The 71,552-nt window shown below is 41.6% G+C and overlaps 2 protein-coding genes across 10 annotated transcripts; both read right to left on the minus strand.

Moving 5' to 3' along the window:
* Positions 1-6,635: 6,635 nt before the first annotated feature.
* Positions 6,636-20,507, minus strand: IL10RB (interleukin 10 receptor subunit beta). Of its 4 annotated transcripts, none has more exons than XM_075033801.1 (7): positions 19,233-19,413; positions 17,006-17,129; positions 15,522-15,691; positions 13,148-13,314; positions 11,327-11,477; positions 9,645-9,802; positions 6,636-7,394 (listed from the first exon to the last, which is right to left on the minus strand). In XM_075033801.1, exons 1-7 carry the CDS (start codon positions 19,279-19,281, stop codon positions 7,182-7,184), a joined length of 1,032 nt encoding a protein of 343 aa, XP_074889902.1. In that variant the 5' UTR covers positions 19,282-19,413; the 3' UTR covers positions 6,636-7,181. The 4 variants fall into 4 exon arrangements, 3 of the variants coding, with proteins under 3 accessions (XP_074889902.1, XP_074889903.1, XP_074889904.1); XM_075033803.1 differs by having other exon boundaries at positions 7,251-7,394; positions 9,757-9,802; positions 19,233-19,418; XM_075033802.1 differs by lacking the exons at positions 9,645-9,802; positions 11,327-11,477 and having other exon boundaries at positions 19,233-19,415.
* Positions 20,508-20,600: 93 nt separating this feature from the next.
* On the minus strand, positions 20,601-39,599 carry IFNAR2 (interferon alpha and beta receptor subunit 2). 6 transcript variants are annotated; one of them, XM_075033805.1, is made up of 10 exons: positions 39,441-39,599; positions 37,795-38,126; positions 36,143-36,239; positions 32,692-32,733; positions 32,247-32,376; positions 31,892-32,055; positions 28,888-29,060; positions 27,224-27,386; positions 26,659-26,777; positions 20,601-22,005 (listed from the first exon to the last, which is right to left on the minus strand). In XM_075033805.1, the coding sequence occupies exons 3-10, from the start codon at positions 36,183-36,185 to the stop codon at positions 21,322-21,324; spliced, it is 1,518 nt and encodes a 505-aa protein (XP_074889906.1). In that variant the 5' UTR covers positions 36,186-36,239; positions 37,795-38,126; positions 39,441-39,599; the 3' UTR covers positions 20,601-21,321. The 6 variants fall into 6 exon arrangements, with proteins under 6 accessions (XP_074889906.1, XP_074889910.1, XP_074889908.1 ...); XM_075033809.1 differs by lacking the exons at positions 31,892-32,055; positions 32,247-32,376; XM_075033807.1 differs by lacking the exons at positions 31,892-32,055; positions 37,795-38,126; positions 39,441-39,599 and adding an exon at positions 35,364-35,451 and having other exon boundaries at positions 32,247-32,320; positions 36,143-36,227.
* Positions 39,600-71,552: the final 31,953 nt, after the last annotated feature.

Here is a 71,552-nt window from a genome sequence, read left to right on the forward strand (position 1 = left end):
GCTTCCAGAAGAGGCTTCCAGTGTTGTGAGAGTGGCTCTTGCTGCATGAGTTTCGGAAGGCCCCAGTCTCCCCTTCTGGAGAGATTCCAGTGCAAAGACAAGAGCTAAAGTTCTCTGTTTCTCACAGCTCTTCCCACACTGGTGCTGAGATGACATACCCTTTGCCTGCTCTGTGCACCCTTCTGGTCTCACCTTTCCTGTACTCTTGATGAACTGCACTGCAGGCATAATTATTTTTCAGAAAGGAGCAGAATACAATGAGCAAGGTCAGGCTCAGAGCTGGAGCGATAAAGGTGGTAGTGCTACACCACAGGACTTTATTATTAAGTGTATTTCGAAGGATATTTCCTGCATTATTGTTTTATTCTCACACTCATGAAGTTCTAGAAAGACTCTTAGGTTCAGTTCTTGCCCTTTTCTTTTGACCCTCCACCCTGAAATATACAAGGACAAAGTTGGTTTGGGGACAGGTATAATTCTGTGTATCAGAAATGTTTTTAGCCATGAGACAGCTGAGTATTTTCAGCCCATGAGAAAACTCAGGTAAATAAAACACAGGTGTCTGGTCAGAACAGTGCATTAGGTTTTGAAGGACAGAGGGGTCATAATTTGCATCAACCAGGCTGGAAGGATGTGGAAAGGCTGCTGTCAATCTGTCCTTTTACAGCCTGTGAAGACCTATCTCATATCTTCAAAATGCCTAACTATAATACACCTATAACTTTCATCTTCATAGGTAATATTTCATAATGATCAGCAAGCTGTGCTTGGCTAGGGTGAGTTTCAGAGCCTCGTTGTACCATTACGTCACTATGTCTGAAAATCTAACCCATGTGCAAAGCTCCAGTTTACATCATCTTTATGTTACTCACATAGATTGGAAAAGAAAGTCCCTTCTCTGAGGACCTTGCAATCTCCTTTTAAAAAGTTTAATGTAAACAACAGGAGCTGAGAGAAGGGAATAGAAATGAGAGAAAATACTTGAGTGACATGATGTCAGAGTCGATGGGAAAATGGAAGAGCTGCAAGTTACTAAACTTTCTTTGGTCTGGTGCTTTCTCCAGGGTCAAATCCTAGTGATAGTGAATTCACATCAGTGCTGCTGGAGCCAGGATTTCCTCTGTAATATTTCTGCAGTGGTTTCTCATTTGTCATTTTGATATCATTATCCTTCTATGCCTTCAGTCTTTTACAGTAATTGCTGAAAGCATGCAAAATTAACTTAAGAAAATCCAGTTTGTAAGGAAGAAATAAGCAAGCACTCTGTATTAGGAAGTGCAAATGAGCAATTTCCAGTATATTGCATGCAGATGGTCAGCTAAGCCTGTTGATTATTCACAGTACTTTCTGTAACAGCTATTTTCACCTTTCTTTTTCATGACAGTGCAACATCAAGGGAAGGAGCCTTGATTTGCACAGACACTCCATACCACTTATTTAATAACCGATGATTACTAGAAAATTACATTTTGCCAAGTAATAATGGTTATTTCCCAACCTGCCTCAGAAAAAAATGGGTAACTTAATATCACAAATTCTTATGCTGTATTTCTGGTTAAGAATCTATTTAAAAGCTTTTTCTATAGCTTGTCATGGATGTAGAGTTAAAGTTTTTGAAAGCCTTCCTAGCTATGCTGCTCAGTGGGACTTTTTCTGGCCAGCCAGCAGATGCATATTTGTGCTCTGCAGCCAGCCAGCCTTTCCTGATGCCTCCAGGAGGAGCTAGGGAGGGAAGACACCAAAGCTACCAATATGGAGAGATGAAAGAAAAATGTGGAGCTGGTGGGTGATCACATCCCTAGTCCCTTGATTGGCCATGAGCTCCAGTGTTCCTTTCTCCCTGAAATGTTCACTCCACTCTCTCGACTGGAACCTGCTAAACTCCTGTTCCTTCTCTTACTGTCTTACCTTATTGCCCTCTTCTGTAATCTGTTTTGTTTACCACAAGCCTAGACTGCTCTCCCTCAGTTGTCCCCACTTCTCCGTTCCTTAATCATCCTCCTCTGTTTTGCATTTCACGTCAAAAATATTTTTCCAACAACCCCCAGGTCTTCAAAGTTGTCTGTTTTACTCATCACTTGGCCAAAACCCCTGGCACGCTGTGCCAGAGGTAGCAGCATACTTCCATACTTTGCAGTTTAAATCACAACACAGTTAGAAGTTCACCTATTTTATTGATTTATTTTCATTGTATTCTCCACAAGCCCCACTCTGGAAGATCAACTCTTCTTTGAAGAGGCACTAGGTGCCCTGTACTGCCTGGGCTACCTGTGGGGCCATGCGGCCCATTTGGGTACAGGCTGCACCTTGTCCCCAGACCTGTTGACTCATTTTATACATTCCAGTGAAGCTGTGGCTTTTGTGGCTGAAGAAGAGGGTTCTCACCTACAAACAGTTTCCTGTGAGGACTCAGTTTGGAACAGGAAGACTTCTGAAGCAAACCAAACTGCAGGTTTGTCTGAAGAAAAAAATCTGGACTGCTTTTAGGAGCTCTTAGGAAAGGTTGACCTTTAAAAATAAAAGTCAGCTTTAATTCCTCTCAAGTGGCACTGCAATAGCTGACCTTAGCCATGCCCAGCCTCAGTGCCAGTCACAACTAGATTCCTGACTTCTCTGCAGAGCAGAAAGAAGGAATACAAGATGTCCAAGAGGTATTTGTATGAACTAACCCTGCCTAAGAGGAAAAAGTAGCCTAGGTTTTCTCTGTAGTCGTTGTAAGAGTCGGTCAAAAAATCAGCATTGTCTCAACATTGTCATCAGGAACATGAACAGTACGCTACCTGACAACGGCCTGTTTGGAGCGCAGCGGCCAGTCCCAACGATGGAATGTGCGGTACAAGGTTCCTGGAAGGTACCTGACTGGAACCGTTAGAGATAACGGCATAGCTGCTGTCAAAAAGGATGGATTGCAACTGTTGCCATAACATTGATGAAGAAATCATGAACTTTGGACGAACTTTGCTTCATTATAATACCAAAACACACCTCCTGGTCGAAGGCTACCCGCCTCTGAGACTTACCACGCCTCGGACACTGACCCCGCGCCTGCATGATAGCCTCGCTCGAGAAGGGCGGAGATATGATAATTGTATTCTGAGAAGGGCGGAGACTGCTGAGGCAGAGGTGGAGCAAGGTGTGTTACTAAGCATAAAAGATGACTTCTGAACAACAGAAGTTTGAAGCTTCCCCACCAAGGACCACGACGATCGAAGACGCAGCACCAGCTGGACCCGGGACCGTTAGGACGTCGTGAGATCAGCGGTGGTAGCTATAACCTCTCTTTCTCCTCTCTCTAAACTTTACTTTACTTTTCTCCTTTCTTTCACCCATCTCTAACTGTCGCGTGCCTCCTCACAGGCAATACAATAAAGTTTTACTGTGTGATTACTGCTATCCCCTTTGATGTTGGTCACCTTAATTTTGCACTTTCGAGATCGTAGCAAACGAACCATCATGAGTCCACTGAGTGGACCGTGACAGTCGTCAAGGAAAGAGATGCTCTTCCAGAGAAGAATCCCAGGCAGTTGCCTTCTGAAGGAGCTACTGTCTTGGGAGAGCCCAGGGAATTGGCCTTATGGGGCTAGAATTTGAGTTTCTGAATACCTCATCACCCCTTGTCACTTAATCCTTTTATCTAACTGTAACTGATTTACTGGGTCTTAGCCCATTAAATAACAAAATGCTGGAAAAACCCCAAATCCCCAGGAACAGTTGTGTAGCGACATGTGAGTAAAAGCTGTAGACATTAATGGCTTAGCTGAGTTTTAGTCAGTTTAATATGAAATGAGGTGAAAAAAACATGTCAGATTTGAGAAGTCAGAAGCGAAAAATGAGCTGGGCTTTTCCTTTTCATAGCGCTGTGGATTCTTCCTATCCCTGTTGCACTTCATGAAATTTGACCTAAAGTTCCTTCTATGTGTGGAGGAAGAACCTTGTTTGTCTGTGACAGGTTCCTTCAACTGATGTGGATCATGCCTGGAGGTGAACATGCTCCACGTTTACTGCAAGTCAGATCTCAATGAGCACCACATCTAGGAGCTCTGAAGTACAGCTTATCACCATCTTTTTAGTCATAAACCCTCTTCTGAGGTCAGAAGAGTGAAATTTAGCAAAGAAAATAGGAGTCATCCAAGAAATGCCTTGCCTGGTGCATCAAGCTAAATCTGTCTTCTAACAGTCACTGAACGTACAGCTTCCCCATCCTCCTCAGTGCGTTGAACAGCCTCGCTGAGGTTTCTCAGGTGCTGTGCACGTGAGCTACAGGCCTTACCCCTCCCCTGCTTGCTCTGTCATTACACGTGATGTCCGGCTGCTTACTGAGGGGACTTCTGTCTCTCCCATCACTGTGGTGGTGTCCGCATACCATAATCCTAATTTAAGAGCTGAGGGAAATATAAGGACAATGCAGCTAAGCGATTTAACCTGAGATGAGAAGTCAGCAATGAAGCATTAATCACAGTCCTCCACAAGGTCAAATCATTATTTAACATTACTTTTGAATTCCTTTATAAACAGGAATACAAATGACGCTTTGCTACACTGCGCAAATGCACACGCTGGATGCTTGCATGACTGAAGGGAGAGCAGACAAGCAAGCAGACATCAGTGTTAGAGGATGCCCTGGCTACAAGGTTAGCTCTACATGAAATAAGACTTCTGGCACCAGATAATCAAATCAGGATTTCACAGAATGTCTTTCTGCCCTTTCAGGATGATCTTTATTAAATATATTCTGCATTGGAGACTTCATTTCTGTTCTGTGCGGCATACAATCTCCTAACTTTGTTTACCAAGTTATCTGCATTAGAGTAACGCTAGCAATGGAGTAGTCTAATAGCTCTGCCAGCTTGATGTCCTCAGAAAACTGGAGCACTGTATGATTGAGGGTTGAACCTTTGCTAGGATTGTACAGGTCTCTGGACTTTCTGGAAACTTTGGCAACCTGTTGAGATGCAGAGTTGGGGAAAATTCATTCCTATTTCATGCTAGTTGCGGTGCAGCTGGAATCTTAATAAATTTTTCATTTTGGAATTCACTATATAAAGGCTTTTTGACGATAGAGACAGTAGGTTAAAGATGGGCTCACATGAACTTAAAACAGCTGTTTCTTTAAAGACACCACGTTCCATATCATAGAAAAGTTAAACAAACAAAGCGGTCAGGACAAATCCTTCCTTTCCCCACGTGTTTGGATGTGTTGAAAGAGGAAGCAGTATTCTGAGAACAGTCTTTCCCTCTCCTCCCATGTGGTAATACAATTGGTTTTGGCAAAGACAGGAGGGGAAACGCTTCCTCTTTTTAAAAGGGGGAACTCAACCTCTCAAAATTTCAGAGACCATGTTCTTGCACACATTCTTCCTGCTTTAATCTAAAAAGACTATCTCTGCATAGCCAAGATTATTTTTTTCTCTCTCCCCCAATCTGGCTTACCAATGAACCTGTAATGAAGTGGCACAGCACATGGGGACTGCCTTATCTGTGCCCTCATCATAACCTTTGAACCAGCTGACTGATTTCAGCCACATTTGATGGACAGTAACTTCCCGCTCTTCTGTGAAAATCAGCCAGTGGATAGATGAAAGCAGCTCTACTAAAAGAGTGAGGAAAAGGCAGGGAAATCTCAACCCTCTTCTATTCTGACAGCAGCTGGCCAGCCAACTAGCACATGCATTGATCATCTGAGCTATGCTATGTGTTTTATGCCTTCCTGAAAGCCAAAAAATGAAGCTGCTACTGTGGAAGAAGAGATAGGGAACACACAGGGAACTGAATTTTTACAGTGAGGAGGTGTACCAGACACAGGACATTGGCCTTCATTAGGATCAGCACTCACAGTGTAGCTTTGGTGAAAGGTGAAGAAAAGCACCAGTGAAACAAAATGCCTTAAAAAAAACCAAAGTGAAAATGCTTCCCCATTTTTTCCATATCCCACATTAAACCAGAATATAATGAAAATTTAAAAGTGCAGAAGAAACATGTGCAGATTACATATAGCTGGGTGGTACAAAGAATCAATGTCTGCTCTCCTTATATTTTCTGCCTGCAGCAATTCCCAAGAAGTGAATATTTACAAATTAAGTAACAAACCTCAAAACCATAGCCAAAAAATTTGCAATTCCCACATCAAGTTATGATTTACACACAACTTCATTCATGGCAAGTTACTTTTGCTGACAGAATTTAATTTTTCACTCTCATTTTCATGTAATAATACATACAAAAAAATTTGCGTCACTCTCAAAATTAGTGCACAGTGCAAAGGTCACACTCTATGCCCCAATGTTGGTGTGGACATAACCTTCATATGCATGAACATGGCTATGCAGGTGAGATTGTATTATGTAGCATGGGAGCCACATCAACCTGGATTTACATTTTTTGAATTAAGAATTTGTATCAGTAGATAAATAAAATGAACCTACTTTTCAACTCCCACTTTAGCTGCAAAGTTTTCCACAGACTTCAGTGGTCTCTGGACCAGGTAGGCAAAATTTAATTAGCCATAGAAAATGCAGGGCAGAAGCTCAGGGGATTAAGCAATATCTGAACATACAGGGCTATCTGGCAGTGCACTGGTATGTTCCCATTATTCTTAGCGATGAAGTATGAGTAACACCTTGCAATGCAAAACACACTGAATATTTGTGTTTGGTTTATTCATACCAAGTTCATATCATTATGATAACTTTACAGTTTGCACCAGGTAAAAAAATATTCAATAGAAAGATTACGCCACGAGGGACATCCTTAAGAAATACACACAATTTCTGATTACAAAAAATAAGTCAGATCAGGTATTTCTTTACAAAATGTGATTTTCTTTTACAAACCTTATACAATATATCATTTTGATTAGCTTTTGCAATAAATAGTTCATCAAAGTTAAATTAACTAGTATTATATATATAATTGCTTTTTAAATTAATGTTGTAATACAGTCCAAGGTATTGCTACAACTTAACAGTGAGCCACTACAACCAGTGGCAAAAATTACGTATCATGTAATTCCTCATTTATAGTCAAGTTTCTTGTACTTTAAAAAAATAATATGATTCCCTGAAAAGTCTGTGTATACATCTTCGCTTATGAATTTTTACTGTCTTAAGAATGCAGCAATAAGAAGATAAACCTGACAGCCCATTTGTTTTTCTTTTGGTCCGAGTGAAGTACGAGGAGTGCATTTAGGCCTTTTCTGAAGCTGGTACTATTCTTGAATCAGAATCTTCTTGTTCAGAGTCCTGAAGGTGCTCTGTTGTCTTGCTGGCCTCATCCCCAGTCTCATCACTGTTATTTTTGGATTCTTCCGAAATGACAGTTAGCTTGTCATAAAAAAGATGCTCTTCTTGTGGGAGAGGAGAAAAAAACTGCGCACCACTGGGAGGCTTACTCAAAAACTGTGAAGGAAAGAGGAAATGAGAATTAGGCTGCACCAGTCATACTATCCTGTTTGCTTAGAAATACGTTTTATATTGTTTTCCACACATCAATTGGTTTTCTCAATCCTTAGAAGTCCCAGAATAGTGACAATGTAATAACCTCTCTGCTCACTTTAACATCCTGTGCAAGGTTTAGAAGCAAGTCGGAAGTGCCTTTATTTGCAGGAAGATACCCCTGGGGTTAGTGACTTCTCTGGAATATAAACTTTCTTAAAAAAATAAAATACATAGGTTTTGTTTGGAAACAAAAACTAAGAATGGTGACTTGACTGTAGGTGAAGGAGTTCACAGAGATATTTGTCAAATAGCTCCAAGAGATGTGAATTGTTCCTGCCATCTCAGAGAGCTGTCTGCTCAGGCATCAAATAGTGATGCTTTAAATGTCAACATAAACCATAACCATTTAGTCAAGTAAAGGAGAGCAAAGGGGATTTGCGGGGCTACGCAGTTCAGTGAGAAAGATGACTTAATTTTAGTACCGAAATATCACAACTTCCTCCCACTCCCTGTTCTATTGGTAGGATGGAACCAGCCTCAAGAATCAACATGGACTTCGCACGATGTCATGACTGTATTTTGAATGTCAACATAAGAACAGCACACCTACTCAACACAGTAATAACATGTCAACCACTCATTTTGGCAGCTGAAGTGGCAGTTCATTTTATTAGTAGGGGCTGGAGAAGTACAACTGCCTTTTCTTCCTGTGACCTGACCCCTGTCTATTACTTTAGTGCATTTTATGTAAGAAACAAGCTGCTCTATCAGGAGTCCTGTTCACTGTAATTACAAAAATAAATACTAATATTATTACTATTAGACCTTTTTCTAGCAAACTGTGATTTGAAATGTTCTATCAGTAACCTGTAATCTCAAATGTTCATGTAGTGAAATCAATGCCTTTGATAAGTGGCATTTTACGTAAGCATGACTGACCTTTGATTACTGTGATTAACCACTATAACCTACAAGCACGAAATGAAAATTCTCCCTTATGAGAAACCTGTAAGAAAAATGAAATTTGACCACATCCTGTACTGATCAGAGCAATGCTACCTTACCAACAGCTGAGCTCCAGGTTCAGCAAACTACTGTGTGCTGAGCATGCGCTCAACTTAAAGCACAAGACAATTGCTAAGTCAGCTGCAAAGCCTTAGTCTGCTAAACTTTAAATGAGTCAAAATGAAAGACCCAGAGAAACCAGGAAACTCAGAAGAGTATAGGTTGCTAACTTTGGCATATGTAACACTCTGTATAACCTTGTTTCTTGGAGGAGATTCTGATACAGCCTTTTTATGCTGCTATATGGGTAACAAGGTCAGTGACATTCCCCTACAGTAATGGCTAACATTGCTCTCATTTTATCTTGAATTTTCAGACTTCACTACATACTTTACTTAAGTTAAAACTCATTATTATATTTGTGAAAGAGCTTTGTTTCAGGAGAACAAATGTGCAATTTTAAGTCTAAAATGAGATAGGGGAGACAGATACCTCAGTTTGCTATTTAAAAAGAGGAACTGAAGGTTAACACCTGTTATTCTCTCACTTTAAAATGAAAGAAAACATCCTGTTTCTAAGCCATATAAAGCTTCCTATTACAAATTATGCAGTTGCTTTAGGAATAAAAGTCTATGCCAAGTTTTTAAACTGTTCAGTTTTAAATATTTTCGACCATTCTGTGCAGAACAGTTCAAAATGACAGTATTTTAGAATTTATTATACATCTGTATACTTCAAAAGGAAGTCTAATTTCACTGCTTCTTACTTATGTCTGTGCAGCGCCACAGAACTTGGTGAAAAAACCTGAGGTAACATTCATGCAGAATTTATGACCTTATAATGCCAGAAATTAAATATTAAATGAACTAACTTCCACTACCTTTCTCATGCTGAAAAGTACCTTCCTTTGTCAGCTTTTTCCAAAGTTCATGACTTCTTCCTTTACACTTATTTGAATGGATTTTTATGTTTGGCAGAAGAGCGAATTTTACCATACATAACAACTATATAACAACAAGTAACCAGCATTGCTCCTTACAGTCTAAAATGCCCTCAGAATAGTCCACACTTTACAGATGGCTAACCATCAGGTCCAAATGAAAGAAGGCAAAATAAAAGAAGCTCTAAAGGTTTTGGCACAGAGAGCCTTCAAAAAGCATGTGGTTCTGCTGAAAAAGCTGATTTTGTGTTAGGTAGAAAACAAACCTCTTTCAAGTGTTGGGGGAAAATATATGAAGGGCAGAAAACATGTTTGGTGAGTCGATAGAGATACAAAAAGGAAAAGAAACAAACAGGAACAGATATTACAACGACCAACATTGATCCTATAAGAACGGTCACAATTATCCACACAGGAGTTACACCTGCAAGAGACAAGAAAAAAAAAATAATTAAAACCGTGACTATTAATTTCTGAATATATTCTTTTCAAATTATGACTTTCTCTACGGAATTAAAAAAACCAACCAAATTATTATAAAATTGTAACTGCAAACATAAGTCTTTGTTTCCAGATGCAAAAGACCTCTTAGCCCTTAAATTTTTAGTCTGAATAGGCTGAGGAAGTTGTCAAGAAAGTAAGCTTACAAGCCATTATATTTAGACGTTTACAATTACACATACTGGTGACCCTACATGCAATACTAGCCAAATGATTAAAGGAAAAAAGACCAACAGAACCATCCACAAGGCAATACCAAAGCTACTGTACACTCTTTGGTGTTTCACGAGTGTAGGAATTGACACATAACACTACCAGAGTATAGGCTTCCACTTTTCTCTTAAAGAAATCTGTAAAAATGGCAGCAAAGTAAAGACTGCAGGGCACAAAAGTCTGTAAAATTCTAAACTACTGAGCCTTTAAAAAAATTTTGTCATGCACGGGGATTTTGTAACAGGCAATGGGAATGAAGATATATCCATACATCACTGTATAAATGTTTTAAACCAACCTATGCTTGCTAGGCACTGTTCTAGCCACGAGCTAACAAGCAACACCACCACCAAAACCCACCTGCAATTCAACTGCAGCGCATGCAGATAATATACATGTGGGAAAAATAAATGAGGAAACATTTTATGAGGAAAAACATAGGAGAAACAGGTTAGCTCAGTAGCTTCCCCAGGCTTCTGCCAGATAGCTTCCTCATTAACTTGTGTCTGTGCCTCTGATTTTTCACTTGTTATCTGAGGGTGTAAGTTAGCTGGAATACACATTATGCATGTGAAAAAGACAGTATCTAGGACCCCATCCTTTCTCTTAATTAGGGACGTGAAGCTCCCTGCTAAGACAACAGGGTCATGGTGGTTATTGCTGGTCTCCACAGACAGAAGTTAAGGTGTCATGGCTGGAAAGGAAAGCGCTTTTGGTACTTAAATGCCTTCAAAATGAGAAGGAAAGTATTTAAACAAAATCTTTGTTTATATTGTTGATTAATAACTGCTGTGTTTCACAGAGAAAGAGGATCATGGCCTAGCCTCGTGACAGACACTGGCGATATCACCACAGATGAAGCAGTTACAAATGTATGGAACAAAGGCTTTCATAGAATAATGAATACAGGTGATGGTAGAAGAAATTCACACAGTGTGATCAGTGAAGAGCCTATGCTCCATTTAACTCTGATTTGCAGAGTACGAGGAACGCAGAGGCCTCTACAGCAAAGTAAAGCATCATGCCATTGGTGCTATATTGCTTGTAGTTTTCACTTCGTTTCCAACTCCTCTGCTCCAAAAGCAGACAGGTATTAACCACCAAACAATGCTGAAGTAACAAACACATCAATTTTTGGAAGGTTTACACGTTACATCGACTTTCATTTTGAATGGCTTTGCGTATTTCCCAGTTCCCGACAGCGCGTGTCCCACCGTGATGCACCAGGTATTACCGTTGTGGGTTGTCTGCTCACAAAGCTCTCTGCTCAGTTCCCCTGTTTTGTTCCACTCAGGGATAACTGCTTGCACTTGAATACAATATATTGTCCACGGCTCCAACTGAGATAATATTTCAGAGTTATGTTTAGTATCTATGTGAGTTACCTAATAACAGAGAAGAATACAGAAAAAAAGCACAAGTCCAGTGAATGGACCAGCTAAGTAATTCAAATTCCATTTAGTAGGATAAATCCTAGCAGTTACAGCCGCAATGTGAAAAAGGCTTTTAAAGGCAGAATGAAATGCCCTGCCTGCATCACATAACTGATAACTCTACATTGATTTCAGCTATGGTTAGAGTGTGAGACCATTCACACCACTGACTTTCTGGCTGCTTCTAGCAACATTAATGAACTTTTAGGCTAAAGAGGCTTACAGAGATGTGATAAATGAGATCTGCTTGCAGAGAGAAACAATTGCTTAACCACATGAGATCAACTAAGAGTGCTGTCACAGGCAAACATAATTCAATTTGAGACAGAGCAAGTAGGATGGATGATCTAGACAAAACCAAACTAAAACAAAACAAAAAAGACAAAGAAAAAGGCTTGTGGAAGCTATTAGATGACTGACAGCAGATGCAACTTGCTGTTTAGAGGCATGATTGGTTATGTCCCTGTAACTATACGGTCCCTGCAGAACATAGGAATCCCTACAACATGCCCCATTACGTAGTAACAGACTCTTTCTTGGGGGTGAGAAGACTCTATAGCTAGGTGTCAACATTTTGAGCAAGCGTCTACTTCAAAAAACAACCTATGAAGTTACATAGCCTATGTCTTTTGCTTCTTTGATCCCTACGAAATTTCCCAGACTTCTGCTCTGAGGTGTGCTTTTAACACTTGTACCTGAAGTTCCTGCTTTCTCTGGTAATCTGTCTAAGTTTGCATCCCATATGCATAAACACCTTCATTTCTTGTAGTTTGGGAATTGAAAACCAGTCTGGTTTTGGGGAAATGATGATCCCTCATTTTCTGGAATTGAATGCCAAAGAATTTTGCGGTGTAACAAATACAAATCAGAATTATGTAATGGAGTCCTATTATATGAAAACTGTACTATGTACAAAGCACTAATTATACTGTGGCTGGTATCTTCCAGTAAAGGGCTTCCTTTTTGCCTGTAATAGAACTCATGACCCTATAATTAATATATTATTTATGATCTTTATCCATGCATTTTTTATTGAGAAGTCTTTTCAGCCAAGTAACACATCTGTCTGTGGAAGAGGCTGTCCATGAAAGGAAGAAAGCGAATTACAGCTGATACAAATTGAAGAAGTGAAGGTGACCACAGTTAATATAAGGCCTCATCCATGGTGATAGTCAAAGCCCAAAGTCCCACGAAGAGCACAAGTATTTTAATGACCTAAGATTTGAAACTAAGTCAGCTTATCACCATGATGACAGATACTGCTGATGTTACAGCTTCGAAGTTTACTCTTGCTTGTCTGTGTGAAATACAGAGATTTGGCGGGGAAGACTGCGTCGCAAATAAACACATCACTAAACTGAGGGAATAAACTCTCATAATGTAGCAGTTATTTCTAATTATGGAAAGAGCAAATTATATCCATGCTACTGTTTAACTACACAGCTATCTGCCATTTGCTCTGAGTAGTAGTTTTAGTGACCAGACTTTATTACACTGTAATTAGTAGAGATACATTTTTACTTCAGTACCATTAGCTTTCAGAACTTCGTCAGTACGGTATTCTACCAAGAAACGCATATATCAAAGTCATGGAGTCCCAATACCCAGGAAGCAGAAGTTACCTCTGTATTGCTGCCTTTCTTCCAGTACAGTATTCTGTAATTCCATGAGCCGTAGTATTGCTTTAGAGGCCACCTGTCATGTTCATGTTCAGCAAAAGGGCCAGGGAAATCCACATGCAGGGACCCAGACTCTGACTTCACTTTTACATCAGGTGGCCCAATGACTGCTGCATATTAGAATGGTGGAAGAGAAGAAAGAACGGAATTCAGTTTCACATTGTTTTCAATTTGGTATTTTTATACAACCCGTAACAATTCACACTTCAAATAATTTTATCTATTAGAAGAAAGCAATTTCCTTTCATGGGTCAGGCATAAATAAATCCTTTCCTTGTAGAACTGGTCTTGAAAGGGGTTTATTTTTGCAGTTACATAATAGACACTACTGCACACTACATTTTCCACACAGTAAATTAACTCAGTTCTCTTTTACCAGCTGCGGTGACTCCTGAGAGAGGAAGGACTATTTCTGTAGGTTATTCCTCACTTCTCCTTCTGGGCCAAGCTGTCACAACATCTGTCTTTTCTGAGTAGGCCCTCTAGTGAAGTGTTCTAATGTTTCTTTCATTGTGATAATTTTGAAAAACTGAAGCATCTGAATTATTTCTGCATGTCTTACCAATTGCTCTCCTTAGACTGAATATTACGTTCTCGCATTTTGTAAATGGCTTGTCCTTATTACATTTTTGTGCCACTATGTAAACTATTTCATGAGTAGCTTAGTTATCAACTGTGTTGTGCCAGCAATGAGCTCTCCATTAAAGTCTCCTACAATTACAGCAAATAACTCTGCCTTGGCTGCCTGTACTAAAGTTCTGCCTGGCTACAGTTACGCTATAAAGTGTCTAAGAAAGGAAGAGCTCAATATACAGACAATTTTGCATTCCTCTAGAAATATACACTTCTATAACTAAAACAACCCTGCTTGCTGAATCTTACATTCATGTAATGCTTATGAATATGTTGTTGAACTTATGAAAAATAACGTGAGGATGGTCTTGGTTACTCTGGTTTTCTTAGGCTATTCCTACAATACAGTGTGGAATTTATTAAAAAAGCACTAGCAGAAATAATAACACAGAAAGGAATATCGAATATTTTTATCACGATGCCTTGCTCAGATCAGCTATGACAACATTAAAAATCCTCATGTCCTCCTCAGAGATTTGGCCAGTTGGCCAGTACTCCCAGGTCTCTCTTTACTGGCAGTTTTATACCCAGAATTTCCCATTCAGGAATAAGTTGCCTTTCCAAAGCCAAGCCTGCTCTGAAGGCCACATGCTCTTTCAAATATATGTCGAACTACAACTCTGTTAATGATTTACAAGTTTGCTCTCTACTCTGAAAATCCAGCCATACTTTTTGTATTACATTTTCTTTTGGCAAGTAATTTATACCTGCAACATTGTAATTTTTTTTTCCATGCCATGTTTCAGTGATTCTGTTCTAGGCAAATTAAATTATATCAACATTATGCTTTTGGAGAGATAACTAATAAAAGCATTTTGAAAAACAAGGCTGTAAACTGTAAAATCACACTCTAAAATTTAATGCACAGAATGATGAAATTCAAGCAAATGGAGGCAGAACAAGGAAAAAAAAATTACTTTCAAAAGTTTTTCTCAAAGATGAGGTGTAACAGATGCTTCCTGCATGGTCTTGTATTAACAGCTGTGAGGAGAAGAAAAGCCTTGGGTAACATTAACTACATAATTTAAAATAATTTGAATTTGCTTATGAGTGGAATAAGAATGTACAAAACAAGGGACGCTCATGGGTAAAAACACCCTCTCATTCCCAAGCTCAGGTGACAGCAACATGATTAACATCTCTGTTGTGCACTCTAATGCAAGGCAGTGTCTAAATCATCTCTCACAAAAGACTGTAAAGCTTCACTAAGAGAATGGCAATATTGTGCAATGAAGATTTCTTGACTAAAAATTAATCTTTCTCTGTGAAAATGTTTTTTTGTTTGTTTGGGTTTTAATTAAAAAAATAAAAAGAAAGCTTTTTGCCTGACATAGCAATGAAGAAGACGGTAGTTTAACTTATTTAGATATACAGGAAGTCTGATTCCTTGAAGAAAAGCTCCCCTGATCTTTATTTTAAGAGAAAAATGTACATTTTTTTAAAACTGCCAACAAAAGAGGTTTCAAGTACCAATACTAACATCTAGCTATAATAGTGAACCTGCTATGCTTTCTGACAGCAACTTCTGCCTTCAAAAAATGAACGTGTTACAACTAAGATTTTATAGTTCAATGTAATGAAATTTAAAAATTATCTGCATGCTATGGCGTTTCTTATGGAGCCAAATTGTAAAGGTGCATTAATAGCAGACAATATTTTTTGTGGAAGATTAGAAAAGGCTTACTGTCATCCATTGGCTTAAATCTGACGGTTGCCCAGTCTGAATGGTTATTTTCTGACTCTGCTCTGACCTGTAAAACGTAGTCTCCATATGCAGACAGGGAAGAGACATCGCACTCTGTGAGTCTCAAGTTTGTGCTCACATTTTCATATGTGTCTCCAGGGAAATTGACGCTGTATGGAAGAGAAACAAAATGTATATGATATAGGAATTATAACTGACTAAATGTCTGTCCTCTCAATTAACTGGAAAAAGTGGCATATGTTTGTTAATACCACCAGTTATGACTCATGAACAAGAAAAATTAGATCCAGTGTATAAGAAACATCACTACTAGTGTGTACACGTACATTAAGCCTTTTATATGCAACTATAAATCTGTGATAAAGTTAGAGATTAAAATTATGATTCAGTAAATAGATGCCCTTTTCTTGACAGTGGTTACAGAACTTGATTCAACAGACAGTAGTTATCAAACAAGTCTGCAAATACTATGACAATACCACTATGCATGGCTTTGCTATCTAACTCAGACTTTGTTCAGAACTGGCTTATGATATGCATATAAGGAAGAGCCAGAGAAAATAGAGAAATGACTGGGAACCATTTAATGTATTATATTCTTTCTGTTTTGCATCAAAAGCCCACCTAGGAACATAGTGATCAACAGGTAATTGCTCCCAGAACCCAGAAAAACCTTCTTTCGACTAAGATGGCCCAAACCCTCAGTTTGGGGGTTTCTCCTCAGCAGACGCCTGCCTGTGGGTGCCATCATCTCCGCTTTACATCCTACCCTGTCTTGGCCAAAGAATTCACCCTTCAGCAGGGCCGCGAGACCTCTGGCCCATCACACGGTTTCCTCGTCAAGCAGGGAGGCAGGCAGGAAGCTCACTGCTGGGCTGGGGAAGCGGCCAACTTCCTCGATACAAGCACACAGACCACTTTTCCTAACAGGAAAGACCAACTCGGAAGGACACAGTGGGAAAACCAAATCAAAGCTAAAGCAACCCACCAAAACTGACAAAAGGGGACCTCAGAAAACGTGTCCTAAGTTTAAGGCACTGAACGGACGAGCCACCAGCCTGCAGTTCATTGGACATTTCCACTAAGGGTGTAGGCAAGCTGGCTGCATTGGTGGCAGAGCACAAAATGCTGCTGGAGTGAAAGATCAGATAAGGTCCTAATGCTCAGCAGGACTAAGTTTCTTGAATCGCAAGTAACAGTTACATGATAGAGAAAAAACACACACAGAACTAATAACAGTGAACGTTAAAATGTGTTTCCGGTTCTAAAAAAAGTATGTACAAAGCTGCCTTGGGTGTGAAATGTGCAGAAAATGCCTCTGCCCTGTTATTTAGCTCAGACAATAAGCCTCTCTCAAGCTACAAGAAAGGGACAGCTACTGATCTTCCTATAAAAAAGGAAACAAATAAACACATGCAGCTGTAAAACGTGAATTAAAGAAAGTACAACTCCCCCAGACTTACCTCTTAGATTGGACAGTGTAACTTATATTCCCTTTGTGAAACCTAGGTGCATCCCACCGTAAAGTGCTATGAAGATTAACCGAAATAATTCTTGCATTTTGGGGCTTTGGCACTATTCCAGATACTGTGGGAGCAATCAAAAACAAACAAACGTTTTGGCATGTGTTCCTCCAGTGACTTTGCAGTCATCCAAAACTTAATAACAGCCTTCTTTCTCTCCCTTGCCTCAGACTTCTGAGCTTATGCAACAAAACCAAATTAGCCAGCATCAATGATTTCCAGTAAGTACAGTCTTTATGATATCATCATTTATTATGCATGACTAAGTTGTTACTGTCTAAGACTTAGGGCTCATCAGGCTACGTGCTATGAACTCTCACTGAGATTGTCAAAATAAGATTTTTCTAAGTACTGCTCCAGTAGAACTATGGAAATAACATGGGTGTGTGGATTGATTTGGTTTTGGTTTGGTTTTTTGGTGTTTCCCCCCCCCCCCCCCGAAGAGGAACATGAACAGTCTTTCTACATAGACCTGGGTATAAGACTGAAATAATTTAAAAAAAAAACACCACAAGCATGTTTCTATTATCACTGCATGGATTAGCATTACCATTTAAAATGCTTTACTCATTCTGTTAATAAGCCACCCTTTTGAAAAACAGAGATAAACAAGAAGCACCTTCGAAGGCAAGGGAGCTATTAAATATACTGTACAGATAAATGTATCAATAATTGGCACTCCTTACAACTGACGAAAACACAATCGTTTTGCTTTATTAAAAATGAATAAAGGAAACCCTAAAGTAGTATTGATGACCAGTTCATTACTATTATGATCTAACTATTTTAGTATAATTGTTGGTATTGAAACTAAAATAGAAAAGATTTTGGCCCATTATCGCAACACAAACGATCACTGCAAATAAACCCTGTCAGATCAGATTGGTGCTTAAATGTCCCAGGAGTAAAACCTAATGACATACATTCTAAGATAAATAACCTATTTTATATGTCTAACCTTGATGCATAAATACACGAAATTGATGTGTCTGTTACCCACCTTCAGCAGACGAGAGTTTTAAACCTAAACCCTGCTTAAACAAAAACTATTTCACAGACTCAACTCCTACGATGTCAGCCTTGCACCCAACAAATCAACTCAAACACACTTCACATCGGAAAAGCAGAAGCTGCTTGCTCCCCTGCGCCCAGACCTCCTTGAGAGATGCCGTCCCTGTGCGCCGGTGCCCTCGCCGAGACCCGCTTCGGGCACTGGCCCTCGGAGACCTCTGCCCGCGCGCACGCCGTGCCCCTCCGCAGGCACCTCTGGGCTCCGCTCCCACGCCTTCTCCTACCTGCAAGACCCCCGGTACGCAGAACGCTAAGGAAGAACAGACTGCAGAGACTCGGTGTGAACAACACAGCTGAAAAAAAGCCTGGCTAGCGCAAGGTGTCTGATGTCCCCTCCCCTGCACAACCTGGTCCTCGCTACAGAGGACCCTCGCTAGGGCACTGGCCACACTGCGGGAAGCTCCCTCCAAAGGCCTGAGGTAGGCTTGTAAATTCCCCGCAAAAAGCGGGATGCCTTTGAAGGCTTGCTTCTCCGACAGCGTCTTCTACTTGAAAAGCCACCGGGTAAGGTCTTTTATTCGGCACTGCGGACCCAAAGAGACGAGAACACACTTCTGTGGTTTCGTACTTTGTAAGCGAAAGTTTCGTACACGGCCCGCTCACATCACGGTCCGGGATACGGCCTGTTTTGGGAAACGAATGGCCCGGGCCACTTGACGTGAGAGCTCTCCGAGGGCTCCGGCCGTGCCCGGAGCAGCACAAGCTCCGCCAGAGGCGGCCGCTTCCCGCTGGGATCTGCAGAGCCAGGTGCCGATCGCTCCCACTCGTGCCTTTCCTCACCGGGACTTGCGCACGCGTCCAAAACCGAAAAGGAAAGTTCCAGTTTCCCGGCACAATCGCAGCCTTCGGGGAGAAAAAAGCGCGGGGGCTTTCGGGGCAGCGCGGCCCTCGGGAACGACGCCGTCCGCCTCTAGCGACCCTCGCCCCCGCCGCCACCCCGGGCCCCGGCACCCCCCACCCGCCCCCGCCCTCCCCGCGGCGAGGCGAGGCGAGGCGGGGGACCGCGGCGAGACCGATCCCTCGCCCGGGCGGGGCGGGCCGGGCCGGGCCCCTCCGCCGCCTCCCCCCCACTTCACCAGGCCCGGGTGGGACTCACCGCAGAGCAGGAGGCAGCCGCAGAGGGCGCACCGGAGGGCGGCGGCCATGGCGGCTGCCGGCGCGGGCCTCCCCTCAGCAGCGGAGGTGCCGGTGCCGCCGCGCCATGGCACCGGGCGCTGCTGCCCTCGCAGGCCGGGGAGCGGGGCCGCCCCGAAACCCTTCCGCCTTGCCCCGGCCGGGCGGGGCGGGGCGGGGCGGCGGGCGGGCACCGCGGCCGCCCCGGGTCCGGCGGGCTTCGCCCTCCGCCCACGGGTCTGACCGCCTCCGAGCGCCGGGGGACATCGCCCGTGCCCCGGTCGGCTCAGCCCAGCTTTTCCCAAAGCCTCCCGCCTTCGCCAGGCTGCGTTCCCATGTCCGGAAGGAGCACACCCAGCCAGCACCCGAACCTTCCCCGCAGGTGTGGAAAGCTGGTCATGGGTGCCGTGGTTTAAAACATAGTAGTTAGATGCCTGGCTGCTTGGATACTCATAATCTTGAAAGAGCATCTTCAGCATACAGCCTGGCAGCTGGGAAGACGGGAGGTGAGAATAAAGTGGATAAATAACTAATACATAGACAGACATCAGATGACACATAGTCTCAAACCTGACCTTGAATGAAATTCCCACTGCCCGCAATACAAATGTTACCTGAGGAAAGGTTTATCTTCTGACTGCACCAAAGGTAGCAGGACGTTCAGTGTCCCTCATCAAAATCAGCATAAAACTGGGGGAAGGCGGAGCAGTTTTATTACTCACAGAGTAAAAAGGGTTCTTTCTCAAGCTATTACTCTTGCCAACTGAAAATACCAGTTCTTTGTGTGGGTTTAGTACATTTGTTTCTGGCCCCTTTGTCACTTCCTGTTATTAAACGAGGCTACAGGGCTGGTTTGGCTTTCCCTAGGATGGGCACAGTCCCACGGCCTTCGCTTATGCATGAGCGATTCCCCTGACTTCTGCCACTGTGGAGAGGTGCACACCAGCTACACTGTACAAACAGCAGCATCTTAGAGGGTCAGTGTGAGCGGAAGTTTCATTCACTAATTCTAAGGATGCACAAATCTGCAAATAATTAGCTTGTCAATAGCCAAACTGTCAGGTACTTACACCTACTCATTTCTTAACAGTAGTGCAGCAGCAGAATATATTCCAGCACCTTAGAAATTACTCTCAGCTATCCTGACCAAAAGAATGACTGCCACCCATGGCAGCCTGAAACTGCCTGTGGGCAGAAAAGTAGTACCTAAGCAGATCAACACAAGGTGAAAAAAGATGGTTTTTTTCAGCTGTGATACCTAAGTGTTCCCACAGGGAGTAAATTCTTAGCAGGCTAACTCATGTAGCTTTTCAAAGGCATATAGGAGCCACAGTAAAAATTCAGACAGGGATATGAAAAAGATTTCTTTTTATGAAGCACAAATGTTAAAGTATAATTGTACAATGCAGTAACTTTTAAATGTCATATTTTTAAAAATAAGTGTAGTATTCAATAATGGCACAAAATTATATTAAAAATTAGAAAGATGTGTATTTAATGCCTTGATTCACAGTAAAAACTCTTTTGTGAGTATTCTTATCTCTGCCTCCATTATTTCAATTGATCAGCTTTCCCTGCACAAACGTAGAAATCAGTTCACTGACTTGAATATAGCAAACCATCCAGCAAAAGAGGTTTCAGAGTGATCCATCAACAGAGCTAAAGAATAAAAAAGGAAAATTAAAAAAGCAGTCTGGTTGAGCGACCAGCCACTTACAACTCCTTGTAAGGCAAATTAACTTCTCACTTGAGTTAGAGAAAATATTTACTTTATAACAGCTAAAAGGTATAATTCACTATCAAACTGCAAAATGAATTAACTACTCTTTCTGCTGCATCTGAACAGTCATTTTTGTTTCTCTGTGGATAATTCAATCTGAATCATACCTGGAGCAACCTGGAGAGATCAGAGAAATATTTGTTAAAAATGAGTGTTGTGTATTTTCAGTGTTCAGGCATATACTCACAGAATGTTAAGAAAAGAAAAAGACAAGATCTGTATGTTGAGTCCAGAAATAAAAGTTGGACAACATCGATTCATATGTTATAAAGTAACAGTGGTTCTCACTTATTCATCTTCTTATGTATTCAGTTTTTTGGTCCATATCTGAATCTGATGAGTCACTTTCATCAGAAGAACAGGAGGAATTTTGCCATTCATGAGAGCTGCTAGGACAGTGTGGTTTCTGCACACTTTCTGTGTTATCCAGTTTTGCTTCAAAATCACAAGTACATTGCCAGTCAACTGGACCTTCTTGGGATGAAAGAAGAGCTGCAGAACTATCCACATTCTCTTCAGAGGTTCCCAACAGCACAGTTTTCAAGTTAATGGTAAAGCAAGCACTGTTCCTTTGTCTAGAAGAATAGTTACAGTTTACCTCAGAGAAAGGATTAAGTAACTCACTACTCGTGTTGTCTTCTTCAATGTCCATCTCATGCTCTTCAAAATCTTCTGGGTCAGCATCTGGATTTTCACTTGCCTGGCTGCTGCTGTTGTCACATGTACTATTTGTAGAATACTGCACAAATACATTTGTTGTGTCAGAGGAATGAGGTACTCGACTTATGATACCCCGCCTTGTATAGTCATGATTACTTATGGCATCACTGTCACTGTCATCACTGTCATCTTCATCACTGATGCCACCAATGGATTCATTTGCCTTTTTTTTAACCTCTTTGTAAATGATCTCTACAGAGGCTATTTCTTCAGATTCAAATGTCCAAGGTGAATAGGCTAATGTCCTAATGAATACCTAAGAGAGCAAAGTGAAAAAAATCAGCCAAATTTGCACACATGCACAGAAAAATATGAAAAAATACCCCCAGTCATGAGGTCATCAAACAAATGATCCTTTATGTGGCACATTTTTTGCTTTTTCTGCAGAGTTCAGGGCATCTAGGATTGTTCCCTCCTCCGTTCCTGTAAATATGACAGCCTTCACTACGAATCAAGGCACATTGCATTAGACAGCCTCAGAGAAATGACACTAGTGCCAAGCAGTTACCAGGTATGAAATGTTTCAATTCTAATTTTTAAGACATCTTTCTAAGAATAAAAGCTCATTTTAGACATACACCTTAAACCTGAGGTGAGTCTTGCAACTTTCTATTAGCTCTTGCAGTTACTGTGCAAAAGAGAAACCTTACATAGATGATCAATTTTAATGTCCTTTAGAAATGTATCATTTGAAGCAACTAACTATATAACAACCTAAGTCCCATTTTCTCAGTTTTACTCTGCACTTCTGAGGATTACTGAATATTCAAAGCATTGGAGGAAAATGTTGACAATAAAAAAATTAACCTTAGACACTATTTGGCAAAGTCATGTTCAGCAATCTTAGGGATATGAAGGTAATGACATAGCAAAGGACAGAAACATGAGGAAAAAAGTCTTAGAGAAAGTTGATACCAATCTACTCTGGATATGTTTGTAGAAAATGGAAAATACTTACACTGAAAAGCTCCACAGAACTAAGTGTAAAAGAAGTCAGACACTATTAAAAAAAAAAAAAAAAGCAAGCAAGCACAGATGGATAGAACAAGTCCCGGAAATCTTGTTATTTTTGCTTGAAATTTAGTGGCAGTTCAATCTCTTCTATTAAAATAAAAAATTAGCTGACTCAGGGCTGGCTTCCTCAAACACTAAAATGTGACACTTGATCACAGAAAAAGTCAAAGAAACATTATTTTATTCAAAATAGTGGAACAATTTGAGTGATGTATTACCATTACCCTTCTTTCTTCCTTAAATACTCCTTAATCATGGACTTTTTTGCCAATCACTGTATGTGACTACTGAGAATGCCTTAGCAGTTAGGAGGTGACGCAGATACTGTTTGCCTTGTGTACCTGCCCATCCTCCCCCCTACCCCAACACCAAATAAGTTTTCTTTCAGGGCTATGTTGTTTCTTTTCTTTTCCTTTGCTTTTTTTTGTTTTCATCCAACTCCAATATTCAGGTAGATCATGACAGCCTGGTCCAAGATTTAGTTTCTAAGATACTATGCCAGCTCTAGATTCTGGCAGAGATAATGTGCATATGAATATTCTTTTTTTTTTTTTCCTACTAAGTGTTCCACTACCAGGCATCCTTTTCACTAATGCCTGTTTATATCTGAATACAGTAATAAATCATTCCTGAGACTGGAGAAGGAAGACAGACATCAGGCTACCCAGAGAAGTGATCCTGAACTTGCTAGAAACAGTTCTGGAACTAATAACTAAGATACTTTTCTGGCAGGAACATATCCGCACATCTATGGTATGAGATACCTGTGAAACTGGAAGACTGGGGACCTGCAAGATATATCTTGTTTCAGTAAAGAGGATTTTTCCTTTGACTGAGAAGCTGTAACTGTTGATGTTACAAAGCAGACTCAGGTTTCCTGAAAAACAACATGCTTTAAACACTGCTTCCTCAAAGCAGTGTCGCATCTCTACGAAGGTCTCTGATGGTCTGCCCTTTGTCACCCTGTTGATGTGAACTGAGAGTAAGTTCTTATTTGCTGTGTGTGAGATCATTTCCAACCACCCAGATCCTGCTCTTACCAACCTGCTGAGCTTTAGCACTTCTTACATGCTGTCCTTGACTCCTTTTGTGGACAATAACCATGAAGCATAGCTTTAGAAAAAAATAAGTCTTAAGAGCACAAACAGTGACTCTTTTCTTCTCCAGATATGCCTAAATAACTGGCCCATCTTTTGGGGATAGTGAGACCAAAACTCCCAAATCTCGGCCATTTTTATGCGTCACTACAGGAACAATATGCTGTCCTGGTTTTGGCTGGGATAGAGTTAATTTTCTTCAGAGTAGCTAGTATAGGGCTACATTTCAGATTTGTGCTGGAAACAGTGTTAATAATTCAGGGATGTTTTAGTTATTGCTAAGCAGGCTTACACAGAGTCAAGGCCTTTTCTGCTTCTCACCCCACCCCACCAGGGAGTAGGCTGGGGGTACTCAAAAAGTTGGGAGGGGACACAGCTGGAACAGCTGACCTCAACTGACCAAAGGGATATTCCATGTCATATGACATCATACTCAGCATATAAAACAAGGGGAAGAAGAACAAAGGGGAAGACGTTCGGAGTGATGGCATTTGTCTTCTCCAAGTAACTGTTACATGTGATGGAGCCCTGCTTTCCTGGAGATGGCTGAACACCTGCCTGCTGATGGGGTGGCAGTTATACCCTCCCCAATAGAGACCAAAACTTCCTGACTGCTGACAGGAAAGAGTTAAACTAGAAGCTGTGGTTCTAGCTGCCCAGCCCACATGGGAGTCACATACACAGAGTGCCCCAAGTCACATACCCCAGCTACCTGAGTCTGGCAGAAAAACCTCATTAAATGAAACACCTCAGTTAAGAGAAGTCTCTAGACCCCTGACCATAGATGACCACAAGCCCCGATCCAACCTAAGGTATAAATGAAGCCCGCCGGAAGACTCCTTGGAAACAGTCTTCCTCGGAGCAGCAGGTCTGCAGTTGGAGACTCTCCCCTTAGATCAGGATGTTGTCTAAGGAAACTCCCTGGGGTTGAGTTCCTCACCCCATCGGTGAGTGATATGTGCATTCTGAGTCATTTTAAGCTTAGACGTAGTTACAGTTCACATAGCGATAGTTCCCAACTGACATCCTGAACCTGTAGATAAGTTGTGGTTGTCGCAGTGTTTACAATCAAATATCCCTGTTCAATCTAGCTGTTATATCTCAATACTACATAGCATTCCTGTTCAATTTGACCATTGCATTTTGATATCACTAAACAAAACTGACTTTAGAAACATATTGCTGTTGGCCTAGTGTTTCTGCAACAGATGGGAAGTAGTGAATGAATTCCTTGTTTTGCTTTGCTTGCACACGTGGCTGTTGCTTTACCAATTAAACTGTCTTTATCTCAACCCACAAGTTTTCTCACTTTTACCCTTCCGATTCTCTCCCCCATCCCAATGTGGGGGGAATGAGCAAGCAGCTGTGTGGTGCTTGGTTGCCGGCTGGGGTTAAACCACCACATGTGCCCATACCCAACTGGGTCTTAAAGCTACCTTCTGTCTTTTCAGCTTGCTTTCCTATGGAAACACGATAAAGAAAAGACCTTGAAGGGAAGTTTAAAATATTTGCTTTCAGTTGTAGACTCTTGCAAAATGCCTTTAAACTCCAGCAACCAGGGACCTGGCTAAACCATCCTCAAATCTTCAAATCCTCAAAACACTCTGATTTTTGGTGTAATAAATGGAAAAATATTACAGGTGTAATTGATTTTGTTCTTAGAGAGGAGTATAATGCTGCAGGGTGAAATAATGGAGGCAAAATGTGCTAGAAAATGGTTTTCTAAGGAGCAATGGATACACATTGCTCCTGAATGCTTTCAGAGCATCCTTCCTGGTGTGGAGAACAGGTCTTCTCCCTATTCACTTCACCTAAGAACTGGAGTAGGGTTTTTTGTTTTGGAGTTATTGCCCTGGCTCAGATAGTAGAAGAAATTTGTCTGCTGCTGGAAGGATTTACATATAAAGTAAGTTTCAAAGGACAAGGGGTTAATTGTCCTACGCTGGGTGCTCTGTGTACCATAAAGAGTTCATTTAAAGTCACTTTGGGGGGGGTTCTCCCCTTCACTGCTGCTTGACCCCTCTAACTTCATAGAATCACAGAACAGCCCAGGCTGGAAGGGACCTCTGAAGACCATCTGGTCCAACCTTTCATAGAGAGGGAGCCTAGATGAGATTATCTAGCACCCTGTCCCACCATATACTGAAAACCTCCAGTGATGGGGACTCCATCACATCCTTGGGGAGGTTGTTCCAGTGACTGATTGCTCTCACTGTAAAAAATTTCTTTCTTACATCAAGATTAAACCTCTCATGGTGCAACTTGTACCCATTGCCCCTTGTTTTGAGAGCCTCTATCCTGTTTGTACCCGCTCTTTAAGTACTGGAATACTGTAATGAGGTATCCCCTGAGCCTTCTCTTCTTCAGGGAGAGAAGACCTAACTCCTTCAGTCTTTCCTCACAGTGCAGGTTCTCCAGCCCTTTGCTCATCTTCATGTCCCTTCTCTGGACCCTCTCCAGTCTGTCCACATCTTTCTTGCACTGTGGGGACCAGAACTGGACATGATACTCCAGGTGTGGCCTGACAAGCACTGAGTAGGGTGGGATGATCACATCTCTATCTCTGTTAGTAACTTGTCACAGAAGTAGCAAGAAGTGGTTTTGAAAAAGACTGAATATTTGTTCTGCAGAACAGACATGATTTAGTAGCCTATAGACTATCTTTAACATAAGCAAACTGCAAATTAAAACATTATATGTACTTATATAACTTGTACCTGATGCACAGGATTAGAAATTTGAGATGGTAAACTTCCTCCTCCCAACCAGGAAGGTTAAATATGAGAATTATTACATACCAAGGTACGCGGAAGTGATTTTTTTTGAAGAATATAACCTCCTGCATGCATACACTTCAGGGCACCAGCTACCATCAGTGAAAAACATATAGCACCTGCAATTCCAACTGTATGATAATCTGCAAATGAAACAACCAACCAAACAAACATATATGAATGAAGTTTCCAATGACCACATTTCATATTTCACATTCAGAACAGCTATTTAGAATCACAGAATAATTTTGGTTAGAAGGGACCTCTGGAGGTCATCTGGTCCAAAGTCAAAACAGGACCAAATCTCAAATTAGGTTCAGGAATTAAAAAAGAAATTACACTACCTTTGATAACTATTTATGCAGTTAAGAGGAGCTTTGTATGGCTCACAGGATTAAGAATAGATTTGTAGACCCAAAGTGGATGGGGTTTTATATTTCACTTATAAATTCCCACAAAGTTTATCACTCAGAACGTACTTTCTCTCTTATTATTTTTAGGATTAATTGACTTGTAAATCTTCCTATGTAAAAAGAAAACACTTGCATATACTCAAGTCAGACAATCCATTCCTGCACCACAGCAGTACCTTGTTGAGCTACAGAGTCTGCAGTTACACATTTCCAGGCTGATGGGATGGAATGTTTGTTTAGAGATGCAGAGACCATAACAGACACACAGTAATTTCTATTTGGATACAATTCTTCAATGACCGTAGTAAAAATTTCTTCAGTGGTTTTCTCACGTGGCCTCTGCCGTGAAAGACAATGTTTTAAAGTTAGGTATTTGCCTAAAAAGAGATCCCCAGCCACTGATAAAACATTATGGCTATTTCAGAGAAATGCAGTAGCATGTGAAACCGCAAAAACTGACACAGGGGTTTACCTAGACAACTACTTCATCTCTAGTTCTAGCAGATGTGAAGATGCCTACCTTAACCCTGTTTGTGAAATATTGTATTATCAAAGATAAACTGCCTTCTGTCTCCAACTGTTGGTCACTATATGTCCCCTTGAAGTAGCCTCACATAGATTCTACAGATTTGAAACTGCAAGTGATATTCTGATTCAGAAATCGGGGGAAAAATATCCATGGCAGGCAAGCTGTGATTCTTCTTCTGTGACGCATGGCAGAATGAGTTAGACAGATTAAATTCCCAACAGGTACCTGTCTGACCTGCTGTTCAAAACTTCCACTACAGGCAGTCCATGCTCTAGTTAGGCAACTTATTCCAGTGCTTTGCGAGCCCAGGTATTAATGTCTCTCTTGGTGTTTAACCTAAAGTCTGCACAATTGCCAATTTCACTTCACTGCTTTCAGTCACAGTGAATGGTTTATTTCCTCCTTTTCTGTAGTAAATGTTTACATACTCAGAGACTCTGGCCTCTAGCTGTTCTCTGCTTGGTTACACTAAGTAGTGCCCTATTATTCCAGCATTTCCTCACAGATCATGTGTCAGGATCCCCCAGAGTCCTCACTGCTCCTTTTTGGATCCTGCTCAACTGGTCTGTGCCTTTTCTGAATCCCAGACTGGTGCAGGGTAGGTGGGCTTTACAAGTACTAAGTATGTAAAAATACAATTATTTTTTTTATCTCTCAGCAACATGTGAGTCACGTTTAGCTTGTAATATTACAGAATGCTCTCATCTGGCAAAACTGCTGCCCATATAGCTGTTACCACACTACTTACTACACAGACAATTATTCTTAGGTGTTATGCCTTGCATTGGTCCTTATTGAATTATCTCCTATTATTTTGAGATTATTCTTCATTTTGTGATGATCATTTTAAGTTCTAACCATGCCTATTTACCTCTATTTCAGCATATTAAAAAAGAAAAATTAAATAGTACCAGACCCAGAATAGGTTGTTTCAGAAACTAACTGGATACATATTTCCAGTTTGACAGAAAACTACCGAACTGCTTTCTCAACATGTTTTCCTATCAGCTGTGTATACACCTGCTAGTAGTTTCTGCTAAACTGTCTTTCCCTTGTCTTCCCAGACAATAGTCACCTAAGCCAGTGCCCTGTGCTTTATTTCAAATAAGGATACAGGACAACTAGTATTCCTCTTCTACACCTGCTACTCTGCAGTAAAAGGAAGCTAAGATTATGTTGGCCATTCTTTTTGTTTTCTTCTAAGTATGTTCTATTCACATATTTTCTTCTGTCAATCTGCTAACCATGACAGTCATTTTATGCTTTCTGTATTTCTCTCCTAAAGCACAAATAAAACAGAAAGTTCTTTACCTTATGCTCTCTATCAAGTGTTTTCAGTGTTATACCATAATCAAGCTCTTTATATATATCAATTAAAGACTGTAGCTTTTCATTTTTTCTGGCATGAGAGGTTGGCAGCTTTATGGTAACACTTATGCAGTTTAGACAGGAACTGATATTAACTTCTGGTGGTCCCAGGAACGCTATTGATAAAAAAAAAAGAAAGAGAAAAAAATGATGGAAAATATATATACTACGTATTCAGTACCAATTCTATTTCAGTGATGGATATATAGCTGACTAATCAGATTCCAGAGTATGTCACTGTTGTAAATCCACAAGGCCTTGCAATATTTAAGTTCCACGGTCAAATGATCTTTTCCCCCATGACTAGATTTTAAAAACAGAAACCAGTGGAGAGGAGTGAAGTAGGAAGGTGACAAAGGCTTTGCTTCAGCTCCACAGAGATGTGAGCTTTTTATCTATTTGAGAGGAAAACTGAGGTTAATGTATAGGAAAAGCTGATTACTTTCTTGCTCATCTTCATCTTCTAGTCACTCTCTGGAAGGAATTTTTGTAGAAATTCAGCGGTGTGTAGCCCTGCATATATTCATACTGGTTGCAAGGAAAGCTATAGACTGTCAAGTTTAGACTTGACAGCTGAGCTCCAAAGACTAGAAACTCTAGTGACAGTAGGACAGAGGACGTAGCAAAACACTGTTACACTTCTGTGAGACTTCCACTGAGTTCAAAGTAATCTCTCCAGTTCAGGTCCTCAGAACACATATGTGTTTGAAGAGCCATGCACTCTAATTGTCTCCTCTCTCCAAAACCACATATCCCTCAAGATCAGAGGAACTTCCGTAGTGAATCAAGCCCAAGATATTCTTTCCTCCAACACAGGAAAGAAGTAGGAATGTTGGAAAATGGTGTGAGACCAAATTATCTTTATAATCCTCCATTTCTGCATAGTGCATTGCAGAGGGGGGGGGGGGGAGGGGGGGGGAGGAACCATGAAAATTTAGAGTTTGCATTTCACTTTTGTCTCTTCCAGAAGCATGTACATTTTGATCAAGGCAGAGACTGGTCTGCCAACCTCTGCAAAATTCAAGAGAGCCATATACATTTGCTAACTACTTCTATTTCTGAAATAGGGTAGAAAGCAAAAGAAAAAGTTTAATGCTTAAAACAAATGTGAGCTTTCATCTACTCTCAAACAGAAAAGCATAGAATCATAGAATCATTCAGGTTGGAAAAGCCCTTTAAGATCACTGAGTCCAACTGTCAACCATGCCCACTAAACCATGTCCTGAAGTGCCTTGTCTACATGCTTTTTTAATACCTCCAGGGACAGTGACTCAACCACTTCCCTGGGCAGCCTGTTCCAATGCTTGCCAACCCTTTCAGTAAAGAAATTTTTCCTAATATCCAATCTAAACCTCCCCTACCACAACTTGAGGCCATTTCCTCTCATCCTATCACCAGCCACCTGACAGAAGAGACCAGCACCCACCTCACTACAACCTCCTTTTAGGTAGCTGTAGAGAGCGATAAGGTCTCCCCTCAGCCTCCTTTTCTCCAGACTAAACAACCTCAGTTCCCTCAGCCACTCCTCATAAGACTTGTGCTCCAGGCCCCTCACCAGCTTGATTGCCCTTCTCTGGACACGCTCCAGCACCTCAAAAAGCATGTCCTAGTCAAATGGTTGCACACTTACTCCTTTCTCATCTTTTGATTTAAGTTACAAACATTAGCTTAAATCTGGTTACAGTCAAATGTGGTTGTTCTCCTGGTTCTTTGTTATGAAGCCTTTCTGTCTTTGCTCAAATCCATCTGTCAACAGGAGTGAGATTCCACCATAGGTATTTGAAGGTACATATCAACTACACCCAGTACAGAAATATCTCAGAATATTGATTCTTTCCTATTCAGGCACTGTAAAACAAGAAAAGACTACAGGGTTCCTCTAAGTCTTGTGCCCTGGAAAACATGACTTCACTCAATGGCTTTGGTTTGAGCTAGAGAACTAATAGCAAAACATCCAATTTCAATTTACAAGTTGCCAGCTATGGACAATCAATCAGAGCAACCTGACAGTTTGTTCCAGTGGTCAATTCAAAATATGCCTCTTGTTCCCAGCTAAAATTTATCTAGTTTCAGCTTCCAGTCAGGGCACGCTGTTATGTTTTGTTTACAAGACTGAAGAAGCCTGCCATCATATTAACTAGTGGTCAACACACCTTCTGATCCTTCTCTTTATTAAACTAATGGCTGAAAGACTGAAGGCCTCCACCTCAAAGGGATGCTAACAAATCCTTCAGTTATCCTTGCAGTTATTCCCCCCATCCCCTCCAATTTTTCATCATTTCTGAGACTGTAAGTGGACACAGCAGTGGCTACCTCTGTGCTGAATTCAGAGGTAACATGACCTACTTCTCCTCTGTAGTCCTCCAATTGTTCCTCAATCTCGGTTACTTCAAAACTGAATACTAAGTACAAGGGGGAAGCCACCTCTAGCCTTAGAAGATGTCACAGCTAATAAGCTGCTTCTTTCAGCAAGAAAAGGGCAAAGAGCAGGCTGATGAACAAACAAGTAAATCTCTTCCCCTACACCTACTGCAGACATGGTATTTCTTTAACTCTTAACATTGACTATCTGAAGACACAAAACCAGTGTTGTTTTTTTTTTTTAAAGTTATATACCTTATGCACTTAGAGATTTTTGCTCTGTGCTTGTCAATGCTTGACACGATGCTATTTCCTCTATATTTATGTATATATTTTACTTCAAAACCAGAGCCTCATCCAGTTATCAGAACTACTGTAGCGACTAATTTTAGAAAGCTATCTACGTATTCTGTGTCTTGTAACTGACATGATACATTGTATACAAATTCATATTCTCTTAGATAAAGGAATAAGCTACTGACCAAGTTAGTTTGGAGTGTCTTACTGTAAAGCTAGCAGAATAGCATTTATACATCAGCTACAAATAAAAACTACTAAAATGAGCAAATGCAGACAGAGAACTTACTGTCACTAAGTGGCATAAAATGAAGTACAGAAGAATTTAACACTTCAGTTCCTGTGAATCTCTGAACCAATACAGAATAGTAAGCGAAAATATCTTTAAAATCGTCTGTCAGATTACAGGAGAGCTGTGTAATATCTGAACATTGTTTAGCAGTCTTCCAGTTCCTGTAAATCAAAACAAGTTTAAAAAAGATCAAAATAATCTGTCTGGATTCTCTGATACAAGAAAGCATGGCAGGGGAGAGGGGAAAAGCATTTCTGAGTAGAAAAACAGACAAACAAGAAAACGCCAGCCTTAGTATTTTGAGTCAATAAACATTGAAAGTAAAATTTGTGTCTTATAAAATAAGACTTGCCTGCGGTCAGTGTACAGCACACGATAGTATGTTGGCACAGTTGGATCACTTTTTGCCTGCCAGGACAAAATGTGCTGAAAATTGTAAGATTGCATTTGTAGGTTGTGAGGTGGCCCTCCCAGAAACCTTTCTAGAAAGGGAAAAAAAAGAACCAAACAAAAACAAACAACCCACCAGTATGAATGGCAAACAAATGTGAGATTGCAGCAATTCTAATAAATAAACCCAATTAGAGCAGCCCAATATTTGCCCCCAAATAAAGCAACCATAAAACAGAGTTCAGCACAACAGAAACAACAATGCAAAGGACTGTCCTCCTGTATTATATTTCTATTAAGTTCTTTCTTCAAAAAGCATGAAGTTTTAAAAAGATGCTTGGTGAGAACATGGCAAGTTTTTTGAACTGTGTTAGGAAAAGCATTTGAAAAACAATAAAAACTCTTACCAGGCAAGCTGCAACAAGCTGTAGACAGAATGCTGATATACACTGAAAAATGAAACTATGTATTAATATATTTGTATGTCTACAATATCTGATTATTAGCTTACTATTGGCAATATTAATTTGCAACAATAGAGATGATACTCAGTATTCCCTCAGTGGAACTGTTTCTTTCTTTCACATCATCTTCCTACTACTTTGCTCTACCCTTCCCTCCTTCCTCAGTGTATGGGATGTCCCCTTCCAACCTCTGTCATAAATTCACAGCTCCTAGGAGCTAGCTCTTCAATAACTACACTGTGGTTCAGGCTTATGCTGATCCCTGCCAGATGAGGGTGAAGACTCAGTGTGAATAAGTGTACCTAAGATGTTCCTATCAAATATTGTCTTAGAGGATTCTGACTATATTTCAGGTAGCTCACTGTCTATTAAATAACTCTTTAAGTCATGACAAGAACCTTAAAACCAGTCTGGGAAAAGATACTATTACTGCTTGAAGAACATTATTGAATCAGCTTCACAGATGTCCTTCTTTGCTATGCAGGGAGTCCTCGAGACTGTAGTTTAACAACTTTGGTATATTACTCACTGTCTTCAGCCAGCTAACTCCTATAACTCCCTAGTTCAGGCTCCATTTCATAACTCGCTCTCTATTTTGTGTCCTGTTTCTGTAACATTTCCCTCTGGGTGTTTAACTCTGCAACATCCTATTCTCTGCCTGCAAAAGAAAAGAAAAAACACCGCCAAAAGATGCTGCAACACTTCTCCTGTCACAAGGCATGGTTAAGGCCACATTCAGCCTGTCAGCTCAACAGAGGTAGCAGGCCAGCAGTGTTTTGGGTATTGTCATATTTTTGGATAGACGGTTTAGGTGTCAAGACAAAAGAGAGTTCATGCAGAAAAGTTTTAGGGAAAATAATGAAGTCACTTTGCAGATATTTCCATGGAGTTCGTCTAAAGCATGAGAAAAAGCATGCATGTTTGAAATTAAACTAATAACTTCTTTGGCCAGCTGAGTATGGGAGTCAATAAGAAAATAGGTCACAAAATGCCTTTAAAATGAGGACAGGAAGTTTATACTTGTCACACTCTGTCAGTCAGGCTGAACGTCCAAGTTATCTCTTGAACCCAGCCTTCTTGCAGAGGTCCCCACATTTTCTTGTATAACCTCCGTAAGAGATTGTTCATCCAGATTCTCACTGTATTCAGAATTCTTTTCCTTGACCAAGTCAGTCTTGCATCATGTGCATCTTTCCAGCATGGTGCTTCACAACATTCTTGAAATTATTGTTCTGACCCTTCTAATTTTTTTCTCAAGATCCTTTAGCTCCCTTCCACTTTGAGTGCAACAAATATAAAAATAATTGTCTTGACACCTAAACCCTCTACCCAAAAATACGACAATACCCAAAACACCACTGGCCTGCTACCTCTGTTGAACTGTGCTGATCAATACTGCCTTAACATGTTTTTTTATTCTCATCTCACTTAGAATGGTAACTTCTATAGCATGAGGAATGTCTTTGACTTTACATTTGTACAGCAACTAATGCAGTAGCACTCTGGTCCACAACTGAGGTTCTCAGGTGCCACAGTATGATAAATTATAACAGAACTACCTGATGTGTCAACGAGACGTGCCACAGTAAGAATGACTGTGAAAAGAGAAAAGAAATATGGGACATGCCTCATAAAAAATTAAAACAATCTTTATGGAGATCTACAAATAATTGATAGGACAGTACTAACACAGAATGGTTGACATTGGAAGGGACCTCCAGAGGTCATCTGGTCCAACCCCCAACTGTGTGAAACACAGTACCAGAAAGCATGTTCCTGGTAAAGTAGAGGGGATTCAGAATAGTGGTGGGTCAGTGGGAACTGTCCCATCCCAGACAGACTGGGAGAATTTCCTAATGGATTAATGAAGTTATTTTATGATCCTTGTCTACTTTTGCAGAGAGTACTGGAAGAGGAAAGGAAAAAATTGCTACTCAATTAAAGAGATATCTGCACAGAATCTATGGCTGCAGAGAAGTGCTTTAAAAATTGCCCTTTAATCAGGAGTGGGCACACACAGAAGCACACACAAATACACTTGGGCACCTAAGGTTGTTGAAATCATTTGGGACAGATACTTAACCAAGCACCTCTTATAAATCTGGCTCTTTGGACGTCTGTATCACAAACAACTATGCTCCCAGCATCCCTTCTGAAATTAGATGCAAAGAGATTAAGCAGCTCACTCGAGCTGCACATGCAGCAAATTTATATTTCCACAAGACAGAAAACCCATGTCTCTCAAGCTTCATTTTGCCATTCAAACCACAAACATCCTCTCTTGTATGTCTTCCTTTTGCACTTGTTCTTCTACATTATTACTGAATAATAAACATCCTCTTAGAGAAGTGCAGTTAAAAGTACAACAACTGATTTCTTGCCATGCAGTAACAGATCACCTATCTGGAAAAAACATCCAGTGGGTATAACAAAGCAATACTTTGAAAGTTATTATTCTTTACCTGAACACAAGCTCAGATTTGTAATAATTTGTGGCAGGAATTCTCCCTTCTCCGAAAGGCACACAGCCTTTAGCACATTAAGGCTATCCCCATTACAGAAACAGACAGTGTCAGTGCACACTCTAGTAACAACACACTTCGTTGGAGCCAGACCTTCGGATTAGGAGATGCAAACAGTCCTTTGCCATTCTCTCTTATGCCAGCCACCTCACATCTGTCAGCTGTCTTGCTGATATATTTCCTGTTGACATAAATGTTTTTCTATTCTGTCCATATTTGTGATTTTTAAATGCCTCTCCCCTATCAAAATCAAATTCTATTCATCTAGAGTTCAAACTGCCTCAGAACTTTATTTTAACAAACATGTTTAGCAAAGATAGTTGGAGAGTTGCAAAATTTTGTTTGTTGCACTTCTGTAAGTGACACAGACAAGAAAAAAAAAATCTTAGACCAAGTAACTAGGAAAATTAAGACTGGAGAAATAAAGATGGTCTGTAAACTGAATGGGGAATCTTCTTTATCTTATCCTTTTTACAGAATTAAATGATCCCATCCAAATAGTTTCTCACTACACCTACAGCTCAGCCAACAAACTATATTTGTTGTGCCTGCTAATCCAGAAACTGAGGAGTCCTGAAAAAAATTAGAATAAGAAATGAAAAACAGCACATCCAACTAAGAGTTCACTGGACATTTAGAGAGGCAGAATGCAGTATGCTGTTCCAAAGCATTTCTTTCTCACAGGAAAATCCTGGTTTATGTACAGAATGGTGTATGTAGAATGTAATATACTAGATACTTGATTCTGTGAATTATTCCAGGGAGAGCTCTGTAATAAGATGATTGTATTTTACTTCAGTAACTCAGGAGGAGTGTTAGTGAAAAATTAGCAGTACCACTCGTCTTACAATATAAAGCTATAGGCAACTTACCAAGTTGACAAAAATGCACTGGCCCACCCATCGATGTTTCCATAGTGATTAAGAAATGTAACCTACTGATTGTGAAATAAACATTTTGCTTCTGTACCTGCAAATATATTTAAAAAAAAAATATCACATTCAGCAAATCATCTTAGTAAATTACTTGCAAGTAAAACAATTTCTATGTACAAAGAATTATTTTAACCTCTTCAAAGTTTGGGGGGAGGTGGTGGTACTGAAACAATTACTGCTGGGGGGGGGGGGCAGGCGGGCAAGGATCCTCGGATTAAACAGGCAATTTTATGACAATAGCACTTTCCTTTTTTCAAGTGGAAAGGGCTATTACCGTTTCAAATAAATACAGAAAACATCATATGATTATTTGTATTAATTTTACATGAAGATAGCATCTGAAAATTCTATGCCACTTACTCCAACTTATTAAATACAATGAAAATAAACACTGCTTGGCTTTATTTGAAATATTACAGGAACTCATCACTGTTGTAAAAAATGTTTCCAGAAAGACAGTAGATCAAGAGGGAGGTTCGGAAAAAAAAATTTATAAAATTATTAATTATAAGGAAGTTATGAAGTCTGTTACAATTTTTTAATACCTAAGACCTATTAAAATAGTCCATCTCGTCAATATTATTATTTTACTCTATTTATTATCCTCAGAGCATTAATATTTGCAGGATCTGGTTTTGAATTACAGGCAAAGTACTAAGGAACAACTGTGAATCTATAGATGGCCAGGCAAGGGTATAACTATTTCCAAAGAATCTTCTCCTCAAGTTTAATACAAATAAATTGGGTTTTAATTTAAAATGGTTTTAAAATAGAACTTAAATTATTTTTTCTGCAAAACAAACAGCTCAAAAATTAAAATCACGACAGAGCATACTATGGTTATACTTAACACAGTATGTTCAGTCAAGTGAATTAAAAAAACCCTTATCTGAGATGTCAATCTTCCCCTGCTCAAACTTTTAGCATGACTATAGGAAGGCACTGGATAAATGTTAAGAACCTGTAGCTGTGCAACTGATAATCATAACTCCACAGACAAAGAGAATGCTCTTTTCATTTCAGTTTGGTTCATTTTATTCACTCATTCAAGCATGAGGAATATTTAGGAGAAATAAATTATCAGTCTTCCTCTTTTCAATCAAAATTAAAAACGATGGATGAGAAAATAACATTTACTAGTTACAAAATCTTTAAGTTTATCACTGATATCAACAAACTAGAAAGCAATTAAGTCACATATATCTATCAAGTCCATTTAGTTTTGCCACTAGTGAATGTGACAGAAGGTAAAATAATTTGACTTTCTCATTCAGATCAAGCTTACAGATTAAACAAGTAGGAAAAAAAAAAAAATCTTTCTACTTCAACAAGGGCACCGGCTTTGTTCATAAGTCACACAGAAACCTAATGTCAAATGATGTTACCTTCACAGTCATTTTAAACAAACAGTTACACCTGCAGGATCTGATTTTCCAGGCTGTTCAAAGTTTTCTCTTAAGGGGAAAACTTTGAGGATCCTGAATTCACTTCGGAAAATATCTCCTTTATATCTTAATCCTTGCAATTAATCACAAGACATGTTCAAAGCACTTCATATACAGTATTAAGCAATCAATGTATTTGCGTACCTTTGATCCTTGCTGTACATTCTGTCATGAATAACAACTATCCCACTCTTGGAATCTGAAGCAACTTGTGTATGGCTCTGTATGCTGAGCAACACGCGTATCTTACATGATGCATATTCAAAGCCAAGTTATATGTTTAGCACCTTAGAATATGTAAGAAAAATGTGACAAAACAGGTTCATCCCCGAGTTTGCACAGTTGTCTAAATCTGGATGTCCTCTGCAGATCTATCAATGCCAGTGAAATTCCAGGGGAAATTCCAGGGAAAAACCATTTCTGTCAGAACTCTGATTAGCTTTTGTTACTCCTCCTCTTCAGAGCTTCAGCAATCCCTGGAAAGAAGCCATGGAAATACTAGTGAGTCCAGCATCCACTCACCTCAACAGCCCCGGGCTCTCAGTAACTCCCCTGAGAGCTGCCTGAAGCCACCAGCGCTTTCAAAACTCAGCTTCACACTTCCATGTCATCTTCAGTGGCAGCTCATTTTTAACTGGAGTTCAGGCTGGGTTGTTTTGTATTTGCTTCCAGTCAGAAAAAAACCAAGCTTTGAAGTTTTGAAAGTCACTGGCTGGTACTTCTGAAAAGCTCCACATCAGTAAAGCAGAAAACACGCCCTATATTCTTTGAAACGAGCAGGTGGTGTATTTATTTATAGAAATCTACTTATCAGAATATTGAGAGAGAGACAGAGAGAGGGACAGAGACCACAGGAGATGCCCACAGGAGATGTTTCAGGCAGAGAAGTCAGAGGAGGAATGTTCTAAACCTACACAGGTAATACAACATATGGATCAACTTTACTACTGAAACCATGTGAACCAGGGAACCGTGCTGTGGGTTGCAATGTTATGCCCACTCTCTGTTCCTGGCTTTGCTGGGGGACTTCAGATAAGTTGCTTCTAAGGATACTGAAATCGTATAACCTTAATAATCCAAGCGCCCTAACCAGAAGCCCATTTTCCATACAGTGCCAGGTGTGCTCCTGGTGAGCCGGACGTGCCCCTGGAGGAACCAGAGTGGGGACATGCAGCATTAAAACATCCCCACAGACTGCCCGGTGCCGCTCCAGCGCGGCAGGGGAGACAACGGAACCGCACTTGCGACAACGGGCTCGGTCAGATTCTACCGTTGCCTGGTTTTCCTTACAAATTTCTAGCCTCGAGCTACGCAACTACCTGCGTCAAACCCAGCTACACCGCACCTCGCAGGCTACCGCTGCGGTCAATTTTGCATTCAGTGACACTGCCGCAGAAAGATTCCCAATAACTCGCTGTTTCTATGTGCGATTCGGCTGGTATTACGCCAAAACGTGCTGCGGGGACATGGATTTCGGCCAACAGCGACCTGCACCAGGCGCCCAGCGAAGCCCTAACAGAAACCAGAGACCCTTCCAGGCAATACCGGCAGCAGACCGCAGCTCAGCAAGCCAGGCCTAGCGCCCACGGACACCTCCCCGCGCCGAGGGAGAAGGGGGAGCACCCCGCGACGCTCCGCCGGCCGCGGTCGGCCCGGGCCCTGGGGCGGTGAGGGGCTGCCCCAGACCTCGCTCCGGCCGCTCTAACGGAACGCTTCCAACGCCCACACCCCGGACGGGCGGCCACCCACTAAGGGAAAGAGGACACACGCCACCGCCTTCCCGGCCGTACCTGGCAGCAGGCGGCATCCCTGCGGGGCTCGGCTCCGCTCCGCGCCGGCTCCCCACGGCAGCCCCGCCAGGCCGCGGGAGAGGTGCCGGCCACGGGCGCCGGACGGGAAATGGCGGCGGCGACGCTGAGGCGCAGGGCGCGCGGCTGGCCCCGCCCCCGCCGCCGGCCCGTTGCCGGGGGTAGAGGGGGTGGGGGCAGGGAGCCCAGGGTGTGGGGCGAGGTCTGTCAGGGCCGCTGGGCCGCGGCCGGGGGGCGCCGGTTCGTCCGGAGCGGGGTCTGCGCCTCGCCGGTGGCCGGAGGCTCCCCTGGCGAGCGAAGCACAGCTTCCCTCCCCACCCCACACTGGCGGAAAGCGGTTTCTGCTTTTGTTTCGCTTTCTTTTACCCGCCCCGGTCGTTGGTGCTTGTCGTGAAGGGAGCCTGGGCAGAAAGCTGCGAAGGCGCTTGCTGATCGCCTTCCTCGTCTGCGGCCTCCTTGGTCCTTAGCGTTGAGGGAGCACGGTGCTGCTGATCAGAGTTTTGTAAATATTTGCCCTAATGGGCACCCAAATGGATGAGGTGTCCTCTGGCCAAGTATTTTCTGATAGTGGAGACAGCAGTGCTGTGGTGTTGAATATAGCCTGTATCGTGTCATGTGAGGGGTCTCCGTGAGAAGATCTTGGTACCTACCTGAGGCGAGCGAGGGGTAAGAAACCGCGTCTGGTCAGCGGCCATGTCCCACTGCACCTGCAGCCTCACTGACTACGCCGCCGTGTCCGCCGGCCTCCGTTTCCTCACTGATGGAGATATGTGTGATTTTGGGAGTTGTTTTGGCGGTTGGACACGAGGCTATGCTGCATCTCCTTGAGCCGTACAAGGCAAAGCAAACCTGAGATTTCCAATCACCATCTTTTAGGCTCCTACAAACTTTATGGTTAAGTGTATATATTGCTTTAACCTATGAGTAGCTCAAAAGTAGTGAAGACAGTTTTTCTCCATTTTACTTCATGAAGAAATAACCTTGGATCTGAGATACAAACTGAAGAAATCCCAGTTCTGACTAGAAACTCCAGGCCGGCTAAATTCACTGTATGTCTTTGCATGAGTTTGTCTCATGAGTGAGTATTAGATGTGGCACCATTGTTTGTATTTCTTGATTCTAGTTTGTCATGGTTTAACTCCAGCCAGCAATCAAGCACTACCCGGCCACTTGCTCACTCCCTCTCAGTGGGATGGGGGAGAAAATCAGAAGGGTAAAAGTGAGAAAACTTCATGGGTTGAGATAAAGACAGTTTAATAGGTATAGCAAAAGTCGTGTGTGTAAGCACAGCAAAACAAGGAATTCATTCACTGCTTCCCATCAGCAGGCAGTTCAGCCAGCTCTGGGAAAGCAGGGCTCCATCACATGTAACAGTTACTTGGGAAGACAAATGCCATCACTCCGAACGTCCTCCCCTTCCTTCTTCCCCCAGCTTTATATGCTCAGCATGACATTGTATGTTACGGAATAACCCTTTGGTCAGTTGGGATCAGCTGTCCCAGCTGTGTCCCCTCCCAACTTTCTGGGCACCCCCAGCCTACTTGCCAGTGGGGTGGGGTGAGAAGGAGAAAAGGCCTTGACTCTGTGTAAGCACTGCTCAGCAGTAACAAAATCATCTAGGCATTATCAACACTGTTTTCAGCACAAATCCAAAACATAGCCCCATACTAGCTACTCTGAAGAAAATTAACTCTATCCCAGCCAAAACCAGCACACAGTTCCAAACTAACTGTTTCGAAGGGCAGAACATTTACCTGGAAGCAGAGCCTGGAATGAAAATCAGAAGGAAAATTGAAATTTTAATGATATTCTGCCTTAATAATTTCTGCCACAGTAGTACTGTGCCTTTTGGTACGCCTACATCTGCTTTATACCTCTGACACTGCCTTCCCATGGCTCACTCAGCTTCTGCCTATCCAAACATAAAGGTCTCCAAAAGTCTAATTTTTATTTTGTTGTTCTTGTTTCCATTGCTCCTGCATGCATTTCTTTTCTTAAGGCTGTTTTACCTGTGAGCCTTTTTATTTTTTGTTATCTGCTTTTTCATCATTATCTTTAGTGAAACCTCTTCCCTATTTCCTGCCATCTTTGCAGAAGTTCCCCCAAACTCTGTTGTTCTTTCCTGCTATCAGATGGGTTCACTGGTTCTTTTGCTTTCTCAGCACTTCATGCTGAAGATGCTGAAATTTAGCTGCACTTTTTTTCTCTTTACATTTCCTTCTCCCTTTTGGTGATCATTCCTTGCCTCTCCACTTCTTTAAACTATAAATACAGCAAAAAGTGAGATCTCCAGCTTTCTCACCAGCCTTCCTCATTGTCCCCAGTAATAATGCTGTCACTTGGTCATCCAGTGAATCTTCTGTCTGGCCTAGGTACAGGAGGGATGAAGCAACCTTCAAGTCACTGGCTCCATTGCGTGAGGGGGAGAGAGTGGTGAGGGAAAAAGCTTAAGTGAGCAACAGCAGGAGAGGAAAGTGTTCAGCAGCTTTGGCTCATGCAGGAATCAGCTACTTTGCCTTTGACTCTTCAGATGCAGGGACTCCTTCACCTGCTTGCCTATCTACCTACCTTGTGATGAGGAAGCCAGCAAAAAGGAGACCATATTATGGGAGATTGTTATTCACCAATATTTTTAGGGGTAAAGGGAGAAGAATTTTTCTGGGAGGAGTAAGGACATGGGCCTTCAGCCTGAATGATTGGCAAAAAAGCAAGAAAAACCTTGGAAAAGGAGCCTTTCGGAAAAGGTGTAGCAGAAGATCCAGTGGATCAGGTTCCTTTTTTATAGGTGCCCAGCTAGTGGCCGCAGGGAACTGTTTACATCCATGCAGTGATGCTGAGTAAGCTTGTCTGTAAACCTCTTAGAATAAAATTGCAGTTTGCCACATTAGTTGTGTGCTGGTATCTGTGTTATCCTTTACCCATGCTGAAAGCCAACTTCACAATCTCTGGTATCACTGAATATTTTAACTTTAGGGTATGTCTTTTTTTGCTTTTGTTTTTTCCTTTCCGTGGCTGCTGGCTCATTCTTTTTTGCACAGACTAACAGAGAGTACCCAGCGCTGAATTGTTCCCTTGGCTGGTGGCATACCCTTGAGCTGCAAGGTTGCTGAATTACCTGAAGAGCACTTGATCCTTTTCGCAAGTTAAAATCCCTCTCACTTACATGTGGTATCTGTTAATGTTTTGCTTTCTTCTGCCATGCGGAATGTTTTTCTTTATAACTAGCCTCAGGGTCTTTCTTACATTGTTTCCCATTCCTGGAATTACGCCCTTCCTGCATTTGTTTATTTTTTAAATAAGGAAACACTTTCCTTATTTGGACTAATTTTTCATAATACCATACTTGTTATTTCTATTTAAGTAGGGTTCTCCTTCCATGGGCTTCAGAGCCCTTTGCAGGGGATGGGAAAGTATTATTATTTCATAGGTGAGATGACTAAGACAGAGAGGTAAGAAGGTCTGTTTTCAAAGGTGCTTGACCCTCCCAACCCTTGGCGATTTTAGGGTGAGTTACAGGTTATTGGCAGTCCTTGTAACTAGGATTAAAACCAGAAATTACTTGTCCAAGGTTATCCTGTATGTTGGTGGCGAAGGAGAGCTAGAACTCCGTTTTCACAAATTTTTGGTCAAGTCACCAGGCCGTAGCTATTACCAATATAAATATAAATTGCCTCCCATAATAAGCTGTCTGTGACTTAGAGGTAAATGTATCCTTGGGTGCTGATATATTACTGCCACTCCTAGCTGGTCCTGATTCTGGAGCACTCAGCAAAGTACTTCCACTCAGGTACTGACCCAATGCAGATGGGGAGGAGGGTAGGACTACAAGCAAGGAATAGTGAAAAGGTGGCTAGTGCAAAGTATAAAGCCTCTCGATTTTGGCAGCTCAGCTTGCATTTTGCATGAAAGAAAAGTTGTGCTGAAGCTAATTCCCATGAAAGAAAAATGTACTGATGCTCAGCTCTACCAGAAACAAGATTCTGTAATGAAAACTCTGGTAGTTTTGGGGAGTTTGGTTGGTTGGTTTTGGCTTGGTTTGTTTGGGGGTTTTTTGGGTGTTTGTTTGGTGGTGGGTTTTTTTTGTTTTGTTGTTTGGTTTTTTTTTTTAATGTAGAGAATGTCTCCATCTGTTGCACTTCAGGTGAAAAATTACCTGTAGAATTTGTAAATGAAATGGGGAGCCTGACCTTGGGCTCTGCCATAGTAAACACTGGCATTCTTCAAAGAAAATTGGGAAGAAGTTGCACAGGCTAAATACACTGGTATGGGAGACAATTATTTTCTTAGTTCTGTTAGTGTGTGTGTGTGTGTGTGTGTATGTGCACGTGTGTGTTTATACATAAATATATATTTGTGTGCATGTAACGTTGATCAGTTGCTCTCTGAGAGATCATCTGATGCATTACTTGCACAACGTCAATGCTGGATGAAGAGCAGCTCATTACATGTGAAACATGCTGTGTGAAGCTGATACTGGGGAGAAAGGAAGGCATTTTGAGGAAGTAACTGAGATGCTAAATTCCCTATTCAATGAAGGCATCTGCCCTCTATTTCTGTTTCTCTTGTAGCAATGTAAGGTTACATAAAATAATCTGGAGAGTTCGCTGTGGTTAATCTGTTATGATGAATCAAATTTAATTTAGAGTCAGATTATTCCTCAGGATTAAATGTACTGCTGCTAACCCATCAAATACATGATTGTTAAAAGAGCAGGAAATTTTAAAACTAGATTCAAAACTAATATAAGAAAGGCAAAGTTTACAAAAGGTTAACTAACGTAGAAGTCTCTGTCATCCATTTGTTCTGGTCTGAGCAGAGAGAGGTGGCTGCTCTTTCATTGGGGCAATGGCAGAAACATTTCCTTCTGTGTTTTAGTACTTCGAATTTGGAGCAGGAATCTTAACACACAGTGCCTGTGTTAAAAGTTAGATTTTAACACTGGTAAAGTAAGCACCCTCTCTTTTCAGTTGTCACTTTGCTCTTCAGTTTTTGAATGCAGGCTGTCTGGGAGAAAAGTCTCATCAGTCTAGACCAACACAAGGTCAGACCATCGCTGTCTGTGCAGGCCACAGCTTACAGAGATTGTTCAGAGGTCCAAAGGATTCTAAGAATATCACAACAAGCCAGCCTGGGACATGACAAAAAGATCATCCTGTTCCTCTCTGGAGCTACTGTGGTATCTAGACAAGCCAAAGAATTGCCAGCTGTGGGCAAGTCTGTGGGTGCAACTGCTGCTGTAGAACTGGAGGAGTAAGCACAGCAGCTAAACACACATGGCAGTCCCCATGCTGTGCTGCACAGGATGGTAGTTCCCAACCTTTTTGGAATAACAGACCATTAACACACCTCTGCTCTTGTGGCTGCTCAGCCTAATTGTGCTCAATAGTTTTTACTATTAAAGATGATCATGTGTGTATGCCATAACCCAGGACAGGCAGTAGCATGAAAATAATTCAAATGATAATTTCAAAATAGCTCAACAAGCTGGTATGTATCATGAAGTTTTGCACTGGTACATCTGTTTTTTTCCCTGATATGAAGGAAATTCCTAGTGTGCACATAGGTCTTGTTTGGCTTGACCTAATTTCTGCTGATAGCTGCTTCTGCTTGCACACCCCGAAACATTCTGTTTTCTGCCATTCATGCACCATGTTGACCTTTTTGACTGTATTATTGTTATGGCGATTCCAGGTTGCAAAATCATTGCTATAGTAGTTGGCTACTGACAGGTTTGTTGGTAAAACTGGCCTATTGTAAAGGAAGAAAGAATAAAGAAAGGTGAAGAAAGAATAAAGATGTAGAAAGACAGGACTGAGGTGCTCTTATTTTCTTTGTGAATTCGTGGGGCACTCATTTCATCTCGCACATCCAATTGAGATATCCTCAACTTTTCCATGTCCTGTGTTATTTCATTTCTTCTCCTTACATACTATTACTTTCCCCCTGCTGATGCTGATACCTCTAGTAAGGGCCAATCCTCTATAGAGGCAGGGTTTCACTAAGTATATAAATGCTGGGAATTGATTAAAACTAGTACAAAGTGTTGTGAGCCTGTCTTCCAATTGCTATGCTTACTGTCAACATTAGTACTGGTGCACCTGATTTTGTGATAGTGGTGGGGAGAACGTTGTTATACAATTTCCAGGTGTAGGCATCTTTATATAACCTTCCCCAATTATTACTTCTGACACATCTATTTCTATTAAATCTTATTTCTGTTTTTGCTATCTTTATTTTGTTCTGAGTTCAACTGTGTGGACTGTTCTGAAACTTCAGTAGAACCAAAACTAGGAGACACTGCCCCTTCCCCCTATTTTTTTTTAATTTGTGTACAGCCCTATAATTTTTTTTTTTGTATGTTCATGTTTGCAATCTAGGATCAGAAAGAAATAAAAAATGGGCAAGATTTTGAGAAGTAATTTTTAATTCTTTCCTGATTAAAGAAATTGGAATGCCATCTTTTTTGGCCTGAAGGTGATGCTGTTTCTCTAGGAAAAAGTATCGGAAAAGACATTGAAGAGGAGTACTTTGGAAGTCTTTTAGAAAGTACTTGCATTAAAACTAGAAACACACCTATTTATGCTCTTCAACTTTGTGTTAATAAGATTTCATCAACACTTTGGAAGACTGAGACCTCTCTTAGCAGAACTCAATTGTACTTTATTAAACCTTTCAGCATATCATGGACTAGCACACTAAAAATAGGAGCCATTATATTTTTTTTTATTATTCATGCATATCTTCAGTCTGTCTTCTTCTGTTGGTCATATGCTTTGACATCCTTTCAGATTTGTTGGTGGGAGAGAGGTGTGGTTTCTGTGCAAGTCCCCACAAAAGATGCTTATGCTTATTTGTTTTGAAATATTTCAGTGTGCAAAGTTGAGAAACAGAGGAGGTTTCCAGTATTACTTCAGTACCTTGTGAATAACTCATTTCAGTCAGTTTTCACCACCTCTGTGTTTTGACTCAGATTGTAATAGGTAGGCAAATTTCTGAATTTTGGCCCAACTTCCTTGTCCCTTTGTAGGCTTAGCAAACTGGTGAGATCCTTCTGCTTTCTCCTAAGAAATCTTTTGTTTCTTGAAAGATTGCTTAAAATCCAATTCCAGTCTTAGATGTCTCTAGAAGTGGCCTGTCACCTTCAGGTGTCACCTGTGCCACCTCTGTGTCTCAACTTGCAGGCCAATTAATCCTGACGGGGGAGAGAACTTGCCTTCATCCTCAAATTGGGTGGGTAGGGAAGGGTGTCACCTACTGCCTTTGGTGGCAGGGCCTTAGATGCCGTACATTTCTGGTATGGCATAGCCCTTTGTTATTTCTGGAGTGTGAGGGAATGTAGGACTCTAGGATAGGTTAGACAGCGGGTGCAGGAGGTTTTTCTTCCACATAGGCATATGTTGGCTCTGCACTGTTCAGCATGTTCAGAAATCACCTGGAAAAGGGAGCAGGCAAAGTTTACTGCTAGTGTGAAATTATGCAGGGTAGAAGTATTTTGCAATATTTCCCAGCTGTCACTGGGCTACTGGATAGATTAAAATGGCAGATGAAATTAAATGTTAAGGTATGACCAATGCTTAACCCATTTTTACATTATTCCTGAGGTCTGTGCTGCTGGCTGCTGCATGAGACAGGACACAGGTATAACTGAATTTTAGGTATGTTGAAATCTGTCTGAGCTTATGTCCTTATGGCTGCAGAATCAGGAGGACAGACTCAGACTGCGGGACATCCAAGCCAGGTGTGCTTAGGGATAACAGGATTGTGTGAACATGGGCTGTTTCAGTGCCTGTGAACTCCCGGAGGTTCCTTGTGAAGTTTCAGGTGCTGTGAAGGCTCCAAACTCCCCGTGAACCTACTAGGCATAATGGCTCCAGGAACAGAGCTGAGTTCCCACATACGACTGCTATGTAGAAGAAATAAAATCTGCAGGCATGCCAAGACATGTGAAACTCAATCTTATGTAGAGCTGATGGCATTTCAACTGCACAGAGAAAGATTCTCTTTCGTGTTTGCAGAAAATGGATTGTCCATCAGGCCTTTTCCTTGCTTAAGCCTCTACACCTGGGTTGTGGAGGTCCTTGCTGTACAGGTTCTGCTTCTTCTGTCTTACATGCCTTGCACTGCATCCTGCCTGCGTTGTATTGTGAGTCATGTAGGTAATGACCTCTCTCTGGGTAAAGATAGCTGTCAGGCCATGTGGATATAAAAGGTGACTGCTGCTGATTTCTGATTTTTGACTGGGATTTTGAGACACTTCTGTAACAGCAATGAGAAATATTACCTTTCAACACTGTTTATTCTAGAGAATCTGCTAACTTTTCTCTGAAAACTGCTGTCTTAAGTAACCTTGATCATTTTCTCACAGGATATGCAGGTGCTAGACTCGCTTACCATGATCTGCAAAATTTAATTTGATCTCTACATGGTTTATTATGTAGAGAATCACAACTGGAAACACGATGTTGTACTCCCTGTTGTCTAGTAAATACTTTTCACCACAAAATTTGTCCCATGCTGTTTGTCTGGAAGAAAAGAACTAAAGACGGGAAGTATTTTTGCAGTTTTATAGTGACTTTTATGTGCTCTCTAAAATACGGTTTGTGTTTGAAAATGAAGGTCTGAATAAGCCTTTCGTTTCTGGTTGGATAATCAGTATTGGCAGCTTACCACTTGTTAAGCAGTCTCAACAAAAGTTTGGTTAAATTTCTGTGCAACTTTGCATGACAGATAGGAAAAGAGTGCTAGACAGTACTTGCCCGTGGCCCTGCTCTTTGGCTGTTGTACACAGTGCAATGTTCTTGTGAAAAAGGGAGCACTTTAAAATATAACTCATACCTGCTTTGAAACTTTGGCTGAAGATCTAGTCAGGGACTAAAAAGAAAGTTTTGAGCAAGTACAGTGAAGTATAGTTCATTCAGTATTTCACAGTTCTAGGATAGTTATAACGGTTGCTATGCATGAGGACCATGTATGTATATACATCCCAGATGGGTGGGCAGGAAACAGTGCTTATCCTTGCCTTATAATGGCACAGTGGAAGTCATGATTATGCTTCTAGATGGGACACTTATTTTGGTTGGGAAGATGTGGCCACTTCCTAGTGTAAAATTAACCTTTCAGAAAGTACTGCACCTCCTTTCCTAGATATGCACATATTGCTGCATATTTGTACATCTTACTCTAAATGTGTTGTATAGAATAAATCCAAATCTACTTTTACTACTAGTAGTAGTACTAATTGCATGAACACAGGTTTTGTACAAGCAAGTTAATATATGAACTCTTTTCCATGTAACTACATCTCTGTGCTTTGGATGTGGCTGTTTGCAAGGCAGATGCACAGATCAGTACTTTAGATCTCTTCTTTTTTAATGGTTGAAGCTTTAATTTAAAATCATGTTAGTGTTCTGTTACTTGATTGAATAAAGCACATCCTCTTCAGTCCTATTAATTAAATATTTTCTCCTGCATGTGAGGTAGTTATAATACAAACAGAGAAGTCTTAAATAAAAAAAAGAAATAAAACAAAATCAGGACATTTACTGAATATGTTCTTACATTTAAAATGTCTACTATAATGACTACTTCCAGTAACTAAACACAATACTGTATCATCACATAACAGCACTGAGTGTAATGAAAACAACCATGGGAACCACCTTCATACGAAGCCCCCGTGAAACATCCATTTCTAGGCATGGAGTAAACCATGGATGAAATTGTTGTACAGTTTAAATATAAAATACATGTGAAAAAAATCTGGTTTAATACTTACTAATTGGAAGATAGATTACAGAGAATTAATTTGCCTGGCTAATGTTACTAACAACTTTTCCTCTTTATTAAAATGATTCTGCTAGCCTTTGATGCCTTGGTATATCCTATAACTGAGTTGGGATCTGATCTGATATCATGCTAACAGTGAATTTGGTACCTGGCCCATAGTTTTCACTGCCTGTAGTACAATAACTAAAACAATATAGGTATGACTTGTTAAGCCAAATTCTGCATGAACTCATGCCACCTCAGTGAAGTCAATGAACCTAGTAGGGTTTTCAGTAGGGTGGTACAGAATCTAGTCTCTGGTGATTTACGTTCGTTAAAAACCAGCACTGAGCTAGAAGACTATCAAATGCTTTCTGGCGCTGCTAAACACTCAGAAACAGTTTGATTTTTTTTCAGAATACTCAGTTTTGGAAGAACTTTCATCAACCTGTCATTGATTAGCACCTGGTAGGTGTAGAGAGCTGCAGAAACTGCACAATCCTGGAGCATATGATAACATATTATTCCTAGTGTGGAACCATTAGTTTCACAGTTTTATCAGATAAATAGAAACATAGAAACATGTAGTAAGTGTTACTCTAAGCAGAGCATGCATCAGCTGGGATTTCACTGTCTGCAGGTTTCAAATTCAGTGGTGTCCCCAAGGGTTAATCAATATTGATGGCAATTATTCTTAGTCCACACACCAAATGAAATGAACACTTATATTTTTCCTGTTTTGCTTTGTCTCTTCACTAAGATGTAACACAGAAATACCAAAATAATAAAAAGATTGTGTTGTAGCTGCAGCAGGCTGACAGAGTAGTTAGATTTATTTTGTATCAGGTGTTGTTCAATAACAGTCTCTGTTGCCTTAGTCCTTTGGGAGAAGGACGACGTGTAGCAGCTCTCTTCAGTGCAAAAGAATGAAAAATCCCAACAGCCTTGATTTGAGGGACATGTGAAGACGGTACCTCAGGGGGTTTTATTTCTGTTTTCCCTTTTGTAAACTTCAGCTTCTGGAAAGCTGGTGGCTTAGATCCCTGGGAAGTTTTTCTCAGTATTTGACAGGCACTGTGTCTAACATGACATGCATCAAACCACAGTACGGTTGCTAAATAGAGGTGATGAAACTTAGGTGTTACTGTAGCCCTGGAAGCATTTACATACATCCTTGGTCTTACCCGCACAAATTGTCTCAGTGAAATAAATGAGATGATAATTAAATCCTTACATGAGTGCATGTGAGTAAAGGGCCTTAAAATGGTGGAGAAAGAGTGTAAAATCTTCCACTGCCCAGCAGTGGGATTTTCAGCCTACAAAAGCTGTCAGGATCTGGACATTTGGTTTGCAAATGACTGGCCTACATGTTAGTCTGGTGCAAAGATTTCTGCTGTTCTCCTTGGTTCTTGACTACTCCTTTTAAGTTTTGAATCAGGTAAGATTTTTTGCCTCACAGGAGTGTTTGAGTAGATGGGGAAAGAACAAGTGAATGGCAGTAGAAATTACCCAGCTAGTGAAGGGCTGCAGGCCCCATGTGCAAAATGTGCTGTGGTGGACCTGGGAAGTAGGCTTGACAGATGTGGGCAGAGATTTTTCTTCCTGTGGGTATCTGGTTCCTGAAAGCGTAACTCCTCAACTATTGAGCCTCACTGTGTTAATGTTTTACCTTCCTTGATGCTTTCCTTCTTGTAACTAATCACTTAATGGCATGTCAGAGCCTAGGAATATCATTGTTAATATTATAATAATGTAATTTGCAGCTCTGCTGGCAGTAACCAACTGCAGACTATGTATCTACAGGGGATGATAATTTTTAGCTTGCCATGAAGATGCATTTCTATTAGCTTTGTAATGGGAAGCCCAGAAAAGAACAGAGTTAAAGTAGGAGTTTGGGTAGAAGTGTGGAGGGAGGGTGGAAGGAGTGACCCTGCAGAGTCCCAGGGAAGAGAGGAGTGTAGTTACTGTGACAACCCAGCCGGTTCTCCCTCTTGCAAATCCAGTGCAGCCTTAGTGTCGCAGTTTAACACCAGCCAGCAACTAGGCACCACGCAGCCATTTGCTCACTCCCCCCTACCCAGTGGGATGGTGGAGAGAATCAGAAAAAAAAAAAAAAAGTAAAACTCGTGGTTTGAGATAAAGACAGGTTAATAGGACAGAAAGGAAGAAAATAATGATAATAATGATAATGATAATAATAACAATAACAACAAAAGAATTGGAATATACAAAATGAGTGATGCACAATGCTATTGCTCACCATTCACCAAATGATGCCCAGTTAGTTCCCAAGCAGCAATCCAGCCCCCCTTCCCCAGTCAACCCCCCCCAGTTTAGATACCGGGAATATTGTCACATGGTATGGAATACCCCTTTGGCCAGTTTGGGTCAGCTGTCCTGGCTGTGTCCCCTCCCAACTTCTTGTGCCCCTCCAGCCTTCTTGCTGGCTGGGCATGAGAAGCTGAAAAATCCTCAACTTAGTATAAACACTGCTAAGCAACAACTGAAAACATCAGTGCGTTATCAACATTATTCTCATCCTAAATCCAAAACATAACACTATACCAGCTACTAGAAAGAAAATTAACTCTGTCCCAGCCAAAACCAGGACATTCAGTTTACTGAACACCAGCAAACCTAAAGCCTTGAGCCGTCAAATTTAAATTGTGTTCTGGGGTGTGTCTGAATGTGTTGACACTCTTGGAAAACTGCAGGGTTTCCTAAATGGCAGTGTTGAAGGGGAGAGCTGGAGAGAAGAAATTTCCCCTCCAGCCCTGCCTTCTCCAGAGGCTTTTGTAGGAGGACAGTGGGTCAGATATTTTTTTTTGCTGCAGCTCATTAGTCCTTTATTTCACAAAAGGTTGAGGTCTTGGCCAAGACTTTTAAGACCTGTAGCCTCCCGTGCCTGTGGAAAGCAGCAAAACTACCACCTTAGCAAGACTCAGTGTGTTTCCCTTTCCTTTGTACGTTTTTTTTGCTAGTGTGAGCACTGCCTTGAGTATGGTAGGTAGCATTTTGCCCCAGCAAGAACGCAGACCTGTCTGACCACTGGGCACTCAGTGGCTGCAATATTATGGAGAGTTACCTAGGAATTTGATTTTTCTTTTTTTTTTTTTTTTTTTGCAAATTACAGGACAAACTGCATAGAGCCATTGTGTGAAAAATGATATTGTTTAGTCTGATTAGTATTCTTTATTTTGGGGAAATAATGCATAGTTTTGCCAGAAGATGGCAATTGGAAACACTTACTGTAAAACTCCGTTCATTTAATTTTACAGTTTGGAACACTTTATAATAAAGGGATTTGGTTTGTAGCGGGGATGTGTTGTTAATTATCATTAGACCTCTGCTTTTGATTAATGCTGCTAATTAGTTTCTGTCCTTGACTTTTTCCAATTAAGGAGGCGATGCCTTGGTGCTAAACACCTGGGCATATTATCTAATTAGATGAAAGAAACATGTACTCTCTTTGTAGGTAATTATTTTAACTTTCGGTAGTTGCTTTGTACTAAGCAGAGGTAGTTCTACCTCTTTGGATGATGGCACAGGAAACATCAAGATACCAGTGAGCAGCGTGGTGGTTGTGAGCCATTTCCTGCTGGTGATTATCTTGATTTACACGTGTGAGAAATGTTCACTCTTCTACTTCTGGCAGACATAGGGCTGAGGAAGGAGGAAACAAAACAAATTAAAACACAAGAGAAGGAAATGTAAGACTATGTAGCCCAGCTCCTTAAATCAGCTTAGGGGCAAAAAATTTGCATTGCTTTCAGAAGAAGTAGCCACCTGCATACATCTAAGGGCCTGATAGTGTCTGCTGCTGTATATATTTGAAAACTCTCTACTTTCTTCTCATTGAGGGCTGGAAGAAGCAGTTCCCTGTGCAGCGGGCTCCCAGGACACCTCATGGGAAGGAAAAGGATCAGCTTCAGGAAAACAGCCTCCTGTCCCTCAGCTGCACCGCTCCCTGGCCTCCTTCCTGAAGGAGCTGCCCAAATCCACCTCAACATGATGGTAACATCTGCCTGTGAGACCTGACAAAAGTGAATGCTATACTGTGTGGCTCTGGCTGTCACAAGCCCCTGTGTGGGTCTGTGACCCCTCACTCTCCTGTGGGATGGGTTACGTGCCGTTCCTGTCACTCTTTTACTTGCTGCCAGGATTTGAGGTGCTGTCCTTAATCTCCACTTTCTCCCCATAGATGGTTATAGTTCTGGCTGTCTCGGGGAACGAGGCAACATTTTTACTGGTGGGCTTTACTGAGAATAGAAACCAGCTAGCAAATTCCATCTATTGATCCCTAGTTTTTGAATCCTGGAAGATTTTCAGAACAGAAGACTTTTGAACCCGAGATTTGTCTCTTGCTAGCTTTGTAAGATCCATTTTGAAGATCCTAGCTGAGACTGAACCTGTGCAATGCAGGTAGTGTATAAAGCAGGTGCATCCCACCCTACTTTGTATAAACAAATAAGGCAAAGTTTCAGACTCAAATAGCTTATTATCTAAATTGAAAAAAATAGGGACGACCATATCTGGAGTATGAGTTATTCATATTATGGTCTTAAACAAAACAAAAAAAAAAAAAGGAAAAGGAAAGGAAAAAATTGTAACTGAGTTATGTGTGTGTTGGTGAGGACAGGGAAGGGACTCAGATGTCACTAAGGGACAGATGGGGGTATGCAGGGAGGACTGTAGCACGAGGAGATGGGAAGAAATTGAGAAGACTCTGGAGGTTATTAATGCTGGCATGTGACATTTCAGTGACTGAAGGGCTGATTGGTGTATAGGAGGGAAGGCAGAGCATTTTAATGTTATTGTGGTGAGATTTTGTGCTGTGTGATTTCTAAAGCAGCAGAAACAGGGTAAGCAATGATGTTAAGACAAGAGAAGCACCCAAAGCAGCATCTTGCCACTCAGAGCCATGACATCCTTCACATCTTTGTTTCAAGAGTAAGATGCTTCTTAAACTGTGTCAGGCTTGCAAGGCTGAGGAATTAAATTGCTTTTTTTTCATTAGCCCAGATTAAAAATAAAGAAAATTATGTGTGTATATATACATATACATATCTCCTGTCCCTGTAGATACATCAACTGAAAGAATGCACAGGAAACTTTATCAAGTGCTCTTAGAAGAGTATTCCTTTGCCAGAACATTACTTACAGACCCACATCACAGGGATGATAGTTGGTCACTCTTTGTATTGGCATTATTTTTTGTGGCAGTGAGTTGTGGTCATCCTTGTTCGTTTTGGTTTTTGCAGTGTCAAAGTGATCGTCTGAACTAGTTCTCATGTGAGTTTTGTATGGAGGAGATCTCAGAGGACACTTGGGTCCCAGTAGAAGTCAGTGAGAGTCAGATGAGTCAGGTACCTGTTAATCTCAACCATATTTGAAAATCTCCTGTTTCTTTCTTCCCTTCTCTTCTGAAATACGGGATGGAGGGCTACGTAAGTATCACTGATGATGCTTTGTTGTTTCTTTATGAAGTAAATTGTACCTAGTGCTTCACAAAGACAATAACGGTAACTCTATGGCCAGCAACTTGCCAAGAAAATAGCACCCAACCACAGTGCACAGACAAATGATAGCTACCTGCAGAGGAACCACAGTGCTCCTGTGCAGCTTGCTACAGACACCTACTCAGAAGATGTGTCTCCTGTGTGTAGACAGGCTGCAGTTAACTGGCAGTTCCCAAGCTTATAGGACAGTTGTCTGGAGAACAAAAAAAAAAACCCCTAGTATTTCTTAATTCTAAAAAGAAATCAAGCAAGTACCCTATAGGGTTTTTTGGATTGATGGCTTGGGAGCAGCAGATGTATATCAAATCTCTGCTTGACTGAAGGTATATAGGCAGCTAGCAGGACCTGCTGGTGCCTTTAGACCTTTAGCAAGACAACCCTTAATCATGATCTTTCTTTATACAATCCATTGAGATATTGGGAACCTCTGTAAAGTTGCAACATGCAGGGAGCTTCAGGGGACTACTGTGCAATTAAATGTTGATTTGCATATAGTATTTATGCAAAAGCAACAGTTTTTGAACCAGTTGGAATTATAAAGCATTCACATTGTGTTAAATACAGTTTATTTAATTGAGAGCAGTCAAAAAATTGCAGAAACATATTTTCCTAGCCAATTTGGCAATATAAATTTGAATGGCCAAAGTGGCAATTTCTTCAGAGCACTTTGAGTTCCTTGTATGGAAGCCACTATAAAAGTGCAAAGCATTATCACGCTAATAATGCATTGTAGTGGAATGTCACGATTCTGCATATAAAATCAGAAAACTATGATTTTCCTTGTTTGCATAAACAACTCACTTTACACTTCTAAATAATGGATGGAAATCCAGAGAGGATTAAAATAAATGAAGGAACAGATAATTTCAAAGGCTAATGCTTTACAGCTCCTGGAGTTATATAAGAATGAACTAACTACAATTCTTAAACTTTATTTTAGAGAAACTTTAGCATCTATTTGCTTTGAAAATAAATTTTACCCTAATCTATATTTATACTTGCAAACATGGTGCCGGATACCACAAAGGAGTCAGTTCTGATAATCCCTCTGTAAAGTTCTCCAAATAATCCTTGTATTACAGTTGATGAAAACCTGAAGTTGTAAAAGGGTTCCCAGAAGTTTCAGAGACAGCTAAGGTGGTTATTTGGTATTTGTTGAATTTTGTGTAGTAATGATAAGCCCAGTGTCATGTCCTCGGACTTGGGAGACCTTGGTTCTGTTCCTTTCTCTTAACTTGCTTGCTGATCTGTACTCACCTGTGCCTCAACTTCTTCTCTGTGACATGAAAATAATGATGCTGACTTTCAAAAAGAAGTTTTCTATCTGTAACTCTGTTTGATCACAGTTATGGTTTGTAAATAATTTTTACAGCTATTCTGTCAGATGAGGTCTGCTGTAAAATGTAAAATTTGGTAGAAATAAATTAACAGCACTAGTACTTCTTTGGGAAAAGTATTTCTCTCTGTCCGTGTGAGAGTTACCCTGCCTCATAAATATGTATTTGTAATCGAGGCGTTCTTTTTATCATCTATTTATTTTTAATCCTCTCCACATCTACAACATAAGTGGTTCACATAAGTGTGCCCTCTTGTGTTGCTCAAAACAAAGAAACTTTATCTGATATTATTTAGTAGTTTTTTGATCATTGAAAATGTTAGTACATATTGTGAAAGAGTAGTTTCAAAAGAATGCACAGCATGTTTTCTGAGAAAATGGATGTGATATAGTCTTTTTACTTGTAATACTTCATAGGATTCAAGAGAAAAAGCTCTTTTGGGGGGAGAAAATATTAGTTTCATTAGTTGCATTTTTTTTCATGGCTTTTTCTGTTATGAGATTGTATTTCTTTCTTGGAGGAAAATATACTTTAATTCAGAAAATAAGGGAAGAAATAATTTTCATCCTATTATTACTTGTTGTGCTGTAACTACCTGAACAGATCATACCCAGAGTCCATGTTTTTTTCAAAAAGATCTCTGGCGTTAATTTGGAGGTGTGTTACAATATGGTTACTCTTTAGAAATAGCCCCTATCAGTTCCTTTATTGTGTTTTCCATTGATAAATCTAATAGTTCTGTCTTAGTGTTAATCCACTGAATTTATCAGAGGGATTTGATGTAATTGATCTCAAACACTTAATGATAAATCCCCCATATTTGGGATTTAAGAGTGGGTCCTCCAGCAGTTCTTCTTTCCTGTAGCATTAATTTCAAGCTTTTGGCTTGATGAGTTTAGTTTAATGTGGCATGTAATAGGGACAGTGTTCAGGACAATCCAGGTGTATGATGCTTTAAATCAAATAAGTTTGATATATATATATTTTATATTCAGGTTTATCTTTTCTGAGGGTATATTTCACCTTGGTTTTCCTTTTCAGCAACTCTTTCCAGTGGGATATACCTAAATTACTGGTGCAAACCATGGCTGAAAGCTCTAAGTTCTCTTACAGTAATCCCTATATAGCCTTTGCTAAATTCTGCCTCCAGTTTGCCTGTGTTGAAGACCAGCTTCCTAATGTTAGCCTTCCCTGGATCAAGATAGAAGATGGGACATAGGCATACCCATGTAATTTTTTCAAGTGAAATGACAGCTTATTAAGGTACTTATTAGATGTTTAGAGTTATGCTGTCATGCGGAAATGAAATATTGTTTTCCTTCTCTGTGCTACAAATAATTTGATTGAAACTTTTTTTTTCCTCAAAGATCACCACATTTTGACTTTCAGGCTATTTTTCACTAAATACATTTCTCTGTGGCACTGAAAATAGGCAGGTGATGTTGGATTTTGTTCCTAGCCAGCTCTGAGGTGGAATGAAAGCCTTTAATGTATGAGTGTGATATAGGTCACTCATGAAAACATTCCAGTAGCTTCAATCCAAAACAGATTTTCAGTGAGTCATCTCTAGGAGCATGGAAGAACTTAGCAATCATTAAATAAGGTGGCAGCTTCTTTCTCAAATGGGTGGGAACACAGAGGAACACCCAGGAAATGAGGCACCAAGAATGGCTTCCAAAGAGGCAGCAACCTGACTGTGCAGGGAGCACCTGTCCTGGCTCTTCCTGCAGGGAAAGAAATCTGTAGACTCATGGAAAGAAGGAGAGCATTTGTTCCCTCCAAATCATGCTATATAAATTGAACATGCCTTGGACATGCAACTGAACATATTCAGTTGGAATATTGCAAATGCCACTGCTCTAATGTATATGGGCTGTACAGGGTCAGAAGAAATGTGCCTTGAGCCCCACAGCCTGTCTCCATGCACAGGCCCCAGGCACACATGAATGCTCCTACAAGCTTTTACAAGTACCTGCAATGCAGAGAAGCAGGAAAAGCCCAAAGGTGGTGTTGGCTGTGCTCACAGTCCTTCTGTGTGGTGATGAAGCAGGGCTACACTGGTGAGTAACAGAGAACTGGTGATCACACAGGTGGGAAAATTGTTGTTGATCTCCCAGGCTGACTCAACAAGTGTGATGTGATCTGCCTCAGGTTTGGTGTTCAACCTAGGGGTTTGGGAAAGCAGCAGAACAACCTGCTGTCCTGTCCATTTGGTTAGTTTGTGCTGACAGCCTCAGCTGGCATTAGGGACTGTGAGAAAGTCCATGAATACACACAAAAGGCAAGATCCTGGTTTTTTTTTTCTGGGCTGTCTAAAATGGGTACCCTGATAATTCATTCAAACCCAGACATCACTAGATAGTGGCAAGGACTTAGGGAAAAAAAATTGAAAACAGGTAAGGACTTACTGACCCAGAGAGAGACTTAAACTTGCTGTCTGACAAAAGAGGGAGCTGAATGAAAGTTTTGGTTGCTATTTCAATAATTTGGTATTCTGATAAGCTGTGACTGAGCTTTATCTGCTCTTCTACTCTGTGAAGCCCTTTGTGAGTTTGTAGGTTTATATATTGTGTGGTAATGATGCTGAAGGGAGAAGGTAACTTCAGTTAGACCAGTTCTTCCTGAAGCGTGGAGTGAGTAGACAAAACATTGCTGCTTCACCACTGAGTAGGGGCAGTAATGAAGTACTGGGCTTTGCAGTGGGTGTAAAATTCGCATAGTGCTTTGAAGATGTCTTCTATATATGCCTAGGATATACAGGTTTCTAATGTGCTGTTTCCTGTGGTTCTGAAAATTCTTTACAAACTTTGCACGTTTGCTGTTGTGCAAGGTGTCTTTTGATGGAGACTCCCAGTGTTTAGGTTGCATGTCTTGAATCCATCACACAAGCAGTGTACAAGTAGTCCTGGAGGCTTCTCTTTGCTACCAGGCACGGCACTGCTGCGGTTGCTGCACATGTTCTTTGGTTGTTTGCAGCGCATTGTTCTAGTTGGATTGTATCTCCTCCAGTACTTCTCCTGATCAGGAATTCTTCAGTCGCAGATAGACTTTCACCTTTGTCCTATCAGCTAAAGCCAACCAACTACCCAATCAATGACTGACAATGACATAAAAAGTATATTCTGTTAAGTTGTTTGGGTTACCAGCCATGGAAATGTTAGCACACTGCACTCTCATTACCATACACAACGGAATTAAATGTAGATTTCAAAGGGGGGGGTAAGCAGAAGTTTGTGCACAAATCCCCATGAACAATGCTGTGGGATTTGTGCAGCCCTCTGAAACTGTCCCCCTTAGTGTATGTGAGAGCATTAACTCCTCGTGGATGAATGTGTTATTGACTCTGAGTAAACAGCTCTTTTTAAAGACTCTATAAAGTGTTATTGGCCAGTAATACACAGTAAATAGACAAAGAATTACACTGTGACAGTTAGAACAAAAGAGAGAAAGAGAGGGGTACAAATAATGAATCATTAATGATCAGTTGTGTGTTGCTTTTTAAGAGTTGCCTGAGGGAGGTAAGTGGGAGGACTAAAACTCCTCCATGTGGCATGGACATCAGGCTGGCTGTGGGGAAACACTATAAGATGGTTTCTTTTTCACCTAAATGTAGCTCCCTCCTGATATTGCCAGACCCAGAGCGGTCTGTCCAAAGGCTCTAACCGTATTCTCATGTTATGAGATTTTTTGAAATGCAAGGCCAATAATAGAGATCTGAGGAAAAGAAACGGTCTCAGAAATAATACAGTCTCCCTTTATGATGTTTTCTCCATATTTTTAGCTGACTGCAACCTACCAGAATGTGTTTGGCCTGCAAGTACTGGGCTTGACTTGCTTAGGCTGTGAGGAAGACTATCTTCACATTGCTCTGCTGTCTGCTCATCACGTAAAAGAGAGCTCTGCTCAGCTGCATTTAACAGAGGAGGGAATATTCTTCATCTTCTAAATTATATAAAAAATTAGAAACTAATAAACTTTTACTCAGCATATTAGAAATTTTCTGATTTGCCCTAACAGAAAATCCCAGACATTCAAAGGCAGTTGACAATTTCTTAAATGGGATGATTAGCTCAAAACCCAATAGTCCGATTTCTGTAGGAAAAAAATATATCTTCAGCTAACTGGCTACCCATTTATGACTATGCAAGTGACTATAACTGAGCCATCCATAAGGAAGAGAGAGTCTTAAATTTCCATATTTGTACATCATGGAGATTAATCCAATAATCACAGAAACTAGTGTACCTACCCTTAGTTTTGCTTTGGCTGTGTGGATGTGACCTTTTCATATTACTAAGCAGAGTCTATAGGAAAAGATGTACTCTGACAATTATTGTGCTGGGAACAATACTGCTTTTAAAGGTTCCACATCAAAGGGAATGTGACCCTTCAAATGTAACCAGACATGGCGTAGAGAAATAGCCTCCACCAAGACAGACGTATGGCACCAGTGGGACAGTGACACGTGGTAGGGTAGAGATGCAGAATTGTAACTGCTTTTTGGATTATCTGTAAATTAAATTAGAGATAGCCCTGTGCTGCACAGTCAGTGATTCACTGGCTGAATATACAGAATAATCCAAGTCTAATCTGCAGTGGTTTTATGATGGTTTTTAAAAACTTCTTTAAAATGGGAGATGGAATAAGGGGAAAAGTGAGATCCTCAGTCTCCATATGTGTTTGAGTATACAGAGCTAGATAGATACATCTATATACAGAAATATATATAAAAGGTCAAATTGTCTTATTTGTGAACCAATGCTGGTCTCATCTTTAACCTACAGTTACTCTTGGCCTGTAGTTCCCAATAGCAGATTTGACAAAACCCTGTGTAACTCCCAACAGGTCCCATACATAGATATCATTATTTACAATTTCACTCTGTGCATAGCTTTAAAATTTTAAATCTAACCAGTTTGAGTTGTGTGCGGGAAAGGAGCGTGTGCCATCGTTTTAAAGGGAAAACTACACTGGTTTACTTGTCTAGGAATTCAGATGTGTAAGGGATGTTTTTGAGACTCTCCTCAAAATGATTTATTTTTTTAAGCTGAGAAAAAGGTTAAGGACAAGAGTAAGAAAGTGAATGTGTGAGTTTGAAAGCCAGCAGATGCACAGTCTGAAATGGAGGCACTGTCTCAGCCACGTCTGATAACCAGCAACATTTACTGTTGCGAAAGGGGCGCATGGGGACTCGCTGATGGGCCTTGAGCCTGGCAGGAAAAGCTGCCGAGGAAGAACCATGTATGGGCTGGAAAATGAAGAGAAAATTGTGAGTTGGTCAAGTGAGAAGGCTTTCTCCAGCATCGCGAAAGCAGTCCCTTTGTGCTCCTTCCCTTTACCCCTCCCCATCTGCCCCTGAGTGCTTCCAAATTAACTTTGCGACTCTTAACTTCTGATAAAACTGAGAAAATGGACGGCACAAGGCACCGCAGGTGACCTCTTCCCAGCAGCCAGGGAGGGGGCATTTTCCTGGCAGGCCCCGCAGCGTGCCACTTCCCCTCCCTGTCCTGAAAGGGAAACGTCCTTGGCCTTTTGGGTTGCTGCCTCTCCTCCCGAGTGCCGGCCCCAGCCTGCGGTGTCAGCAGCGTGATATGGAGGAGCAGCAGGGAGAGCAAAGAACAAGTGACATCTTTGACTCGCCGGCTGCCCCGCGCTGCTGTGCTGAGTCCAGGGCTTTTCCTGGCTCGGCACTTCTTGGCTGGCTGGGCCGCTGCCCTGCGCCGCTCCGGCGAGGCCTCTGCGATGCGCCGCAGCCTGAGGCTGTTAAGTTGTCTTGTTGGTTAATTAAGGCTGGCTGACTAGGAAGGCCCATCTGTTCCCAGGTAAATTGTGTTGCTATTTTTTCCCTTTGGCAGGCGTACAAAAAGCTCCCATCAGTTCTTCCAAAGGATGGACGGGTAGTCTCGTGTGCCAGGGTTTGCATTCCTTCTCTGCTTTCCTGGAGGCACAACAGCCAACATGGAGTCACACTGAGACGGCCATGTGTTGGTATAAAAGACAGGGTAACACCCTCCCCGATGGCTGCACGCTGAACGCTTGCAAAACATCCGCTCCTCTTGCTCCACTTCTGGCAGCTCCCGTGTCCTTTGCTTTCTCTGTCTCCTCTGGCTGCAGCTATCCGGGCACCTCCTTATTGCAGCCCGGGACTCTCATCTGCTATATGTCTCGTTTAGTGCTCCAGAGAGCGACATGGGAAGGGAAATGTTTACCTGGTGTGCAAGTGTGATAGTGAGCTTGGCACGTCACACATATTTACACGTGGGTCACTGTTGGCACAAGAACTACAGGTTTATCTTTGCAGTATGCATCCTGGCGTGTAAAGAACCACTGTTCCTCCATTTCAGGGGCCAGGAACTGAGGCGTTATAAGGGCAGATGAACAACTCACCCCAAATCTGTGGCATGTCATACCAGTCTTCCCAAAGCCTGGAAAATGCCTGGGTTCCCAGCCACCTTTGCTGTTGCTCTGCTTACATGATGGGGATGTTGGAGGAGATCATAACCGTCGCCGACAATTGAACACTGAGCTGCACTTTAAGAGAGCCTTGGCAAGGCCACAGTGTGTCCATGTTTCCCCTCTAAGCCCCTTTCTCCACTCCTAGCTGTGACTGCTGTTAGCAGCAGTTACCAGTGAAAAAGAGGGACTTTATGGGGGAACAGCTTGGGGACTTGGTGATACTAAATAATGACTTCAATGCTACAAGTCCTTGTTGTAAAAATGACTTTATGATATGTACCTAGATATCTGGGCTTGTTCCAGCAGTAATTAAACCAAAACAATAAGGGGGAGCTAAGAAGAGCAATCTAAGTTATACAGAAATTGGATAGGAGTGTGGGGACTGACGGCTCTTCTCTCCTCCAGTGCAAGGTGGGAGTGCTGCGATGGGGATGGTTGCAGCATGGTTACCCTGTGCTAGCAGAACATGGCCACCCCAGGAGACAGGGAGGTAAAATAAAAGTAGTTTTAACATTTTGAAAGCAGTGAGCTTTATTTCATCCCATTTGACAGTCATGCCTTGGACTTGTCAACCTACTGCTGGCAACGCAGCTCCTGGTCAGAATGCTTAAGAATATGCTGGAATGGGAGAGCTTTTAGTTCTTTTTCATTTTTTTAAAGTTGATTTTCATTCTGAGTAAAAGGTAGGATAATATGTGAGGGCACTGCTGTTGGTCCCCAGATTGAGTTGGAGATCAGAAGTTCCCCACAGAAACCAAGTACATCAAAGGAGCAAATTTGTATGAACTTTGCTAACGCTCCTAAGTAGGGACTGCTGTAAACAGAGGAAAATGCAACACAAATACTGCATGGAAGGAAAAAAACATAGTATTGCACTTACACAGCTAACAGAAGGAAAACGCCCCTTCTAAAATTTTGAGTAGCATTGAGAAGGGACCAGCCCTGTATGGGTAATGCTTCCCAAAAATTCTGGGACTGTGCTCTGAACAGGGCAGGTCTTGTTGCATCTGCACTTAGAAACATCAGCTCAAGTTGTCAGAATAGCTCTGTCTCTGGGCAGAGCTTGTCCCACAAATCAAACACAAAGCTGCATTTCCACAGTTGCGGTGAGCAGAGTGTGTCTGGTGAAACAAGCTCCAGCTAGCCTGGGCTTCCTCTTTGTTGTTTAAGTGCAAGGGGTTACACAAGTCCTAAGACTTCTGACTACCCTTGGCTGGGCTTCCTATGACATCAGCTATGTTAGGTTTTAAAGCATGACTTACAAGCCATTTGCTTTTACAAAACATCCAGCAGCTTTCCAGAAGGCTTGTAGATGCACAGCAACCACCTGTTTTATTTTCATGTATCCTCTGCTTGCTGCTCAGAGGAGAGGCCATTGCTTTGACCTGTCTTGTGCAGCACCTCATGCAGCATGGTGCTGGTCCATGCCTGTGCTTGGAGGTGCTGCTTAGGTCCTGATAAAAGCTCTGCGATGGGGAGCCCCTTCGGCATGGGATAAATCTGCCCAAAGCAGGCTTGTTGCCACAGTGGGAGACTGCAGGGATCGAAGCGTGGAAGTTACTGCCCTGGCCCCAGGGTTGTCCTTGCCTTGGAGGGGCATAAACAGTAACCAGCCCCATCTGTCAGGACAGCCATGAAGTCACAACTTTGAGCCTGCCCTTACCAATGCTGTTACAGCCTCATTTCTCTGTCCTACCACCTACCTCAGGAGTGTGTAAGGGCACAGCAGGGACGAGGAATCTGATTCTGTCTTTCCCCAAAATGCCCTTTTGCATCTACCTGCACTACAAGCTGCTCCCGAAGGAGAGGGTAAGAACTGGCTCCTTGTGTCCCCAGACAGCTGGATCCTCCCCTTTTCTCTGTGAAAATAGTAGTAATAATAATCCTGCTAGGAGAGATCTGAGCTGGCACATTTTATGTTGCAGTGAGGACCAGCTAACTGTTTGCACACCGAGGATGACGAAGGTCATTGGGCTGGCATGTGGTAACTTGATAAGCCACCAGAAGAAGGCCACAACTCACCATGTGCCATATTTCCTATAGAAAGATGCAGGTATTGTTTCTTCTGTGCAACGTGGTTCTGGTCGATGGTGTCGTAACGCAATCTGTGGAAGTAACATAAGGTAGAGAGCATACACTAGTGGGGAAAGATGAGACCTACTGAGAAGAACAGATGAACAAATTAATGCAGTTGCATAATACAAAACTGCATAAACCTCTGTAGTGGGTTGACCCTGGCTGGATGCCAGGTCCCCACCAAAGCCGCTCTACCACTCCCCCCTCAGCTGGACAGGGGAGAGAAAATATAACAAAGGGCTTGTGGGTCAAGGTAAGGACAGGAGAGATCACTCAACCAATTACTGTCATAGGGAAACCAGACTCGACTTGGGGAAAAATAATTTCATGTATTACCAATCAAATCAGAGTACAATAATGAGAAATAAAACCAAATCTTAAAACACCTTCCCCCCACTCCTCCCTTCTTTCTGGGCACAGCTTCACTCCCGAATTCTCTGCCTCCGTCCCTCCAGCAGCACAGGGGGATGGGGAATGGGCGTTGCGGTCAGTTCATCACATGTTGTCTCTGCCACTCCATCCTCCTCAGGGGCAGGACTCATCACACTCTTCCCCTGCTCCAGCGTGGGGTCCCTCCCACAGGAGACAGTCCCAGGGTCCCTTCCACGGGCTGCAGTCCTTCAGGCACAGTCTGCTCCAGTGTGGGTCCCCCACGGGGTCACAAGTCCTGCCAGAAAACCTGCTCCAGCGTGGGCTCCTCTCTCCACAGAGCTACACGTCCTGCCAGGAGCCTGCTCCAGCATAGGCTTCCCACAGGGTCACAGCCTCTTTCAGGCACCCACCTGCTCTGGTGTGGGGTCCTCCACGGGCTGCAGGTGGAGATCTGCTCCACCGTGGACCTCCCTGGGCTGCAGGGGGACAGCCTGTCTCACCAGGGTCTTCACCACGGGCTGCAGAGGAATCTCTGCTCCGGCGCCTGGAGCATCTCCTCCCCCTCCTTCCTCACTGACCTGGGGGTCTGCAGGGCTGTTTCTCTTACGTATTCTCACTCTTCTCTCTGGCTGCCATTTCTGTCTGTCCCAGCAACTTTTTTTTCCTTCTTAAATCTGTTATCCCAGAGGCATTACCACCATTGCTGATGGACTCGGCCTTGGCCGGCAGCAGGTCCGTCTTAGAGCCGGCTGGTATTGGCTCTTTCGACATAGGGGAAGCTTCCAGCAGCTTCTCACAGAAGCCACCCCTGCAACCCTCCCCGCTACCAAAACCGTGCCACACAAACCCAATACAACCTCAATCCCTGATATACTGTTCTCCTGAGGTGCTGGGCTGCACAGATTCTCCCTCCACGTTCAGTGGCATCAGCTTTGTGGTCTTGCTGTGTGACAGACTAGTGATTTACACTCAAAACGGAAGGTTTAAGTTGTATGTTGCTGAGGCAGTCCGGGACGTAGCTGGAAGTATCCTGTACTCTTTGTAAGACATGTTTTGCTCTTGCCAGGTACATCCGTGGTCTTGGCATCCTCACCTTTCTCCTGGAGAGCCAGTCGCTAGCTTAGTTTTTGCAGTTTCCTAGTCCTTCCTCTGCCATGGAAGATAAAATGCTTTAATTGAAACACCCTGCATCTGATACACAGCATGTCAAAGAGTAATGAGCAAAACAGGTATTAAACTGAGATGGGGGGCTAATAAAGCAAAACATTACTAGCCTAATTAGGAAAAGATTTGAGTCTGAAATGCATTTGCTCAAAAACAGAACTTTTTTTCTTTTTCTTTTTTTTTTTTTTTAAGAAGACTCTGGGGGAGCACAGCTTTAGAGCTAATGTAGCTGACCATTTTCTGTGATTGGTTTCCCTCTCCCTGTGAATAGGTTGGAAATGAAAGACAACAATTCTGTCGGAGGTGTTCAGATCACACTGGCAACAATCAGCACATGTTTTGAATGAATAAAATATGGACATTCTTGCCAAGTAGTTTCACAAATGCTCAAATATAGTCAAACAAAGACTTAATCTGGGCTCAAAGACACGTATCTCAGCAGATGTGTGTAAACTAAATCAAATCCCCTGGGAACAGTACTTAGAAGTTATTCTTAGGCGTTAGAAGGACAAGGATGGTCCATCTGTGAATTTATTACAGGAGATGAGAAGCATCATATGAAAGTCATTGCTGAACTGGAGGACAGCATGGTTGATTTTTTAGGAAGTTTAGAGGTCATTCCTAAAATCTCTGTTTAATTAAAATAGAATCCCTCAGAATCGGAATAGAATATAACATGTGAAAACACTCATTTACTGAGGTGTGGCCCATTAGTAGGAAGACAGGTAATTTTGCTACTGTTTTCAATGGGCCAGGAGTGATTGGAGTGATATAGAAGTTTTTACTGACTGTTTTGACATTTCATCCCTTGTAAGAATAAATCTCTTGAACTGGCAGGAGCATAGCTGTTTTAGGAATTTATGATTTAAAATAGTATGCAAGGATTCTGGTGCAAAGATACCAGTTCTCTGGCCGCTTATTACAGTTACATACCATTAAGAAAGCCAGACTGAAACAGTGAGTTTTTAAAAAGCATAATACAGCCCTTCGGCTTAAACCTTTAGAAGAACATATCTCCACAAGGCCTTAGCTCCTCTCTCCCCATAGCTGAGCTTACTGAAACAGATGGGCTCTGCCACATGCAGAATTCAAAGCTGTAGGACTGATCCAGTGAGAAGCAGATACCAAAGCTGAGAGGCCCTTATACTTTCCTGGTAGCTCCAATACAAATGATTCAGTGGGTTGCATCTGGGTCAGCATGGCCCGGATAAAACATACTGTACTTCAAAGAGGAATGCCCCAATCCACGAAAGATCTTACAGACCAAATTCAACACTTTCATTTTAATCTGGGTGCTCAGCTGTTGGCAGGTGCAAATCTGAAGGCATTGGAACCACTCCTATGGAAATTTATCTTGTACTGCAAACAGTCCTTTCCTTCAGCCTGCAAGCAAACAAGCTTCGTTCTCCAAAAAATCTCTGCGATAGTATCTTGTTGTGAATAGTGTGGCAGCTTGTTTCTGGAAAACAGAGATCAAAAGTTGTTGGATTTCAGTCTTGCTACGGGAAACTGCAGCGTGGAACAGGTTTTTGTGTTAGCCAGTTGGAATAATTCTTGTGCTCTGCAATGGTCTGAGCACTGAATGGTGCAGACCTCTCAGATTTTATGGGTGATTTTTTTTTCTTTTTCCATGCAAGGTGTCAGATATGAAAACAAAATAAGAAAATACCTGGAACAGCAGACTGTAGCAGTTAAAAATCCTCTTAGATCTGAAGCTTTTTCAAAAATATCTGAAAAGAAATATTTTGAAATAGTGCTTCCTTCTGTATCTACAAGCCATGGGTACTTGGGAGAATGAAGGAACTATGAAATGCTTTACATATGTTAGAGGAGCTCTGCACAGCATGTAAATATGAAACGTAACAATTTTAATCTGATTGCAAAGAGAAAGTGAATATTATTTTGTTGCTGTAATGCCAGGGTGTTGCCTTTGGAGGCTAAATCAGTGTTAAGAGTCTGGGTAGAGATTTAGTGAAAGAAATGAAAACAGAAGATCCATCCCAAACAAACCAGGCAGACAACCATTGCCACCCACAGACAGTGGCAACTGAATTACAGTTTGCTAACTAAAAGAGGTCAGCAAGGCTGGAGTGAAACTTGGAGTGTGAATGATGTGAATAAAAAATGTCAGAAAGGGAGCAGTATGAGGTCAGAAGGCATTTGGTTTGTGAAAGTCAGACCCAGAGGAAGCTTTGCATGTTGCAAAAATGTGTTGCAACAGCTACATGAACTCCAATAAGACAATCCCAACTGCCTGCACGGGGCTGGAAGCATCAGCCCAGCACACATGATGTGAGCAACAGTTCTGAAAGCACAGGTGGATTCTCCACTGGAAGTGTGAATGACATGACTACTGAGCATGAACGAGCCGCTGGTGTGACAGAAAACAGGATAGTAATTCAGGTAAAGTTGGATTTTGGTGCCCAGGCACTCATCAGTATGAGTGAGTGAAGTTTGGCTTGTGCTGGTGAGCTCATCCTCACAAGGGTGCATAAACTTACTGAGCAGCCGTAACACCACATGACCCTTAATGGCGCTTACTCTGAATGGAAGATCCATTCCCTGGTTAGGTGGAAACCAATTTACATATTAATAGTTAGCTGTCACGTACAAATTACTGGGATAATTTTTGAGAGACCCACTCATCTGTGTATTTGCTTCTAGGAAATGTCTTCATGGACTATTTCAAATTATTCAGTTTCAATCCTCAAAATGTATACTGGGTAATTTCACGTCTCTTCACTCCTTACTGCTAAAGAGCAGTGATTTCCAGAAATACAAACTTTTGCATGCACTCATTCAGCCTGATGCTTCTTTGCTCTATGTGGAATATGAATCTGAAAGAAAGCAGTTGTGGATGTTAAAAACAGAAACATGATGAGAGGGAAGCAGGCTCTGCCAGCATGGCGTGTTTAACATCAGATCCTCGGAAGTGTTCAGCATTTTCCACTCCTGCTGTCCTTGCATCTGTAGGATGTGAAGCTCCAGCTGGATCTCTGCTAGTTTCTGTGCTACAGCTACCATTTCTGTCCTTGCTGAGATTTTAGGCTGTGAATACTTTTCTTTTTCCCCAGCAAAACATTTGAGCAGACAGAACTGCTTTCCCCATTCTTTTTCTTCACCAGAGTTTAAGGTTAGGTGGAGGAAAGGTTGAAAGTGACCTTCCATGTTCGAAATCAGTGCTGAATTTAATTGCCAAAGTTCAGCCTTCCCTTGCCATCTGGAAGCTGTAGCATTACTGCAAAATGTGGATTGGTGTCAGGAAAATACCAGCAACCTTTACAATAATGCCTGACTTCTCCTTCCAATGCATACTGCTGCTTAGCTTTTGTGCAACAATTATGAGTGGATGACTTCAAGAGTTTGTAAATATTTTTAAAGTTTTAAATATTTTTAAATATTCATAGCCATATTCTTGAGGGAATAATGCCAGCTTGCACCACTCGAGGATTTACCCTCGAGGAGACTTCTGAATGACACTTTGCAGTAATCATGCAAAGAGCACAATCAAAACTTTCAACAGAACTTTAAACTGTGTTTTATTATAGAATCATAGAACTATTTAGGTTGGAAAAGACCCTTAAGATCATCGAGTTGAACTGTAAACCTAACGCTGCCAAGTCCACTACTAAACCATGTCCCTTAGAAAAAAGCCTAGATACTTTTTTCTCTCAGAAGCTGTTTGCCAATGGTGAAAGTGAGGCAAGGTCTTCAATTAATCTGTTAATATATCTAGCTTGCTTTCTTCATCACAAGGCCTCTGCAATTCTGTATTTTCATGAGCACAGCTGACAACTGTGGGTGCCTGCCATCCTCACCAGTGTCTCACCAAACAGGCTAGAGACCAGTCTGAGTAGAGCGTGGGCAGCCTGTGCCACCTGAAGTCTTGGGTGCCAGTTGCTCCCATAGGCTCCCAAACTTACAGTCTTATATGATCAGGGTGCCTTGGAGTTGCCTAAATGTCTGCTTAGAATTGTGCCTAGCACTGCTCTGATCCAGACAATGCTCTCCCCAAACCTCTGTGCTAAATCTGACATGTTGAAGCTGAGACTCACGAATCCATTATTCACTACCAGTCTTACTTCCTAGCCATGGTTCAGCTGGCTTCCTCAGAGCATATATAATATTTTCCTTGCAAATGCTGTTCTTCTAGTAGTCAGCAATTTGGTTTAACTTCCACTTGTGCCCAAGGGCATTTCACCCTGGGTCTGTACTGTAAGGCCTTCCAAGACTGGGGCTAGACATGTGAAAGGAAAAGCGGGCAGTAATATATTTTGTTAAAGAGAAGGCTGGCAGCAGTTTAAAAGTCTATTCTGGTAGAAACAAATATCTGAATCTCTGTTTCATGTGGTGACAAGTGCTCAATGCATGAACATCATGAATATGGCCCTCTCAAAATAACAGGAATCCAGTAACTTGGGGTCCCAGGTGAATAGCATCTACCGCACCTCCTAAAAGACCAGACTTAGGCATTCTGGGGAGGAAAATAAATAATACAAACTATTTAAAGATTAAGTAGAGCAGGGAAAGTTATGCTAGTTTCTCCTGTCCCAAATGCTGTAACTGTACCAAGAAAACACCCTTCCCTCCCCCTGCCAATGCGTTGCGCAGGGCAGGCTATCGTCTGCCCCACTGTGCAGGACACGGCAGCGCCCGGTGGCTCGAGCTTGCACTCAGTGGCTAGAAGAGGTGCAACCTCATCCCTTTCCCTTGCAAAGGGAACTGTCTCGGGGTGTCCTGGGTCGGGAGGGAGTGTTCTGGGTAAGGGACCATCACTGCTGTCCTTGGCTTTATCTGTGGGTGGGCTGTAATTCAGGCATCTCTAATTGTGGGGGGTGGAGTTGTCCTCCTTCCAGACTGACAGTGGGTACCGCTCAACATGAGAGAGGCAGGGCTAAGGTCTTCCCTTAGGGTGTCCTACTCACTGACTTAGAGCTGTGAAAAGGATTTCTAGTGACAACTTTTTCCATAACATGTTTAAAACTGTTTAGGTGCTTGACTGCTGTTCTCATTCATATTGACAACCTACTTAATTGCATCTTCAGTGTAGGAGTGGTAGCATTTGCCTTAAATGTCTGTTATGCTGGTGAATTACCAAGGATCAAGCTTCCTTTTCTTTATATACTTTGCCTAGCTATGGAGAACAGGAATTTAGCTCAGTGTCCCTTAATCATGCTTAGACTGCTGTCCTAAATAATCTAGCAGGAGAAAGAAGCAAAAATTAGCAGCATACTCAATTCTGCCTGCTGTCAATTGTAATTCTTCAGCATCAGAATAATTTTTAAGCTGAGAAATGGTAGGAAGGGAATAGGAGAAGCTAAGACTGTGGGAGTACTTTATATTGAAAGAAGCATTTTTATTTTGAAAAAGTCTTTTCAGATCACTGTCAAAGAAAGAATCTCCAA

This window comes from Buteo buteo, chromosome 8 (assembly GCF_964188355.1).
Source record: "Buteo buteo chromosome 8, bButBut1.hap1.1, whole genome shotgun sequence".
Taxonomy (NCBI): Eukaryota; Metazoa; Chordata; class Aves; order Accipitriformes; family Accipitridae; genus Buteo; species Buteo buteo.

Coding starts and splice junctions, on each gene's coding strand:
- IFNAR2 (XM_075033804.1), bottom strand. CDS start 34,380: ATGAGGCATGTCCCATATTTCTTTTCTCTTTTCACAGTCATTCTTACT. Junction 32,734..34,307: donor ACGTCTCGTTGACACATCAG/GTAGTTCTGTTA, acceptor TTCATTTTTCAG/TGTATATCAGCATTCTGTCT. Junction 26,778..27,223: donor AGACTCTGTAGCTCAACAAG/GTACTGCTGTGG, acceptor TTTCATTTGCAG/ATTATCATACAGTTGGAATT.
- IL10RB (XM_075033801.1), bottom strand. CDS start 19,281: ATGGCCGCCGCCCTCCGGTGCGCCCTCTGCGGCTGCCTCCTGCTCTGC. Junction 15,692..17,005: donor TACACTGTCCAATCTAAGAG/GTAAGTCTGGGG, acceptor TCTTCCATACAG/CGTCAATTTCCCTGGAGACA. Junction 13,315..15,521: donor ATTTAAGCCAATGGATGACA/GTAAGCCTTTTC, acceptor TCTAATATGCAG/CAGTCATTGGGCCACCTGAT.